This window comes from Pseudonaja textilis, chromosome 1 (assembly GCF_049901715.1).
Source record: "Pseudonaja textilis isolate UNSWEBS1 chromosome 1, rPseTex1.2, whole genome shotgun sequence".
NCBI lineage: Eukaryota > Metazoa > Chordata > Lepidosauria > Squamata > Elapidae > Pseudonaja > Pseudonaja textilis.
The window spans coordinates 49,393,391-49,454,338 of record NC_141990.1 but is presented as its reverse complement, the minus strand read 5'-3'; the positions used below and the strand labels follow the sequence as shown (position 1 = coordinate 49,454,338).

Sequence of the window (60,948 nt, the reverse complement as noted above, 5' to 3'; positions counted from 1 at the left end):
CCCCACCTCCATATTGCAAAGTCATATTTTCATCTGTTAAAATAAGTGGGGTGCCCATGAAGCCACACTTCAGGATATCATCTACTAAGAATTAAAACTGTTAAAATAGACTAGCATCAAATTATAAAAATGAAGCATCAAGGAAACATGCACAATTAAAAGCTATGCCATTATGCCTTTGGTGACAATTCTACATATGGGAGTAAATCCCATACATGGGAGTAAATCTAATGAACTCAATCCGAATAGAGCTGGAAGGGATCTTGGAGGTTTTCTAGTCCAGCCCTTGCTCAAGCAGGAGATCTTATACCATTTCAGACAAGTGGCTGTCCAGTCTCTTCTTAAAATCTCCAGTAATGAAGCACCTACAACTTCTGAAGACAAGCTATTCCACTGGTTAATTGTCCTCCCTGTTAGGAAGTTTCTCCTGAATTCCAGGTTGCTTCCCTCTTTGATTAGTTTCCACCCACTGCCCTCTGGTGTTTTGGAAAATAAGTTAACCCCACCTTCTCAAATACTGGAATACTGCTATCATGTTCCCTCTAACCTTCTTTTCTCCAGACTAGCCAAACACAAATCCTGCAACCATTCTTCATTGGTTTTAACCACCAGGCCTTTAATCGTCTTAATTGCTCTTCTTTGCATTTTTTCTAAAATCTCAGTATCTTTTTTGTAATGTGGTGACCAAAACCAGATACAGTATTCCAGGTGTGTGGCCTTACTAAGGCTTTATAAAGCAGTTCTAATATTTCTTGTGATTATGATTCTATGTCTCTGTTTATACAATCAAGGATTGTATTAGCTTTTTTGTCTGCTGTTGCATGCTTCTAGCTCATGTTGAAGTGATTGTCCACTAGGAGTCCAAGGTCCTTCTTGAGCTTTTAGTCTAGATAATCAATATCCCATTTCCAAAAGGCTGTTATCAAAACTGTATGCTTTTTGAGAGATACTTCTCATTTCTAAAAGCAGCCTAACATGAAAAACAAATATGACATGAAACTCTACTGCATGGGAAAAACCATCATATTTGAAAACAATGTAGATATGGATAGGGTAACTTGTTTCATTCCTACAGATGCATGCACTTTCCTCTAGTGTAATGTGAGAATGTACACGTGCACTGATGCATTTTGCTTCTGAAAACATAGAAGCCTGGATGCAAAAGAAATATTTCTACCTGGAAATTATTCTGAAGTATATCAAGAAAGCAGAGGATAGGTGCACAGCTGATACTTACAATGGTATTTAGAGGAATGGTCAACCTGTAGGAGTTGCCACTGATATCCCCCATAATGCCCCTCTTGTTTGGAAACAGAGACATTTGGCTCAACTTTCTTGAAGAGAGAATGTTATGCAAATTCAGTATGAGAATTATTATGTTCTTCTATCTAACCCAATTACAAATAAAAGGAAAAAAGTGTATGTGGGGGGAAGTGTATTAAACAGAGAGAGGAAGGGGGAGAGAAAGGAACAGAGAGGAATGGTCTTCTGGATATATAAGCTGTATATCTAATGTATCCACTTCCATATTATATAGCTAATCAATTTATGTAAGCCACCTAGAGTTGGTTTTGGTGAGATGGACAGCATAGAAGTTTGATAAATACATAATAATATAATAGACTTAACTATAGCAAAGAATCAATGTTTATAGCATACCTGACAGTGTTATCTCCCCATTCTCATCTCATTTTTAATTGGAGAACCAAGGCTGATCCCTAGCTCATAACTCCTAGGAATCCAGAGTGAATCAGTGATAATGCTTCCCTCAACCACACTATCAGAAAGAAATTTAGAATTATTAGATATATTCAGAGAATGAAGTATCTGCATTGCAGCTGCATTTGTAATCTTCTTATCTGGTGCAAACTCCTACTGAACCATTCCGGTCATTTAAATTATGTCCAAATAAAGGTCACTTTAAAAAAAAGGATTGTACAACAGTCTACAAGCAACTACGACATTCTCTCTTATCAGTCCACTTTTTGTAAACCTACAATCTTAGGCCTCCATTTGAGAATCACTCCCTCTTAAATCTAAAAAATGTGTCCACAGCGAGTGGACAGGCAGTCAAAAGTGTCTATAGGCAATTCACTTAATTTCTCATTAAGAGCAGAACATAAAAGCAGAATTATACTTGGCAAAAAGAGGCAAATTATATGTCATGGTGATTAGAAGAGACACAACAGTCTTCATTCTTCTTCAATCATACCTTCCAAGAATATTGGGATTTCAAATTTTTGGCCATACTGTCCAGAAATTAAAAAGCTGAAATCCAATAATCTGGATACCAGATTCTGGGCTGATTTAATCTAAGATACTATTAATCTATTTGACTATAGAAAATTGTTGTTCACCTACAGATATTACTGGCATACTTTAAACAGGGCTAACAAATCTAGGGTATCAGGGATTCTTTTCAGCTCTAGACTCAAAGAAAACCATAACACTACCAAATATTTTTCATGGACCTATTCACAGCCAGTACCCAGATGACACTGAAATTTTGCATTCTACTATATAAAGTTAGTACTAGGTACAAAGGTATTATTTTAAACACTGGGGAAGAAAATATCTTCTATCTAAAATTTTAAGCTTCAAATTTTTTGGAAGAGTGAAATTCTATGGATGATATCTTTAACAAAAATTAAACTGTATTCATTATTAAAGGAATGTTTGTACAGGCAGCTGAAAGACTGGCAGTGCCAGGATCTAAATTTTCTGTCCATTAGCCAGATAAGGTTAATGTAGCCGAGTGGAATTGCTTGCTTTTATTTATTTATTTATTTATTGTGGGGTTTTTTCACTTTTTTTCTATGTTGTGTATGTGTTTGTTCGTTACTTTAGTTGTATATTCAACAAAGTTTTTTTTAAAAAAAGGTTAATGTAGTCATAATGTTTTGTTGAATATTTTAATCCCAACCTGAGAAATCACATCATCTATCGGAAAGAATCAATTTTTATATTAGCTTAGCTATTGGCCTCGCTGGAGAAGAGCCTGCCAAATTGTAACTGTAATGAACCAGTTTCCAAATGAACCAATTTGTGATATGGACCATATACAAGTCTTAGTGGGACTATGATTTGCCAATAAATTCCAAAGCTTGCTTGATCTTTCCAGGTTGTGATTATGACATTAGCTGAACAAAGCATTCTCCTGAACAAAAAAATGAAAAAAATGTTTTCAATATGCATAAGCTACTGGAGCTTGTGATAAATATATATTTTTCTGAATATTTTATGACTGTAAACTACTTGGGAGCCTTTTTGATTATTGAAGATGGTGTATACAATAATTTTTTGGGATATATAATTATACTGAATAAAGGAAAAACAACAGCATTGGGAAAAAGGAAACAACAGGGATTTGTTTCACTGAATGAACATCACAGTCAAATACGCTTAAGCTTTTCTTGAGAAATTTGCTGTTTTATATATACCATTCTCTTCAAGGCCAGGTTACGTTTAGTTTCATCTACAGATTTGCATTAGTGGTCTCTGGATAATTCTTTGATAATGTCCCAAAATACATGATAAGCTTAATTCAGTTTTCCTTATCGTTGAAAAGGAACATCATTTGCTTCCATCTTCCACCAGCTACAAAATTGGAACGAAAGAAATTATTTGGTGATTGAATTACGAAATGCTCTGAATTTATGAAAATAATAGGAAAATATCAAGTCAGAATTTAAATTTAAATTTAATCTTAGAAGCACAAAAGGTATTTATAATATAGTATCTTCATTTTAAAACTTTAAACTGATTTATTTCCCAATCACTGACTTTATAAAACTGACTCTTGTGTAATGGAAACCCAGCTAACACATATCTCCCCATTACATTCTGTCCCTTAATACAGATGATATTGATTACAAAAATAACACTCTAGATGTTTCCGACTATAAATTCCATGGTATGTAATTACTGGGATGCTGCTTAGGGATTGCAGAACTGTCACTCAAAACGCCTGAAAGATACTAGAGAAATTTCAGCACAGTTCAAGTTACTCATCACAGATTATACTATAACATAGACTGATATTTTTTTCCCTGAAAAATGCCCAATGCTTTAAACTGAATTGGGATTCAGTATGTATTTAATAAATATAATTAATGTGTGTATTTTTTTTAGATTCTGCAAAAATTTCAAAATCGAAGTTGTTTTACTTGCCCAGAGGTTTTGATCAAGTTAAAGGGAAGAATCAAGAAATTACATCTAACTCATATTCAAAATGCATTTGTAAAGACATTTTTCAGAATATATGCAAATACTTTTAAAACCTGCAATTCTGCATTTATTCACTTTTTTATATTTTAATATAAATATAGAAAAATAGGAAAAATATATTCATTTTGGAAATTCCAAACAGTTAAATTCTAGGTACATATATATAAATCTAATTCAACTGTTCTTCACATTTCCTGCTTTCTTGTCTTCTACAAATGAGAAGACTTTAATAGGCTAGGAACAAAGGGAAACATCACAAGTTCTAGTTAACTAGATTTTGGCATTATTGTTTATGTGCCATCAAGCTGAATCTTATCAAATCTTAACTGCACAGATTGGTTCCCCCCTCCCCATGATAATCTTTTCCTGTGTCTTCCTCTTGCATATATAACAATGAAAAAGCTTTAAGGCACTTCTGATTATAGAAATAAGTAAAGTTGCACTTGAGTGTCAAATAAAAATGTATCTTTAGGTCTCATGATTTTCAAGAAGTTCTGGGAGCGCCATCACTTGAGATTTTCATGAGGAGATTGGACTGCCACCTGTCAGAAATGGTATAAGGTCTCCCACTTGGGCGGGGGGTTGGACTAGATGACCTACAAGATGACCCCTTCCAACTCTGATTATCTGTTAATCAATGTTCCCGAACTTCAAGCTTTTCGGGAATTAAGTACAGGTATTCCTCCGACTTATGACCACAATTGACCCCTAAATTTATGTTGATAAGTGAGAAATTTGTTAAGTGAGTTTTGCCCCATTTTGTGACTTTTCCTGCCACATTTGTTAAATGAATCACTGCAGTTATTAAGTTAGGAACATGGCTGTTAAGTGAATCTGGCTTCCCCATTGACTTTGCTTGTCAGAAGGTCACAAAAGAGGATCACTGGGACAGTGCAACTGTCATAAATGTGCACCAGTTCTCAAGCATCCGGATCACGTGACCGTGGTATTGGTGCCATGTTCGTAAGTGGGAAAAATGGTCAAAAATCACTTTTTTCAATTCTGCTAATTCTTTGATTGTTTCCTTGTTAAAATTTACTGGCTTCTAACATTTCAGAAGCCGATACGTTTGCATATTAAGTTGCATTTACATGTAGAACAGAGTTAGTATTATGGCAATTAGCACAGGATAGTTTATATTTTATTGTACTTTACATACCTGATACAGATAAGAAATAAGAATTCTAGCTTCATTTACTTATATATGTCCTCATTCCTAGCTGTATTCAATATGCTCAGGATATAAATGTTTAAACATGCACATATACATTTAGAACATTTATGTAATTGTTTTAAAAAATTATATGAGCCCATCCTAAACGATATGCCTGGAATAAGTTGAATTTGCCCATCCAAAGAAGATTTTCAGATAAGAAAGAAAGAAAAGAAGATCCTTTCCAGCAACAAGCATTTTTTTTACCTTGGAGGAAGAAAAAAGTCTTCTACAGAAGTCATAAGGTTTGGCAAGGATAAAGAAATATTTTGATAAACCATTAATTATATGAAAAGCAAAACCTTTGGATGTAGTTCAAAAAAACAATTACTCCCATCTGATCCCACTAAATCTGCAGAAAGTGCTACAGATTTTAAAGTAGCATGAAGAAGTATTTCACACACTAAAGAACTTCTCTGGAAGCTATGCAGGACAACAGATAACAGAAACACCCAATCTGATGAATAGAAACAGATAGCCAGAGATGGGATTTATGAAAGAACAAGGTGATAAGACGAACTTCAAACTTCAGGATATGGCAGAAGACAAAAATAATAATATTTATTGTGACCCACTTTTGGATTAATTTACTGCAGAAAGAAAGCAGAAAGAAAGTCTTCAAACTCCAATGATAAAAAGTTGGGTTCAATAATCAAATCCTTGCCTCTTGTTAAATAATATGAAACCAGCGTTAAATTTATTTCTTAACCAGCTGAAAGATAGAAATAAAAGAGGAACTAAACCAATGTCATGAGCCATATAGCAAAAGTTCTCCAGAACTGGATTAATTCCCAGAATGGATGGAATTGAGAAGTTGCGGTAAATAATGGCTAAAAAAGAAAGTGAAAAAAATATTCATTAAGAATTATCACAGAGACTAAAGCTTCCTTGGGATATATGTGATGTAAAATATTGAATTGTATATGCCCACCCAATTGTATAATCTTATTAAGCTGAAGCAAAAAGGAAATCAGTTATTAGGTAAATTACAGTTTCTGGCACCCAAATTTGCAGAGGGAAGAAGAATCAAAAGATCCAATTGATTTTGTCATACAAAAAAACAAATGTAACTCATGTCATAAGTATTAAATTTCACAGATAGAAAGCTCAATATACTTTCCTTTTATTTGAAATATTTTTTTTGTTTATAATAGAATAACAGAGTTGGATGGGACCTTGGAGGTCTTCTAGTCCAACTCCCTGCTTAGGCAGAAACCGTATTTTATCAGTACTTCTATATGCATGTGATAGATGGATGCACTAAGTCATAACTTCTCCACCCGGGAAGTTTGATCAGGTTTTATTATATTTTATCCATCTCTAGCTTCTCCATTAACTCACAATTTATCAACATAGTAATAGAAAACTTGACAGAAAGGTATTTTGTTCTCTTTTTATACTGTGATGCAATCTGTAATAATGTTAGGCATACAGTTTATCCTTATATTATTTTCTTTAGAAGAGCAGTTGTATCATGATGTTGTCATTATTCTATTTTTTAAAAAATAAACTGGATTTATTTAAGAACATATAGGTGAGACCTAACTTTCTTATCAATAATGAATTTTTTAAAAATATCGTAATTATAACTTAGGTGTAGTTCATATTGTTGTTTCAATCCATGGGAATTTCAACATGCTTTTCAAAAGTGGCTTTACAAAGAACACATGACAAACCCTCTCAACTGACACATGACAAACACATGACAAGGTTTTTCAAACTGAAGTCTTTCTTGCTGGTACAATAAAATGCTTAGTTAACTTCAGTGGCCTGACTTCTTCTGCCTACTACTGAGTACCAAGTTCAAGCATGAATACAAATATTCATTATAAATATACACTTTCTGAAATTTTATTTTGTCAGACTCTGTACCCTGCTCTCTTTAAAATCTGGGGCTCATCTGACATTTTAATCATGCATTTCTCTTGGATGTATTTCTGTAACATCTATATCTACATTATTATAATTAAGCAAGAATGGGTAACAAAATGGGAACTAGATCTGTAGTATACAACTTTTAATAAAAATTAATTAAACATTGCAGCTAGAACTACATCTCAGTTCAGAGTAATGTTATTAATGGTCTTTTTTAATTCAACCCCATATTATACAGAATATCAATGATATTAATGACGGGCCAATGAAACAAATTGTAGAATTTTGTAAGATAAAATATTTCCCCAACCTGTTCTTTCAGGTTTTTAGTAGCATTACAGCTATTTCTCGACTTACAATCACAATTGGGATCAGAATTTCAGTCACTAAGCAATGCAGATGTTAAGGGAGTAATCACATGACCAGATCTGGCTTCACACAATGTGTAAACCTGATCATTGTGAACATAGTTTCTCCCGAGGTCAGGCTGGTCCCAACCCTATTGGCTTTCCAGAAGGCCCTTTAAAGCATAGCTTTGTCAAGTAGCTTGGAAATCCCATGACAAAGCAGAACCTGACAGATGGTAGTATGACAGTTAATGGAATAAACGGAATAAACACCCTGTATGTATGTTTTCCTGCCATTTTGTTTTTTTATTTTTAATTTAAATTGATACTTTTACTGGGTTGTTATATATTTCTATTATTACTATGAATACATCCCAGAGTCACTATATGAGATGGACGATATAAAAATGTGAGTAAACAAACAAATAAATGTGTCCAGAGGACAAAAGCCCCATGTGAGAAGCAGAGAGAGGTAACCAGGGGACCAAAATGGTTGCATAGGTTTAAAACAAGATTGTTATGGAATAAATATCTATTTTCCTTCTTTAATCTCAATTGGAGACTCTTTGGGTCATGTAAATATGCAATTGGTATATAGTGCCAATTCAGTAATATCTTCGCAAATAAATTAAGCTGGAAAAATTAAGATATTAAACAGAAAAATGCTTTTTTAAAAAAAATCAGTTGCAGATAGGCAACAATACTGAATATATTTGGCTCTTCTTTAAGGCTCATAACAAGCACTTTGATCTGAAAATGGGAACCAGATGAGAAGTTTATTTACAGTATTCAAAGTAAGAACTAATCAATATAGATTCCAAAATTTTCCTTGATTCTAAAGCAACTGCTGAAAAAAAAATCAAACCAGTTATCTTGAACATTTACTCAATATCTTTTGAACCCATGAGCCAATGCACAGCCTCTCTCAATATCTTTTGAATCCATGAGCCCGTCTTTCTCTCTCTCTCTCCCTCCCTCTGTCTCTCTCTCTGTCTCTCTCTCTCTCACACACATGTACACACACACACAAGTTTTCAGATGAAGGGGAATATCACATACACAAAGTCTACAACAGTTTTTGAATTAATTAATGGCATAATGCCAATTTACATATTTCTGCTGCTTTTGTATATGATTCAGAGCATTCCTGGCAAATGTAAAAAGATAACTTTGATTTCTGCAGACTAACATCAGCAACTGCCCACTTTACATTTCTCCACACAGGTATTTGCCCAAAGACGCTGGAGCTACTCATAGAACCCACACGGTGACAAAAACCCTAGTTACATAGTTATTTGAGATCTTTGGCGCAAAGGGAACTGGGTGTTCTAATTGTAACAGAAAATTTCCTTTCAAAAGTAATGCTTACTTGTTGAGTTTTTCTTTAATTTGCCTATAAAAATACATTTTAAAGTGATGTATTTAAAAAGTGTACTTTATTTCCTTTTCCATTCCTTCCTTCTCTTCTAGCTTGTTCTAGCAGAAATATTAGGTTACTTTACCTTTTCAAAAACATTATTCTGATGCTCCCAGCCTATACTGAAAACTGGTTACTCTCCTAGGAACTAAAAGAAATAGTCAGGCCACTACTTTTCATTTTAGGAACAGTATCACTAGCACACATGGTAAGACATTTATCACATAGTGTCATTTCAGACACAAAGCCCAGATTCATAATGAGGAAAACTTGGGATAACAAAAACAGGTTCTCTAAAAAGACTTAGAAAGGTTCAAAAGTTCCCCTAGCCCAAATTCTGCAGGTTTTCCAAAGGAACACAGACATTAAAATAAGTATAGGTACATAACATATAGTCACAATCCCTAATTCAATGTTGCATTTCTCTTAACTGTACTTTATAACATAGAAGAGTGGAATGCCATCTGTTGTGTGAATTATTCTTTATATTTACTGTTTAAAATAAACTACTGCTATGTCACAGGATGAACATCAACCAATAGCATATCCATTTAAGCAAAGTAGGAGGGCTAACTTTTTCAAGCACTCTCTGTAAGAGTATTAAAATAAGACTAATGCCTTGACTAGCTCTATATAGCCACGTGGAGGCCAATGCAACATAGTAATCTGATTGCAGAAACAGCAAGTTGAGGTTACTGACTACACTTTAAAGAAATATAAAGAATAAAAGAAGTGATTGATTTGTATGTATATTTTTTAAAGGATGGAATTAACAAAATGATGAGCTCAGGCTCAGAACTCCTCCTGGGTAAACACTTAACATGTTATAGTCTTGTCCAGGTTATAAGCTTTCGTGAGACTTCTGAAATCTTTTGTTCAATTTGATATAGGATGAGACAGTACGAAGTATAAATCATTTGACTCCCACGAGTCACTTCTTAAGAGTTCAATTTGATTAGAAACAGATTACTCAAGCATGCCTTTAGATCTGTTTTCAAGAGCACAAATACACACTCTTACCCCCTTGGCAATTCTCTGAAGGCACCTCTCCATTTCTCTGCCTTTGGTAACATCTGGCTCCACTCTGTATATCATTTCCCACTCCCGCTTTTTATCAAGCTGCATCATAAATATTGTTATGTGGAAAAGAATTAGGCATTTTAAAATGTGGCGTAATATATAGGTTTTTTTTTAAAAAAAGTAAAGTTGATAAATCATATAGAACAATATTAGAGGAGGACAGAGGGGATACAACTATGCTTTACTTCCATAGGGTCATGCAACACATCAAGGTCAATGGAGTGAATTTTCATATAATGGGTTCACCCATGAGTCTTTCCAATTGCATTAGCACCAAGGAAGCTTTTCCAAACACTGAAATGAATTATTCAAAATACAACTCGTCCCTCAACCAAAGAAAACAACCACTTCACAACTGAAAGTTTAATCTGGCATTTGGGTGCTCAACTAGACAAATGAATCTTTGTTCTACATACAACCAAACCAAAGAGTAGAGCCTTGCTTATGCAACAGTATGGCATCCACTTCCCTCTTGACAAAAATTAATCTGGGCACATTATTTCATTCGAAGTGCAAGGATGACATAGAAGGGAATATGAGAATAGCTTCTGACAATAAACACAGATTCAGTACGGTCCCCTATCTATTATTAATATTTATTTACTTAGAAAATTTACATTGCCATTTACTCACACATGGCGACTCAAGGCAGCTTACAAGAATATAAAAATACCATATGAAATAAATAATAATAATAAAAATAATAAAATAATACAATATGAATGCCATCATGACAGCAACTCTTTAAGTAACAATATAGGCATTTGCTACACGGAGGATTTGGCAGTTACTCAAAGTGTTTAATGCACCATCAAGCAAACTGTATCTTCTAGATTATCAAAGTATGTCTGACATGTATTTAATAGCAAATATCTAATGAAAAATCAGTCTTTTTCAACCATAAACCCATAAAAATATCCTTTTAAACTGTCATCCCAGAAAGATAAATACTTCTGTAAGAGACAATTATTTATTTTATTTATTTTATTTGGTTTGTCAATTGCTTACAAGATAGTAGGTATAAGTAAAAACAACGTTATGAATACATGGATACATATAAGAAAAATAAAAGAAACAATAGGACAGGGATGGTAGGCATGTTGGTACGCTTATGCACACCCCCTACAGACCTCTTAGGAAAGGGGTGAGATCAATAGTAGAAAGTCTAAGGTTAAAGTTTTTGGTGTTTGGGGAAGAAACCACAGAGTCAGGTAGAGTATTCCACACATTGACCACTCTGTTACTGAAGTTGTATTTCCTGTTTGTATCTATTGTGTGCTCTTGTGTTGTTATGGTTGAAGCTGAAGTATTCATTGACAGGTAAGTCATTGCAATGTATGATTTTTATATACCATACTTAGATCAGACCGAAGATGGCGTAATTCAAGCTTTTCTAGGTCTAGAATTTCAAGTCTGGTGGCATAAGCTATTCTACAATGAGTAGAGGAGTAGAGAACTCTTCTTGTGAAATATTTCTGGACTTTCTCAACTGTGCTAATATTAGATATGTAAAGTGGGTTCCAGACTGATGAGCTGTATTTGACTATTGGTCTAGCAAATGTTTTGTATACTCTAGTTAGTAGTGTGATATTACCAGAGAAAAAGCTACGTAGGATTAGGCTAACAACTCTTAATGCCTTTTTGGCTATGTAGCTACAGTAGGCTCTAGCATTTAGATCATTAGAGATGAGTATTCCAAGGTCCTTTACAGACCTTGGATCATCAACAAAGTCTTGACTATTCAGCTTGTATTTTATTTTCTGATTTTATTTGCCAATATGTAAGACAGAGCATTTATTTGTTGAGATTTGAAGTAGCCATTTGTTTGACCATTCTCATACATAGTCAAGGTCTTTTTGAAGGGTAGCAGTATTGTCTGTGGTGTTGAATAGCTTTACATCATCAATGAAGAGAACACAGTTTCTCTTAATATGATCACAGAGGTCATTTATGTAGAGTATGAAAAGAGTTGGTCCTAGATCACTGCTTGGGAGACACTGCTGTTGACAGGTACAGAATTTGATAGGATGCTCCCAATTTTGACCATTTGTTGTCTGTTTGACAGGAATGCTTCTATCCAGTTATGCAGATGTCCAGAGATACCATAAGATTTTAGTTTTAGGAATAGTTTGTCGTGTACCACTGAATCAAAGGCTTTACAGAAGTCTATGTAGATTGCGTCTATTGTTTTGCCCTGATCGAGTTGTGTAGTCCATATGTAAGAGTTGCAGATTGCAGGATAGTTTTTTTCTGAAACCAAATTGTTTATTAGAGAGTAGGTTGTTTGTCTCTAAGTGGAGGATAATGGATTGGTTAATAATTGATCCCATGACTTTACAGGTGATGCAACATAAAGAGATTGGCCTGTAATTTTCAACTAGGCTGGGGTCTCCCTTTTTGAAGATGGGAATGACCGTGGCTTGTAACCATAGTTTTGGCAAGGAGCTGGTCCTGAAACATTTTTCAAAGATTATGCTTAAAGGTTTGGCTATGGCAGTGGATAGCTTTTTTAAGTAGTAGGCATGTATTCCGTCCGGTCCAATGATAGAGATGGTTTTAGATTGCGTAGTGCTTTTTCAACATTGTCTACTGTAAAATCTATATGTATTAGATCACTGTATCACATGTATTAATCTGTGGTTCAACTAGGAAATACTGGGCATTGCTGTTTACAAATACTGAGCCAAAGAATGTGTTAAAGAGGTTGGCTTTAATAGTGTCATCATTGCAGTCTTTACCATTAGGTCCTTTCAGGGGTGGGATGGACCTTGAGTCTTTTAGTTTGTTGTTTACAAAATTGAAGAAAGCGCAGGTGGAATTGGTGCGTAGAAGGTTTTCCTCTTGTTTAATGTGATAATTGGTGCATTCAGTCTTTATCTGGTGGCATAAATTTTTGTATTGGCTTTTGAAGTTGGCAATGTGGCCAGATTTGTTTTTCCGCCAAAGTGATCTCTTTTTGGATTGAAGCTTTCTTATTGTTATGGGTAATCTTTTTTTTCTGGTTTTTGGAGTTGTTATTGGTACATATAGTTTGATGACTCTTGACTTCAAGTAAAAATATGTTGTAATGGTCTTCAACACTATTGCATCCAGTGAATAGAAATTGCCAATCAAGAGATGAGAGATCATTGTCTATAAATCATATTCTTTCAGGCCAAGCTATCTTTAAGGAGAGAGCAATGTTATTAACATTTTGTTATGGGGAAATGAAGCTTTACTCCCTATCTGTCACATTTTTAATTGCCTCACCACACAGCCCCTCTGTCATTTTGTGTAGAACATATGGCACCTTGCTTAGTTAGGTCTTAAAGCTCTTTAAGAACATTAGAGATTAAAATGTTTAATTTACAGAGTTTCAGCATTACATTCTTATTGTATTAAAAAAAAAGATCCAAGTCTAAAGGACTACACTGGCCTAAACTGAACAATCTGTGAAAACAATACTATTTGTTCTATTTGGTGCATCATTCCACTTGAGATTAGATTAATCCTAATTTTGCTGGCCTTCTGAAAGGGCTTGAAAACATGGTTTTGCCATCTGGGCATGGGATCCAGTATTGCTAAGGAAACAGAACGTGTTCTGCAGATTTTTAATGGTTTTTAAAATAATTTTTAAATGATTTTATTATGCTTTTGGTTATTTTGTTGTATTGTTTTTGTGTGTTTAAATATGTATGCCTCTCAAAGGCATGCATCTGAAATGGACAGCTATGTAAATTTATCAAATAAAAATAAATACTCAGTTAGAATAGCATCAATAGTTAGTATGAAAGTCAGCGTTATCAAGCACACACTGTGGAACATCAAGTTTTGGATTTTACTTTAGAATGATAAGTCAGGAAAATGAATATACAAACGTTTTATGATATTTATGTAGGGAAAGTAGATGTAATTAATTTCTTTGCCACAGAATGATATTATGGCATCAAAAATCATTACGTGATAGTAAATGTATAGATGAGCTTTGCAGTGATAAACTGAACTAATGTACCCATAAGTAGGACTGGCATTTTTCAAGAGCACAAAGAGGCTAATTAAATTCAGAAGGCATACATCACCACAGCCATAACACACTTAATTGGATCATGGGGACAGTTAATATGTTGTGCAAGCACTCTAACTGAGCCAAGACAACTGACACAGTTAAAACTAATTAAGGATTTGTTTGGGACTAAAGTAATTTCTCTTGGTCAGGAGAATGTTTTGAAAAGTACATAGCAACAACTCTCTACTACAACATGCTGCTACTGAAGCAAGCCATTTAAATGTAATTAAACAATTAAATTTATCTCGAACAATTTTTGAGACTGGAAACCATTCCACCAGAACAGCCAATTCTAAAATACTTATTAGGACAGCCTCTCCCAGCATGTCAGCTTCCGGAGGTAGGGAGTTATAGTTTCTCTGTAACCACAGCTGTCAATGGATTATGGGAATTCTTATTCAACAGCACAAATGGAAACTATTGCATAAAAAAAATCTACTGCACTTTTACACTACTGAACTTCACTCGCAATTTTAAAAGATCTCTGGGCAATGTTCAGATAAGAAGTAGCTTTCAAGTTAAAAATATAAAACAACAAAAAATAAAATCACTAATTAGTGCTATAGTTTGCTTCTTGCAGGTAGCCTTTGCTTAATGGCCAATCACTTAGCAACCGATCAAAGTTACGAAAGATTTCCCCCAAAAGGAACTTATGACCTGGTTCCAGAATTCTGCCTGTATACAGCACTCTTCCACATGATTGCATTTTGGGCACTTGGAAACTGGCTCACATTTACAGCCAGTTGAAAAGTTTGTTGGTCCCATGGCACAATTTACAACATTATTTTTTTGCTGAAAACTAGCCTTTTTGGCCAGTTTCCAGCCAAAAAAAAAAAAAAAGCCCTTAGGAATACATTGACTTGGTTAATGACTGCACTGTCTCCTTTATGACTGCAATGTTTGCTTGATGACCATGAAATTTGCCAGACCATGGTCATAGAACTGCAAGAAAAAAGGTCAGAAAATCAGGTTGGTCATGTGATTGCCTAGACCTATGACCATTATGATTTAAAATTCCAGGCTCCATTAGTTTTAAGTTGAGGTCTACCAATAGTTCCTAAATCCCTGAAACTTCCTTATATTCTCAGAGGTATAATATGACTGATATTACCATCCGTGAATTTTTTGTGTTTTTGGCATTTCCACAATTATTACTTTGATTGCCACTGCCTTAAAATATTTAACTACATTACTGACAGAAGGTGCAAGCTGAAACATTGAAGTAAGCATTTTTAATGCTGATCTAAAATTCTCCAATTATGTTCAAAGTAACAGACATGTAATAAAAATGCCGTTTTGAAATCAGCCTCTTTTCTGAAAAATATAGGGAAAAGAAGTCAGTACAGTGATAGTGCCTACCTTCTAAAATAGTGTTTCTATATAATATGTAAGTTACAAGGAGTCTCTTAAAAATGTAGCACTATGGCACTATGAATGTAAAGTAAATAAATAAGATATATTTCAAATATTTGTTAAATGTTTATACATGAATTATATTTTTAACTAACAGCAATATCTTCATGTTTCTAACGTCAATAGTACTAAGTGATTGCAATAGCTGTAATTATTCAATTTCTTTCTCTTCCTGGATTGGGTTATCTTACCTTTGGAAATCTTTTTATTAAGTGCAACTAAGTGTTATGTATCCAGAGTTTTATGTTCATTGTTATCTTCTCTGTTAATTCTTCAAGTCATCAAATATAAAGTTATTTTCTGCAACATCTTGGCTCCATTCTCATCCTAAAGGAAAAGACATGCTCAGTTCCTTATTATTTTGCGTAAGCACATCCTTAACACAGAAAACAATTTTGTTCCAACTATGTAAGAAGTTAATTGAATTCAAAGACCTGGCTGCATTAAGTATAGGATGCATAATTTTAAGATAATTATTAGAATATCTTTTGTGCATTGCAAACAATTTTTCCCATAATAAAAAAATAAATAATATTTTTTAAAAATTATTAACATTTTAGGCAATTGCAGGACATTAGGGGAAAGTGTTGGGTTTTTTTAAAAGAAATAAAACTACGACACTGACCTCTAGTGTTGGAATTTGGAAATGAAGTTGAAATGAGCAGGATTTTATGCAATCCAATTCAGTAATTACATCTCAAGTGAGCACTTGTTCTAGTTAGGAGGCAATTTCCAAGCAAGACTGGGCAGTGCTTTCTCTACATAGAAAATTTAAGACTATAGTTATCATATCTACTATATACCATTGCTTATTTCTACATGTCTCTCCCAGAAGAGTTCAGAGAAGCGTACAAACTGAGGTCTACAAAATTAGGGCAAGTTTTTTAAAAAATGAAACAGTACAGTATTTGAGTCAACCAAATAAAACCCTTGGGAGTTATTTCCAACATTAGTATCTTATAACTTAATTTGTACTTCTGGTTGTAGTATGTCCCCAATGGAACAATGATCAGGGCCTCTCCTGGGAATCTTAATGACTGTTGGAGAGTACACTTTTTAAATACCTTGATGGAAAGCAGCACAGCCATCAAACATACTAGCCAGAGATTAGGAAGCTAAAGGGCAACACAACCAGAGGAGTTCATAAAAGAGAAGGCGAATTCTAAATGCCTAGAGCCTAGCCTGGGTTTAAGAAAAATATTGATGTAAAACAAGCTATAAAAACCTTTTTTTATCACATTATACAGAGCAAAAATTTGTTCTGCTCCAATCTATTTAGCCATTCAATGAATTCCTGATGTCCACAGTTCTTTCCTGGTTTTCCTTGACTTTGACATGCCTCCTGGCATACTTCAGCAACCACTTCTTTCTTTAAACTTCTGATATTATAATAAAAGAAAGCATATCCAGTCTTGAAATCTACAGTCCAAAATTAACCAACTTTAACTAAATTAACTAATTTTTGCACACCAGTTATTGAAGTACAAATACATCTAGTAGAATGAATTCAACTTCTTTCTGTTTACTGCTTTTTTTCCCCTTCTTCTTTTTCTATAACCCTTCTATCTCGAATTTAGTTTGCATGGACCAAAGAGTGCTTGTGTTATGAAGGCATATTGGTAGAATTATGTGAGATTGGAGGAAATTGGCAAAACACAATAAATTTCTGACATGAACATGTAAAATGATTTATAGCAATTCCAGCATGTCAGAGGTCTCAATTTCCTGCACACTTAAGTTGTAAGAGACATGTAACAGGCAAGACAATTGTAGTGCTATTCTTTTAAATTTTAAATAACTCAAGGTGGCAAGCATACCTAACACTCTTTTTTCCTCCTGTTTTATTTCCCCTGCAAGAACTCATGAGGTGAGTTGGGCTGAGAGAATGAATGGCTCAAAGTCACCCAGTTGATTTTCACGCCAAGGCAGGAAATTCAGAATTTCTTGGTTTCTAGCCTAATGCTTTAGCCACTGGACCAAACAAGCTCTTTTAGTTTTTTAGTTTTAGTGACATGCAGAACATTGAGTACATTCTCATGAGATGCCTCAAGTATTCTGCCTGTACTAATTTGTCTTTGTCATTAAAGAAAAACAAAGAATTTTGCTAAATTCTTTGTTCAGCCAAGTGAAAATCATCAGATAATTGTGCATTATGTTTTCACTTCAGTCTTCCAAAATGGGTGGTCATAATAAATGTAAATGTTAATAGACTAACTCAGTTATAATAACTGACCCCAAAAGTGCTTTTTCAAAAGACAACTAAATTTTGTTTTTCCTTGAAGACATTTTGCTTCTCATCCAAGAAACTTCTTCAGCTCTGACCGAATGGTGGAGGATGGGCGGATTTATGAAGAGTTTATTGAAGGAGGATTTATTCCTAAAAAAAAACAACCCACTTCTAGTAGCCTTTTCAAAAAGACTTTTGGGACAACATGACCTGAATGACTGAGAATACAGACACTTGTAATAACTGACATTAGAAATTTATATAAACTTATAACTGACATTAGAAATTTATATAAATGTATAACATTGCAAATTTTTGCCAAAATGTCAGAATTATCTATTGACATTAAATACAATAAGGCTAGAAAGCTTGTCGTCTTTCAGATATTTTTGGATTATTTTTCCCTATTGATTGCCCATTCTGATTGAGTTGATGACAGAAGTGATCTGTCTTGTGGTTTGTACATTTTATATTTATCTCTTTATTTTAATAATAATTTATAACACATTTTAAAATAAGTTTTAATCCCCAGGCAATATGTTAAGAAACCTTTGATCTTATATAAAGAGGATGCTATCCCATGTAATTACAGAGTTACATGCTGCATTCATTTTAGATGTCTGTTGAACCACATATGTTGTAATGTATTTTACAAGTATAGAATAGAATTTCTATGTTACTGTGTTATGTTCATTTCCCAATATTGTATTTTATGTATTTATGCCCAGACTGCATCTAGCTCCATGTGATGTTCAGTTCAGTTTAAAAGAATTTATTACATAAGAAAATAAAAATAAGACATTGACACTTTTCCCAATTTGCAACTCTCTCTTAGAAAATCAATAAGATAAAACATTTGCTTCGGTCACATCGGTATACAAAGATTTACAAAGTGATATTTAATGTCTTTAGGTATTCTTTTATTTGCTGATCTATGATTGACTAAAGATTGCTTGCTTGCTTGCTTGCTTGCTTGCTTGGTACTTATCTATTTATTTCTTAAATCATAAATGTCCCGGCAGGAATAAAAGAGCCCTTGTGTTGTTGTGTGTAGTGTAAAGGCATAATAAATCAGAATCAGCAAATAAGTAATAAGAAATAGCATTCTGTCTCAATGTAAGATTGAATGTTTTGCCTTATTGAAAAAGTGGCAAAATTACAAAAAGTTCTATACAAATAAGAGACATTTCAATGCAGCACTCCAGGAATGGCTAATATAGGGTGAATAGAGAGAATGTCAAATTGAAACATACTATTTAACAGAAAATACAGAAAAAAAAATTATTTTTTTATCTGTACATTGTAAATTATGAATATAAAGAGTTGAGCTTCCATATTAATGCAAAAAAAACAAAACCCAACTGAAATAAGTCACTTGAAGAAAAGACTAATATATTTGTGGTTTGTGGTTTTTTGTTTTGCTTGGAGCAGAGATGGATAAGAAGAAACATGAAAAAAGTTAGAATGGATTCACAATATTTGGCGGGCGAGGACTAAACTTAGTGTGACAACTTTCTGGGAAGCATGCAACCTCTGATTTTTTGATTGAGTTTGGTCAAGAGTGGGACTAAGAAGCTTTTGGGAGACCATTTGCTTTCACCCAACTTTGGGGATTAAAGCTGAAGGGAGAGGGAACTATTATTGGCTGCGGGAGGTGGCCCGTTCCTGGTATTTATAATTAGATATGATATGAAAATAAGGATAGTTTTTCTCCCCTTCTCACAATATTAGATCTATTGGGAGATTCAGATTCCAAACAAGGACATATTATGACTTAAATTATTTATAGCCATTAGATGTGGAAATGGTCCTTCATTTAGGTGGCTTAAAAACAGGCTTAAACATTCCTTATTATTTATTAAATGTTTATGCCATCCATCTTCCATATAGAACACTGAAATGTTTAACAGAGAAAGTAAAATGTTTTTTTTTCTGCCATAGGTGTTATTATTGGTGTAATGGAAAACCATTTTTTAAAAATGGTTTTATTGTTTTATGTTGCATTCTTACCTAGGTACTTCAGAAAAGAACTCTGTTAAATATGTAAAAGACATGATAGAAGCTATACAGTGAATGTTTCAGCTTTAGAAGAGGCAATCCTTTTGAAGTGTGCATCTGATAACCTTTCAAACATATAGATTCTGAATTTCAAATATTTGAAGGGCTGCCACAGATGATAACATTTCTTGCTCGGGAATTCCAAATTGCAGGACATCATCATAATCCAAAGATTAGAAAAGAAACTGAGCAGATTTCTGACAGGATTTTGTTCCAGTAGGCAGACACTACATCACATAGTTAAATGTTTGTTTTTACAAAACTCTTTCTTTACAAATGTCCTGCAAATAGTAATTACTAATACTAACTTTCAACACCACATTGATTTGTTTTATATATACAGCAGAACACAAGTGCTTAGAAAGCCTTAAAAAAAACCAGACAAAGATAACATAGCATAGACTTTATGACATCATTCCCCAACAAAAAAAGAAAAGAAAGGGAAAGCAGCATCTCTTGTTTTAGGATTGTGACAAATATCAGAAAATATCCAGATCCCTTTCTCAAAATAATTATAAAAGGTTTGTGGGAAATCTGCTTGATGGAATCTTGGAGAGGCTGATTTGCATTTGGTTTTCAGAAGTGGGTCTTCCTTTATATTCTCTGAACAAATCCATGCCATCTAGCTACATAATGGATTCTCTCCTTTTTCATTTCCCCATGTTAGCGTTTTTATTGCAAATAGGGTTCTAAATCTTGCTGTAGAAAAGAAAATTGTAGGGTATGGAAGTATGTGTTCAAAGGAAGCTATCAATAACATTAGTTATGAAAACCTGATCATAAGTGTTTTTAGTCTATTAGCCATTCGGCTTTATTTATGTCCTCTTTTCCACTAGAGTTTGGAGCCAGTTATTTAGGAGATGAAATTTGGAAGGGAAATGGTGCACAGTGATATAAAACATGGACATAGTCCTTATGCTAAAAACAAACAAACAAACCTCTCTTTCTTTTTTTAAAGAAAGAATAAAGTATTAACCCTGGTCTTCTCTTTGTTTTTTCTGGCAACATTGAAGCAATGTTAAAAATCCAAAGTTGCTAAAGGAGAAGGTAGTTCACAAAAGAAATCTTCTCTTCTTTTTCAACAGATGCAAAACATTTCCCTAGAACTGGGAGATCTATAAGCACTCTGAGTTGAGCTTTACACAGTGAAATGAGGGTTAGAGGAAGTGCCATAATCAGAATTTAGTTCCATGTGCATGATGGCTTCTCCCCGCCCCGCTGTTCTGCAAGAAACATTTCATAATTTTGGCAGTTCATAATTTTTGACAAGAATTTTGAGGGGGTGGGGCTTTGGCTCGCAAGAGGTTATAGATTCCCATGAGCCTGGCTAGTGGTGTTGATAAAGCAACCTACAGTAGCCCCATAGTAAGATAGGTAGCAAATAAATTTAACCAATAAATAAACAATAAATTCATCCAGTTCAATCTTCCTAGGAGAAATTATTAATGGCCATACTCTAGGGAGATGTAGAGGGCATGGGGAATAGAAGGATGAGGCAAAGATCAGACAAGTAGGGACTGAGCCCACTCCAAGAACCTTATTTGAGTAAACATCTCAGGCAAGACCCTCCCTTATTCATTCAAAGATAAAGGGTGGAAGAGGAGAGCACATTCAGACTTCCAAGATTTTGTGATTATAAATGTAAAAATAGTTTTATATCAGATTCCATTTATAGGAGAGAATTCTGAAAGTAACAAAGTCCCAGGGTATAAAGGGTATTATAACAATAATTAGCACTGTGTATTGTATCTGGAAGCCTATTGGTAGCTAATGCAGTGCTCCCAATATATGTGTCATCTGCAGGCAAGGCTGCATTCTTTGTGAATTACATTTTTCAAAGTGTCTTCAGTGTAAAACAAGGGTCTTCAAACTGTTCAAAAACTGTTGTAGACTTCAACTCCCAGAATTCCTGAGCTAACATGACTGGAGGAAGAATTCTGGGAGTTGAATTCCACAAGTCTTAAAGCTGTCAAGTTTGAAGACCCCTGGTGTAAAATGCATTACAGTAAACACAAGGACAGAATGAAAAGGGTAGCAATTATTTTGCCATTTCCAAAATGGCCACAACTGCTATATCAGCCCAAATAAGGCAAAGGCTCTTTTGGCCACAACTACCTGCTGTTTAAGCAGAAGCCACAGGTCTAAAAGGACTCTTAAATTACAGTTCTGCTCCCTTCAAGGGGAACATGACTTTGTTCATAGTTAAAATTGGAAAAATTGTGGAGCTGAATGGTTTTTGGATGAACAACTGTTATGTTTTTCTGGGCATGACCATGTTTTATCCTATCCAGCCTCTCACACCCTCCATGCATCAAGTCAGGTCTATTGAACTAATTGCCTAACCCAGGGTAGAGACGTATAAGTGGATATAATTCTATTTCACCCCAAACAAATGAATGGGTTCTACTAGCAGAGGAGAGAGGATGAAGCCATGAGGCACTCCACTAGTGTGAGGCTAGGATGCCTTTTGCCCTTTCTAACTATTGAACTGCTCCTTTAGGGTGGAGTAAAACCACTGGCACATAGTAACACAACACCCAACCTTTGCAACTCTTCCCAAAGTGTTCCATTGCCAGTACAAAGAAATGTAGCAAAATCAGCGGGACCATACTATCTCCATTCAGAGCCTGTCGCAGGTCATCCACAAGAGTGACGAATAAAAGAGTATCTCATCTTTGATCCTTGATGGCAAAAATTGTCCCAAAATTGTCCAACACTGCATTTTTAGGATGGAATTTATGCCATTTCCTTCAATGCAGTTAGTATCATCTACTCATTCTCTCCCCAATTGTACTTGGAAATTGTACTTGAAAGTTGTTTCTCTAATAGTAACAGAAAACTTTCATTTCATAATAAAGAAGGTGTATTGCTGTAAAATAAGGAAATGAATTGACTATTTGAGAAGGGTAGGGAGGAAGAAAAAAAAAATCTCCAAAAACACCTCAGTGGGTCTATAGGAGTAAAGTTATTTATGGAAGCAATGCACAATAATACTTTCTATAGACTAGATAGTCTTTATTAACTTTGCTTTCTATAATAGAAGAATTCAAATGAAGAAAGTAAGCTCATACTTGAAAGTCATATTTTGAATAATGTTCTTAAATTAATTATATTATCTTGACTTAGTGCTGTGTTCTCTCTGGGGACTAAAACTGCGAGAGAGCCTTTAAGGCAGGTGTTTTTTAAGTTTCAGAGACCCTTCTCAATGAACTCTGATTTGTATCCTCTTCAGGAGGCACAGATCTACAATACTCTCCCTAGAGTTTGCCTTCTGCCTTGCAACTTGAATGTTATCCAAATTATTTGAAATAGCAGGATCAATTAATTGCAAATTAATATAAAACTAGAATAAACAATTTATCAGTGTGATACTATCTTGATTATATCCATTGAGCTGGAAAAAAATGTCCCTTGCTACTTATTATGTTGATGAATTACTATATGATATCAGATATGTGAAGGCATAGCAATTCTTAGTTGGTGTAGGATTTTAGCAACACCGAGAACAAATCTGCTTTCTTCTGGGACATAATAGAGAAGGCAGATCTTCTAGAAATGATGAGACAGCTTTCTCCTGTTGAGACAAATAAGGAGAAAAAAAATTCTATTTTTCACCTTATTTGTCACTCTCATTCTATTTCTTTCTCTTTTTGCTCTCACCCAACCAATCAAGGGACACATTATTCTTGCCAACAGTCTGAAATGATCACTTTTTGAATTGGATGAAAGGCCATTAGTTGCATAAAATAGATAGGGCTTAGTAAAAGAGATGCTTATTCACAAAAGAAATACAGTATAGCTCAAAACTAAAGGAGGCAGATCACTTCTTTCCTTTCTTGGAGTACCCAGCCAGAAGCTGGTCTTTTTCTTTAACACATCATTGCCCTCATAGTTTGGCTCTCATTACAAAGTGGTAACTTGATGCTACTTCTTTTCATTCTACCTCTTCCATCTCTGCAGTGTTAGAGGACAGCACATGATGGATTTATGAATCTAAATTGAGGTTATTACTATGTCTGCTAATAGAGAACGTTCCTGTGATGAAATTAAGCTTGAAAGACAAGTTGTGTTACAGAGGAGTATTTATTTAGCATCTGCCCCAGAGATTTTTGTTCCTTTATTATTTTTAATGCAACTCTGAAACTGTCACTTGATTCTATTGCAGTGGTGGCTAACCTTTTTGGGCTCCTGTGTCGAAAATTGCGTGTCCACATGTGCACACTCACTCATGTGCCAAAATCCAGAAGGCAATGTGCACAGGCCCCCCACGCCCCCTGTGCATGCGTGTGCGATCCCCCCCTTTTGGCCCATTTGAGGCCTTTTTTTGGCCTCCCAGAGACTCAAGGGAAGCCTCTGCAGCCTTTGCAGACTGAAAAAGGGCCTGTTTTGTCACTTCTGGTATTTCCGGAAATACAGAAAGTGATAAAACAGGTCTGTTTTTCGGCCTGCAAAGGCTGCAGAGGCTTGCCTCAAGCCTCTGGAAGGCCAAAGAAGGCCTCAAACAGGCCAAAAATCAGCTGGGAGGTGTGCACATGTACAGTGAGGTAAGTTTGGCTGGGGCTCGCATGCCCGCACAAATAGCTCTGTGTGTGACCTGTTGCATGCGTGCAATAGGTTCGCCATCATTGTTCTATTGAATACATGGTCCTCAACTTATAACCATTTGTTTAGCAACACAGTGACATTTGTACTCAAAAAAAGTGACTTACAATGGTGCTTGCACTTAAAACTTAAAACATACCCATGACTGCATGTTTGAAATTTGATTGCCTAGCAACCATCATGTATTTATGACACTTGCAGCACCACAGAGTCATGTGATCACCATTTTCAACCCTTCTGGCTTCTAACAAGCAAAGTCAATGGGGGAAGCTGAATTCACAACAATTGCATGATTCAGTTAACAATTGCAGAGATTTGCATAACAAAGGTGGCAAAAAAGGTTGTAAAATCAGTCCTGACTCACTTAATGCCTGTTTTGCCTAGCAACAGAAATATTGGTCCCAATTGTGGTCGTAAGCCAAGAACTATCTATATATAGAACATAGATTTTAAATGTTATTAGAGGACCTGGAGCATGGTGGCTCATGTGGTTTGACAGGCAGTAAGCCTGTGTTTGAAACCTGAATGCTAGTATAGGATGGGGTAAGCTCATGTCATTCACTCCAGCTCCTGCTGGGGACATGAAAGGAGACCCCAACTGGGTGTCTCCCTAGGCAATGATTAGTAACCTTTCAACCCAGAAGCACCTCGATGCTTCTGACACAAGTGCAATGTGATCAGAAGACCTAATTTCTGTACACTGTATCACTCCCAACAGCAGGTAGCTCTAGGACATGCAGGCATGCCAAGAGTTTGCTCATCTTTCACAAATCTTAAGAACTGATCTAAATCAGTATTGCTTTTTTGTTTTGCAAGGCAACACATGATGGTATGCATACAACACTACCCATTATTGAGCAACTTCACAGATTAGGCAAACCGAAAACAAACTATCTAGAATTATGGGTTGGTGTGATATATAAACCAGCCACTGCTTCTAATTGACGATCTCAATTTGGTGTCTTCTAGATGTAACTCTGTTCATACTTACTGGCTGGAGTTGAAGTTGTGGTCCTACAATGTGAAAGATGCCAAGTTCAGAAATGCTGGCTTGTAATATAGCTGAATAATGCTATATATGTCTTTGAAATAGTCTGATTAATACCTTGTGCGAATAACACCCTCTAACTTCCAGGCTAATATTTAGAAGGACACACCATTAATTTACACATAATTTAAAATAAAATTCAAGGTAAAGGTAAGAACCTTGAGCCACCTGGTCTTTTAAGTAGAAAGATTTCTAATTGAATGTTAAGATCAAAGTTTAAGTTTATAAGAGAAGAAAACAAGCACAGATAAATAGTTATTATCTGACATCCTTATGAAAATTCATGACCTGCCACTTTATCCGGGACCTTTTAAGAATTCTAATTGTGAAGTATGCAGAACTATTAAACGGCTTGAGTGGAGCACTTCTGTCTCTTGATAAGAAGCGAGTTAAATAATTGTCCTGTTTAACTTGTGCTTGTTAACCTTTAAGGTCAACTAGTTTGAACATACGTTTAATGAAATCTTGGCACCAGAATTTATGATACTGCTGCTGAATGTTAAATTGGACAATTTACATAAGCAGGACATTAACCTTCGGAGTACTAAATAGCATTTTAGCACTTAGCCGCTGGGGACAATAAGGGACATGTTCTATATATTTGTGATTAGCTTGCCTGGAAACTCTCATGATGACCAATTGGCCTACAAAGTTTAGCAGCATAATTAAATGAATGGACTCAGCCTAAGTAAATTATCACTACTGTGTACAGTATATCATTATAGTCCCAGCAAGGAGGGGGAGGAAAGGATATGAATAATTTAATATTACATTATTAATTTATCAATGCTAAGTGACTGTGAGAAGGCTCTTTGTAATTCGTTGCTTCAAATTTGATATTTGATTTACCGGTGGTATGATTAAACTTGAGCCTATTTAATTTTTTTTATCAGGAATTTATGCTAACTCAGAATTTATGATAGCACTCCCAATTTCCCCTCCCCCAACACACACAACTACGACTGCTGTGTCTACCTTCTGTTCTCAGTAACAGACACAAGTTCTTTTATTTCCATTCAGAATGATAGCAAATACAGCATATTAAACATCCCACAAATTGTAATTAAGTCAGGCTTTTCCATTTAGATGGAAATACCTTGCTTCCCCTGGATGTTAATTTTGCCAGAAAACAAAGCTTTCAAACCTAAAATTCTTCACCTCATAAGGAAGGCCTTGCTCCAATTGAAAAGATAAAGCCAACCTGGTAGGACTCTATATGTTATACACGACCTTTTCTTTTATACAAAACCAATGCTCAGTGTAGGGTTGTGTGCTATAGATATGTGGCAAGCAGTGGGCAGATTCTACTAACACAGGTCTTGGGTGATAAAAATAGGACGTCTTATTGTACAAGCCTCTGTACGTTTACATGGAAGTCAGTTATGTTCAATGCATAATGGATAGATAGCCAAGTTTTAGACTTAAGAGGGCTTTATCTTCTGAATATAGCACCCATGTAATTTTGCAATTTAGCCAAGCAATTATCAGCCTATTTACCTAAGGCTGAAGCTGCAGTCTTGTGCATATTTCCTTGGGAGAAAATGAAGCACTGAGTAGACTCTGGAAAGTATTAAAAAAAGACATTGAAGCTTCACTTCAGAGGATAAAATACAAGAGGGGAGCTCCTTGTGTCAGGGCTCTGGTAGTTACCCCTCATGAGTCTCTACTGGATTTTCCAAAGCTTAAAGAAGATTTATTAGGAGAAGATATGCCAGTACTGCCTGGGTATAGCCAACTCTGAGACACATCATTCATTGTCACCCTTGACCCTGGTTTTCCCCATTCCCTGGGTGTATCGTAATTCATATTCTCCAATGGGACACATCCATAGTCAAGAGTCATCAATCATGCTCTCCAGTTAGAATTTTGCGAGGCAGAAAATTCAGTCACCTGGAAACTATCTATGAAAACATTTATGGAATGCAGTTTCAGTTTTGCAAACTGCTACACTACTCCCCCCTCTCTTTCTGTTGGCATCTCTAAAGGACCAGATAAATATTTTATGAGTTGACATCTTGTTTCCTATTAATGTCTTCCATCACCAGGAATTTATTGAGTGGTTTTTGAAAAACTCATGCGCTTTTGGCAAGTTGATGAATTGTTTTGGAACCTCTGCCTGAGGTTATATGCATATTTTAGAAAAAAGCTCTCTCAGTGTGGGGCTTCTGAGTAATGATTTAAATAGCCTTGATGCATGTCATCTTGGATTTTGTCAGAGTAGAATTCCGACTTTCTCAAGAGATGTACCTAGCCTTAAAGAAGTAACTGCATCCCTTCAGTTTTTCTTCAAAATCAATGTATCTCAAAAGAACTTTTGTGGAAATGCTTGTCATAAAATTTCAATGTCACAGAAAGTAATAGCTTGCTCAACTACAGTTTGTTAAATAAGGGACAACTGGACAATAACTAACCAAGTCAATGGTTCAGCATGGCAGAGAAGCAATTTGCCTCAACACATAGTATAATATTAAATCCACTGGTGCCAATATTAAGCCCTCTAATATGGGGACAAGAATCTGCTGATAGAACAGCTAATGGGTGATACTTTGAATGAACTCCTGTTTCTTGAGATGAATAAGAAAATGTATGAAGTTACTGCTGAAGAATTGAGAATGGTGCAAGTTGTACCCTCTCATACCAAGTATGCATCAAATCTTCAAGCACAACCCCAAGCTCCTTCTTCAACCTAATTGGGTCTATCAGACACCTGGGGCATACCTTCAGGAAAAGAGGCACTGTGATCTGGTTTTGGGGAACATCAACACAAGCCCTTGCCTTTTTTATATATTTGCTATTTTTACTGATTCTTGTAAGTTGCCCTCAATGGCTTCTTGTAAGATTGGAATCCATACACATGTGATTAGTAAGTAAATAAAACTTATATTCTATAAATTTATATTCATAATCACAGGAAAGTATCAGTTGGAAACTGCCACCAGAAACCAAACTCTGTCAGGGTCAGTAATGTTTCCAGCCATTTTACTATTTGAGATATTTAACTTCAGTTTCTATATGTAGCTGCTTTCTTCCATATCAGGAGAAAAATATAAGTGAATAACAGCTAATCTAGAAAATGTCTTCTGTCTAGCAAGTGGGTCAAAGACTAAAGCTTCCATCCAATGCAAATAGTAACAAGTCTTGACCCTCAATCATTAAGTTGATTTAGGAACCCAACAGAAAAATTCCACAAGGAATTATTAACAGCCACTGAATAAACTGTATAGACCAGTATTTATCAATCTCTGAAATTCCCAGAATTCTCCAGACATCATGTTGATGTCCACACATCTTAAAGTTGATGAGGCTAAGAAACAATTGATACAGATTATCCAAACAGTCACCGCTGTTCAGAAGCAGAAGAATCGGGTCTGGATAAGTATATCTAACTTAAATGAAAGAGAACAAGAAGGCCAGGACTTACTCCCTGGTTATTGGGTTTATGGCAAAAATCACTGCTGGGGAAGGAGATTCCATAGCTGAAATGCTCTTTTCAGTGCCTGCTGCTCTTCTTTAGCCATAAAAGAAGCCAATGTGGTTATAGGAGCCCGATGAAACCCTATTAGTCACTGTCTGAGCAACACAAAATAAACCTTGGGAGATAATTTATGTGCTGCTGTCTGGATGTGATAGATCACGCAGTGGCAGAGCAAGTGCTTTAGCCCAGCAGCAAGTGTGGATGTGAACCAGCCCAATATCAACAAGGCCACTTGCTGAGGCCATGAGAAGGAGTGGGAGGGAAGATGTTTCTAGATGAGTCTGATATACTTTTACAAAAGCTCAGCAAATGAAGCTGAACATAGGATGCTGAAAGTATCCGTATTTCTTGCTTACTTTTAAAGCACAGCTATTGAGAGTCGGATCTTGTTTTTTCTACTGTTGCTTTTCCCAGTGAGGTTTATAGTTCTTATGTTCACAACAGTTTGAATCCAAATGTTTATTTTTAACATCTTTATATCTCAGTTGTATACCATCATTACTATCAAAACAGCATACCAGTACATGGAGTGCATACAATGGAGGAAGATTTCACATTGCACTAGAAGTGGTGAGATCAACATTTTCCCCTTCCTTTCTCTGTATTATTGAAGGTGTGCATACTACAGTCTTCAACATCCATTTTGCCCATAACTGCCTTCCCCAAATGCAAACAAAGTCTAGAGGTTTTGTCCTATTCTACTCAAGAGCACTCTAATGTGTAATGCTGGTGGCTGCATGCAGCAGATGCCGATCCCTTTAATAGAAACTGATGAGATAAACTTTGTCAAATTACGGTGGTGTTCACATAGCCTGCTTAATACAATTACTGACTGGTCCAGTGTTCAGTGTTTTTACAATACTTTGCAACATAAATTCACCAAATGTCCTAGGTGACAAACACTAGCCCACCAAGAAAAGACAAAACTAATACAGGCAGTCTTCAATTTACAACAGTTCATTCAGTTCAAAGTTACAGTGGCATTGAAAAAAAGTGATTTATGACCATTTTTCACACATATGACCATTGCAGAATCCTCATGGTCACATGATCAAAATTTGAATACTTGGCAACTGTACATATGTACAAGGACTGCAGTATCTCGGTGTTATGTGATCAGCTTTTTTTGCAACTTTCTGACAAACAAAATCAATGAGAAGCTAGTTTCCCTTGACAACCGGATTACTAATTTAAAAACTGCAATGATTCACTTAACAACTGTGGCAAGAAAGGTCGTAAAACGGGATAAAACTCACTTAATAAATGTCTCACTTAACAACATAAATTTTGGGCTCAATTGTGGTTGTAAGCTGAGCACTAGCTGTAAATCCCAGAGATCTAATTCTATTTAGCATTTAGTACAATTCTATTTATGTTGGCAGATAGAGAATTGGAAGGATCATCATAGCGTGTAGCGTGTAGCAATAGCAATAGACTTATATATTGCTTCACAGTGCTTTACAGCCCTCTCTAAGCAGCTTACAGGGTCAGCATATTGCCCCCAACAATCTGGGTCCTCATTTTACCAACCTCGGAAAGATGGAAGGCTGAGTCAATCTTGAGCCGGTGAGATCTGAACTGCCAAATTGCAGGCAGCTGGCAGGCAGCAGAAGTAGCCTGCAGTACTGCATTCTAACCACAGCACCACCACAGTGTAAGCTGGCTTTATAGCCAAGTTTCAGCCCCATTGGGACAGAATGAAGCCTATCTTACTTCAGTGAGGATATAGTTTTATCTTGACTGAGGGATTTGCCTGACTTTCCCAGGTGCTACACCCAAACACACACACACACACACACACACACAAAACACACACGCACACACTTATAAAATTAATGTCATTTGAATTGTGTTTAAGAAAAATTAGAAGAATATCCACTAAAAAGAGTAGTTTGTTCCATATCATATTAAATAATATTTGTTGAACCATGGTTTATTCAATAAATCGCACTTGGCTGAGTTTAGTGAAAAATCTTACAGAAATGCAGCTCCTTCAAGAATTAGAGGTCGAAATATATGATAGCTTGTATTTAAAGGAGGGAAATAAAATAAAAAAGAACTGAAGGCCAAGTTCAGAACAAGTCCAAGCAGCAATGGAGAAAAGAAGCCTCAATTTTATAGTGATGTCAGAATTGAAAAACAGAAAACAGCCAAATGCCTAAATATTGTTCTTTTTTTCCCCAAAGAAATTGAGGAGAAATAGATAGAAGGAGTGCTTAATGACTGGTAGCCCCACTTAATTCTCTTAAGAATCATGCTGTTTTGTATAATAATGATGGACTTAATTCTTTGCTTGCAGACAGTTAATTACGTTATGAAAATTCACAAGGGAAGAAGAAAGCTTGTTCATTTCTTTTTCTCTTCCCCTGCCTTTGCCTGCCTTTTGTCCCAGCCTATCAATTAACTCATTTTTATATTTGCTACAATGGAACCAAGTGGCGTGAGTACTTACTCTGATCTGATATAGAGATTATTGACTGAAATTATCCAGCATTGTACTAATAGGTGTTTAAAAGTTGAGGAAGCAAGTCTGTTTTTTTCAAGTCTGCAACCTCCAAATAGTGGGCACTGTGTAAGTTAAATTCTATATATTTCACAATCATTAGAGAGTCTGGAAAAGATACAATTATTGACATCGGATGAAACTGCTAGATCAAATTAGGCATGCCAAAGATGCTGATATAAATCATGTTCATCCTTGCCATTATTTGTTATGTAAGTTCATGCCTCTATCTGCAAAATTGGGTGGGTGGGTCAGAAATTGCTAAAAGTGGAGCTGGTTTGAACCCAAAAGTCATGTGTCAGACTTCTACCATTTGAGCAAGTGATGCTGTTAAACAAGATACATTATCTGTACTTTGTTGTTGATGTCATTGCAGTACATTGGTGCCTTCAATCAGCTGTCAATGGGAGTCCAAGGTGCAGTACAATTTGAAAAGAGTTATTCCATGTCAGTTGTGCTTCCTTTCTCCACTTTCCTTTTTTAAAATATGAAAAAAGAGGAAAAGTGAAAGAAAGAAGAAAAATAAAGAAGTGATTTCCAATTTTCTTTTACAGCAGTTACAAGTATAAATATATCATAACTACTTACTTTATGATTGTAGCTTTCTTTACATTTTCTCTATTATTTTTCTTCTAATCCTCAAAATTACATATTATAACACCATTTTTTCAATTTTCTTTCTCTAGGTTCAAAGTTGTTCTTCATTTGAGACTCTGCAAAAGTTTTGTTTTCAACAAAACAATAAATAAATGTGTTGGGATGCAGCATATCAGTTATACAGAACTTTTCTAAGTGAAATAATAAAAAAAATAAAAGCAGTGTATTAAAAGGATGTATTCAGCCATATTTCACATATGCAGCAAATTAGTAAATATTGTATGAAGAGCTATGTTATATCAGACCAGGTAGGCATTTTAGTCTTATCATCTTATTTTTTATAATACACAAAGCATCTATGGAGAGTCCCTCAGGTGCTACTGAAAGTAGAAGTTCTTTACTGCTCTTGTTCCTGAACAACTGATATTTGGGATGCTGCTCACGCAAAAGAGGAACTCACAGAGGAGGGTATCAGCTATGATTTCCAGTTCTGGCCTTGCCATTTCAGGCAGCAACAGAGGGAAACAATTCTGCTTATCATCCAGCTCCAAAAATGATGAGCTCAATCATTGTTGAAAAGTAACTGCAGTTGCTTAACCTGAGATGTTTCTGCCTGTTGATTTAATGTTATGGCTTTGCATTTTTCCAATCAGCTTGTGTTGGTTCTTCAGTTTAGTTATTCCAGAACTATCGGAATGACTTCCAACAAAGGCCACACATTTCTCTTTTTCATGAGTAACAATTTGGGACTCATATACACATACTTTTCTGCTAAATGTAAAGGCAGGAGTTCATCAGTTATGTTAGAAACGGAATGGTACACATTAGTTTTCTGCATCAAACAGGGCAGTTGAGATGATCCCTGTAAGGTTTTCCAGTCAGAAAACCCAGGAGATTTTCCATAGAGATTAGTAAATAAAAACTTTATTATTACAACTCTGGTATAAACAAAAATGTGATGTACAATTTACCAGAAGCTTTCATGTGCCAAAGCTGAACAGACAAAAAATAGGGGAAAAAAAAAGAAAATTGTTATGTAAAACCTGAATTGGAGCTACTTTAAAAATATGAGCAGTTTTCAAACTACACATACATATCTAACTGCTTTTGTGAGTCTAATCGACAGCTCTTTTCCTGTATCATAAGGAAACTGATGATTCCTTTTTAACCATAACTAATAAAAATGATCCAGTACCCTTCTGCTCCATTAGCACTCTTCTTTAACTGCCATGTTAACTGGCTTCTTTAACTGCCATGTTAACTCCCCAACATCGGGGAACAAAACATTAAAATTCCCTCTTTCCTCCATTTTGAAGAGTTCATTCATTGAAGAATTTTTTTTTTATTTTTTTTAAAATTTATTGAACACTAGCAAGTAGGGAAATGACAGACTAATATATCTTCATATATTGATGATGATGCAGTGGTGGGTTTCAATTTTTTTTACTACCGGTTCTGTGGGCATGGCTTGGTGGGCATGGCAGGGGAAGGATACCGTAAAATCTCCATTCCCACCCCACCCCACTAACCTGTTTTTCAGCTCCGTTCTCCTGTGCAGGGCAACAAAAAAGATCCAGCCGATTAGCTGGGAGAACCGATAGCGAAAATTTTGAGTAGTTTGGAGAACCGGCAAATACCACCTTTGACTGGAGATTTTACAGTATCCTTCCCCTGCCATACCCACCAAGCCATGCCTACAGAACCGGTAGTAAAAAAATTTGAATCCCATCACCGGGCAGGGCCAGTCAGGGGTGGTATTTGCTGGTTCTCCAAACTACTCAAAATTTCCGCTACCGGTTCTCCAGAACTGGTCGGAACCTGCTAAATACTACCTCTGTGATGATGTTGAGGTAAAGGTTGGTGGCCAGATATTGAGTCCAGACTTTCAAAGCTTTTCTGGACAAAGAGAAGCCATGAGATTGCAGCAATAATTGTATGCCCTGATTTTAGATAAAGAACAAATTGTATACATTTCTAGTTTGGCTCTAATTGTAGCAGCTGAGCTCCTTTAATACTTTAATAATATGAGCCAACAATGCATTTAAAGTTTATGTCGATTTTTAAAAATGCTATGTTAGCAGTGCCTTGTTAAGAATATGGAATTGATGAAAACTCAGACTGTGTCCAAAAATACCTTTATTTAGTATAAGAAACATTTTATAGGAAAGAAGTGGTATGCAAAAAGAATGGATGACATGCCAAATGAAAATGCAGAATTATTATTAGTGCAGAAACATGGAGAACTTAAAATGAACCCAGTAGAACAATTGACTGCAGAGGGATTTAGTTTTCAATGGTTTTCATATTCACAATTAAGATAAAGTTTTAACATAAGTAGAAAGATAATTGGAATTGAATAGCGTTTAACTGTATGCAGAACGTTGGAGAAATACCATTGTAGGAATGGATGGCAGAATTTGTGAAAATGATAAAACTGAGCACTGTTTGTTAAGGAATAAAACAACATGTGGTTTTATAACAGTTTGGACCTTTTGGTGAAAATGGAAAATAATGAAATGGCAATTTTTGGATTTGCTATTTAAAAAGGTGAATATGAAATAGAAGAAAACCAGGTATTCAGCAAGTTTTAACCAGTTCTGGAGAACCGGTAGTGGAAATTTTGAGTAGTTGGAGAACTGGCAAATACCACCTCTGGCTGGAGATTTTACAGGGTCCTTCCCCTGCCACGCCCACCAAACCACACCCACAGAACCAGTAGTAAAAAACATTTGAATCCCACCACTGAAGCAAACTATGTGATATAAACATACAAAGGGAGGAGGGATAATATGTTGATTTATAACTGCTGTAAATAAGATTGGAAGTTGCTTCTTTATCCTTTTCTAATTTTTATTTGTATTGTTTTTCATACTTTTTATTTTTTTTCTTTTTCTTAACTTTCCTTTATATATGTTCAATAATTTTATCTTCAATAAATTATGTTTAAAAAAATATACCAGGTTGGGTGAAAATGAAATGTTTAAAATTGTATTTAATCTCCTGCTTGGTTGAAGCTAGTATGACAGGATAGCCTGTTTCTCGTACTAGATAGACCTACCTATTTTGTAAACAAGAGACAGATGACACAGATATTCAAGGCAGGGAAACGAACAGACTCAAAAAGGCAGGAGAAAGAGGCTTTGGATTGAAATCTTAGGATCGTGAATGAACAAATGAGTGGCAGGTTTCATGCATATCACAAACATTCACAACCACTGCCTTTTTTCCCCCCAGAGTGATAAACTGAATTATGATGTCATGATGGATGCAACCTTAGTACTTGTCTATGTATCACAACACAAGTAAAAAAGGCCTGGAGTTATCATGACATTACAATGCACATTTTGCTTCCCTCCTTCCTCTGCCCCATTTTGAAGACATGCATTCAAATTAACTGCCTCTTCATGTGCCTAATATCATAATTATTTGCAAGAAACTATTTATCATACCTTCCTATATTTTCTTAGGACTACAGAGTGAAGAGAATTTCACAGCTGTGCCTAGTGAAAAGCCTTAGCAATTATCCTTTCCTAAACATAGTCTTTCTCCAAGAAGTTTTTCCCCCTCCCTAGAGAAGTTTACATACATATGTATATATGTGTATGAGAGGGTATATCTGTATTTATTTCTTCAATTGTTTTGTCAAATCAATCACCATAACGGGTATCTATTTTTTTTTCACAACTGCCTAGGGCTAAATAGAGCAAATGACAAAACACTTTCAGGTTGTCATGTGTTAATGCTAAATGCCTTACAGGCTGCACTGTTATTTTGTTTCATCTGTTGCCTAATGTTTTTCCCAAGTTGTTATGTACTGGTGTATTAAAGAAGCCTTCAAGACAGTTCTGTCAACAATTTAGTGAAATGTTTCTCATTAGTGAAGTAGAGCTGTCACATGAGTGTAATTTATATATTGACTTGAAAAGGCTACAGACAAACTTGGCGCACAACCTGGGGGTTCTTCTAGACTCCCAATCCTGCTGAAAGATCAGAAGGCACAGCTATATACCCATAGCTATATATCTTCAGGTGGTATATAAGTTTCACCCATTCCTCAACCGAGAGGCCAGTAATTATGTTTTGCTGTCCTTACCACCATGAGGTAGGCCTTAATAGTGGCTCTAGCGTGTGTCGAGTCATCTTGGCTTTTCTTCTTTCACCAGTGCAACACTATGCATTGTGTCATGCATAAAGATCTCACATGTATATATTTTGCATTATGTCCTTGCAATTGAGAATCAGTTAAGACTTCTCAAAAAACAGGTACATGGTGATATCAATCATCTTTAATGTGCCTGTCTGTTGCTGAGAACTATTTTTCCTTATGTACAAAGAACAATAGAGTTGGAAGGGATCTTGGATTAGAAGCGTCTTCTAATCTAACTCCTGCTCGAGCAGGAAACCCTATATGATTTCAGACAATTGGTTGTCCATTTCTTTTGAACGGCTCCAGTGATGGGGCACCCACAACTTCTGAAGGCAAGTTCTAGGTTGCTTCTCTCCTTGGTTAGGTTCTGTGCTGTCCAGACAGTATATAGGTAATTGGGAATTAAGATAGTTAAGTTAGAATTGGGAGCTGTCCTCATGGTAAATGTAGTTAATGCATCATGGGAAATGTAGTTCATGTCTTGTGGTCATCTGTAATCCTGATTGGTCACTGAATTGATGCTTGGTTGGGTTGGGGGAGTTTCCTTTACTCTTGCTTGGACCCCAGCACCATGCTGGTGTTTCACCCTTTGCTCCAGCATTATGGGATGAAAGATCATTATAATTTTACACTATGAAGTCAGCTGTGCAATGAATTGGACAGTAGATGAATCTCGATGTAAGTGTGAGTTATATTTGAGGATTCCTCGTGATCCAATAAAGAAACTTTGTATGGAAATCTTTGTAGAGTTTAATCGGACTGTCCTTATATTCAGCCAGCTATTAAAAGACAGAACAGGTTCTATCCATTGTTTCTTGTCTTTTGGTGCTTTGGAAGATAATTTGAGCTCCTTGTCTCTGTAGAAGCCCCACAAATATTGGAACACTGCTATCATGTCTCTCTTAATCCTTCTTTTCACTAAACTAGACACCCAATTCCTATAATTGTTCTTTGAATGTTTAGGCTCCAGCCGCCTAATCATTCTTGTTGCTCTTCTCTGCACTCTTTCCAGAATCTCAACATCTTTTTATATTGTGGTGAGCAGAACTGGATACAATATTCCAAGTGTGGTCTTACTAAGACTTGGGAAAGAGGTACGAGCACTGCATATGATCTTGATTCTATCCTTCTAGTAATGTAGCCTATAATTGCTTAGGTTCCAAAATGTGTATTTTGGAAGGTTTGTTAAAGACCTTGTATTAGAATTACAAGTGAAATCTTCAAAAGACTAGGGCTCAGGTGTGTATTGAAGGAGACAGTTAAGTGCAACACACACCCTGAATGCAATAAAAACAACAGTGTTGTTTGGGTCCATTGCAATACCACTTGCCCAGACAAGCAGCAGGTCTAGATAATATTTTCCAGAAATAAACTGCAGCTCTTTCAAAAAGGCATGAAATATTTGCACTGAGGGATTTTTACTCTGACATCTGCTGGGGGGAAAAAAAATCTGCAAATATGTTTCAGGATATTCCTGACTTCTTGACAACTTACTCCCTCAGAAGATGTAAAATGATCAACTATCCTTCGATTGATATAAAGCAGTTGGGGAAACGTAACTGTTGAAATATAGTTAGCAGGGATATTGATGAAGAATGATCCAGTAATGCTCATTCCTTTGATATTGAAATGCATAACTTGGACTTTAAGAAAGCAGATTTTAATAAAATAAACACAGTTGCCAACACTACTAATATACTTCTCCAAAACTGGACATGAAAAAAGCAAGGATTCTTGGGTAAAGCAAATTACTTTATCATCACTATACAAAAGGTTATATACTGCCCTCAATTTCAGGAAAAATAATTTCCATTCCATTGATTTTTCTTTCCCAAGGTATGATCATAGACAGGTTTAAGATCATGGAAATCCAAAAGGTTTTTTTTAATGGAGAATATCCATGATTGTTTATATTTAAAAAGTGAGGTATGTGGGGTTAAGTACAGAGAGCAATATTGAAATAAAATGTGTTAATTTTTCAATACATCAATCATAAATCTATTTATATTTTTTTGTATTAAGGATTTTGATTGTAACTGTAAAATCTAATACAGACTAAATTTAAAGAAAGAGGAGAAAAGAGAAAGGAATAAAAAGTGCAAGGAAAAAGGAATAAAATTGAAATAAATAAGAAAGAAAGAAAGAAAGAAAGAAAGAAAGAAAGAAAGAAAGAAAGAAAGAAAGAAAGAAAGAAAGAAAGAAAAAAGAAAGAGAGAAAGAAAGAAAAATCTTTATCTTTATAGTTGTCCCTCCTATATTCTCCATACACTGCATTCTAATTCTCTTTCTTGAGGGGTCGCATTCCATAATTGAGGTATTAACATCACAAAGAATTAACAACACAAAGAATCCACAAGGTGGCTCCCTCTGCAAATGTTAGTCTACTGGCAGAATTCTAGCTTCAGGTGGAAACTGAGCATGCATTATGTTCTTGCCAGCAGCGCAACAGGTTCCCTGTGCAGGAAAATAACTTTTGAGTCTCTCCTCAAAGCAACACCAAATCCACCAAGACTACTTTTGTTTAAATGAACTGTACCAATTCGTTTTCTCCAAAATTCAACAGAAATATACTATATGCCATTTGAGCTGATGGAAATAGAAAAAGTAGATTAAGATTTTAAGATTAAGATCATGTGCCACTTTTAATCAGATCAGTCATATTAATATCAGTCATATTAATGTTGCATGCCAAATTTCAAATTAGTTTTCCCTTGCTTGGAATAAGCAGGCGACTGAATTGCATTTTACATATATACCGTCAATTGAATTGTGCTCTACACAGTACACATATCGGATAATCAGGAATCAGATAATATATAGATTAGAACAGGGCTGTCAAACTGGCGTCCTGTGAGCCGTATGCATCACACACTGGCCATGTCCCCACCCAGTTTAGCGAAGGAGGAAAAATCCCGATACATCATGTGACGCTCCCATGATGACACCCCTGGATTAGAGCATTCATCGCAATTGTTCCAGAACAGCAGAGAGAGAGAGAGAGAGAGAGAGAGAGAGAGAGAGAGGGAGTATGTATGTATGTATACATATATGTATGTAGCTTGTTGGGTATTTTCCACGTCATTATAGTTGTGCTTTTAAGTTGTAGCAACGTTTCAGCAGAATCTCATCTGCCATCATCAGGCTTCTGTATTGTGTTTGTCTACAGAAGCCTGATGATGGCAGATGAGATTCTGCTGAAACGTTGCTACAACTTTAAAAGCACAACTATAATGACGTGGGAAAATACCCGAACAAAGCTACATACATATATGTATACATACATACATACATACATATTTCTCATCATCATCTTCATCCTCCTCCTTTCCTGCTTTTAAATCACTACTGACAATTCCAGGCAGTTTCTTGCCCATGTTTTTTTCAGCTAGGGCCAAGAGAGAGTTACTGGACCAAAATCATTGAACTGGCTTTGCCTCTAAGGCTGCACTAGATCTCACACCTTATGATTCCAAAGTTGATGCTTTTAACTAGGGATGTCCAAATTTGGCAACTTTAAGACGTGGCTGGCTGAGGAATTCCAAGAGTTGAATTCATCTTAAAGTTGCTAAGTTTGGAGATCTCTGCCTTTAACCATAATTCCAAATGGACTATGCTACATTACTTTTCATAAATGCAGAAATGACTATATTGTTGAAGAATATTTAATTACTCCCAATTCCCTTTCATTTTTTCCCCTTTGGACACAATCTGCGTCTACAAGTCATATTTATGAAGCGGGCCTTAGCAGAGAAAGAGACAAACAGCCATCATATAAATTTTCACTAAAATACTAATATTTTCATGCTAATTAAGGAACCAAAATATACTGTTGGCTTATGACTTTTCATTGCTAGTAGGCTGTTAATATTGACATATTAAAAGTGTTTCATAATGCTAAACATGTATATTATGATACCTACTGTAATAATTTAATCTCCATGTTATTTTTAGAGCAGTATTCAACCATATATATATATATATATATATATATTTCAATTGATTCTAAATTCCTTTTTCAATGACATGGGAAAATTCAACTTAGAAACACAGAAGATGGCATACAGTAATAAGTTTCACTCAAAATAATTATGACAGTAATTTGAATAAAATACAGATTTTGCAAGCTGTAAAGCACATCATTAGAACATATCCTGGCCTAAGGTTTGGTTCACAAACTACAGTACTCAAACCAAGTCATTAAATCTATCTAAAAGGGCCTCATTTGAGAGGCAATAAAATTTTTAATCATTTTATTATTAAAAGAGTGTTTAATATGTAGCTAATTAAATGCCAAAGGCAGGTTATCTGAGTTTAACCTTCAAAAAGAAAATGATGTATCAAAGTCTGCCTCTGGCATCATGGGATAGAAATGTCATCCTCATAATCACTGCGTGACAACTAGCTAGTGGCCTTTTCGAGAGGTAGAGTTAAATTACCTGATTAAATTAATAGACATTTAGATGTTTTAGGAACTGTACAGACCTATACTAAATGAAAATTAGGTCCATTACATTTTCTGAGTGGGCTAGATAGACCCTAAAATAAAACACGTATGCCATTGTCCACATTTCTTAGATTAAGCAATTAAAAGCCCTTTCTAAAAAGTGACTCATTTTCCATAATGTGCAGACAACTGGTTTTGCCCTAATGATCACAAATATGTTTTTATCTTCCTGGTTTTCCTGTTCCTGGTTCTCTTGTAAGAAATAAGAAATGGTTTGTCTTCCCTCTAAGAGTTACATTTCGCACTGAGCTTTTTACAGCTTTTTGTGATGACTAAGATAAAAGAAGCCAGATCCACTGCTAAATCTCTGAAGGATATGCATACAGTAAGACCAGTCTAAGATGTTTAGAAGTTTAATCTGGTAACAGCCGAAGAAAGCCACAAGTCAAAATAAAAAATTATCTTCTATAGCTGGCCTTGTGCCAAAGTTTATGTCTTTCATGTATCACAACTCCAGAAAATGACAAAAGACCCCCTTTTGCCTAAAAGTTGCATGTGCTAATTCTTCTACAGTGAGATGAATGTAGACATATTGTATATATCTCATTCTGATGGGGAAGACTATGAGCAAGTATACATGTACTCAGGTAAACAGGTACTCAGTCTGTTGTCTCAGAGCTGCTTAAAAGCAATGCCAGTTTCCCTTTTCCATCTTCTTAGGGTCCTTATCATTACAGTATATTGATCTTTGACCAATTATCACATTTTCCAAATAGAGACAGTGGTATGGTGATCTGTGGACAATACACAGATCAGGCTGGAAGAAAATATTTGGATATATACATATTTACATTTTCCTTTTTTCCTCTGAAAAACAAGATTTAAGCAGTACTAACACTTAAGATACACAATATGCAAAACATAAAATATATCGTGGAGAATATGTTTTGTAATGTGTGCAACATAATCAGATGTGCCTGTGATTTATAAATATATTAATTTTTAAAAGTTGAGACACCAGTGCAATAGAGGTCACTTTCAAAGGAAGAGAAAATGTCCTCTAATAATTTTTCAGAAAGAGGCCTGTCTTCTGTAAAGGAGGTACCTGTAACTGCCTTCTTAGGATTATTGGATGCTGGATATAAGGCCCTAAAAGCCACTACTTAAGCCTTTTCTCTAAATGACATGAATTGCAACCTACCTGAATTTGGGGAAGCTGACATTTATGGTCCCACTGAAACCACCCCATTCCCCCTGGAGCCAAGCCATTTGCGCTGGAGAGCAAAGCCGGACCGCAGCTGCTGATTTACACGGCGGCCTTAAGAGAAGGAGAGGCCGGCCGGCGAGCCGCAGCTCAAGGCGCCCAGGGAGAACAAAAAAAAGTTCAAAGATAAATCCTCTTCAAATAATTTTTATTAGCCCTTGGGATAAAAGTCACCCCTGACAGGGATGATTTAACCGTAACTGGAGGCAGAAAGGAAGCTCCCTAAGAACTGGTGAAAACGTTCTTTTTCCTCCTCCCTCCCAGAGTTCTTTCTGGTTCACTTTTGACACTCCGCGTGGAGCACCAGGGGTCAAAAGGGGATTTCACAGGCCGCTTTACTCCCGGAATATATCCCTCGTGAGGGCGCGTCACCTCTTCCCGGAAGAGAAAACCCGGCGCCCCGGCGAATTAGCTGAAGTAATATAATAGCTGGCAGGAGAATAAATATCTCCTGAGGAAGAGGAAGGAGGCCAGTTTTCTCTGCCGCTGCTGCTGCTGCCGCTGCCCCTGCAGGCAGGCCTTTCTGGTCGCAGCATCCCTTTGCGGGATGGTTCACGCACCTCGCAGTACATCGCGTAATTAAGGAGGAACCGGGATTCTTCTGTCTGCCGAGAAGCCGCGAAGCGCTCGGCATCTCACCCGGGCTGAGATAGCGTAGGCTTCCTCTCTTTCTCCTCGAACAGCTGGAATCTCTCTTTAGGTCACCTGCCGTTCCTTTGCGCATTTTTTGAGAAAGGAACAGAAATGTGCCAATTATAAGGTCGGTGGGAGATCTCCAAAGCGAAGACAGGAGAAGAGAGCTCTGCTTTAAAAAAAAAAACAGAGATCAAGCTGGTGAAAAAAACAAAGGCCAAATCTAGAAAAACAGATACCTTTGTGTCTCACTAACTTCAGAGAGAGAGAGAGAGAGTTTATAAGCCAGCACAGGTGAGGAGAGACTATCAATTGCATGCAATATGTTGGAGCATCATTTCACTATTTGTGAAAGTTGTGCATTATCACATACTTAGGAAAAACAGTCTATTAATATTCTACAACTAACATTTCTGTAAACTAGTCTTTCTTTCCAAGGAAATATGTCCACAAATCTTTAAGAATAGCAAAATATATCTGCTAAAATCATCTGAAAGACACTCAATTATTTCTCCCCCCTCACCTCCAATTTTACTTCTGAGGTACAGTTTTCATCTGTACCTGCACTGATATTGGATAATAATCAATGCATGTCTTCCAAATTCGGATAAGTTTGGTGGAAGTTACAGATTTGTATGAAGCTTCCGCTACAGGATTCCGTATCATTATTTCTAAATGTGGACCCAGATAATAAATAAGGTTAATTCGCTTCTACATAATTGGGTATTACTGACATGAGCGGGTTTTTTTAATAGTAGAACATTAAAATCCAGTTGTGATGATAGGAAATGCTTTTGCTACAGCCGTATGGAATATAAGGGAGAACTTCTTTGCTCTCTCTCTGCTGTTTTCTACAGTGCAATAGTTTTGCGGTTAGGAGGGATGTAAAACATCAGGTTATAATCTTTGCCTAGAAATATGGAAAAATGAAACTATTTACAGACATAGTATAAAATGGCATATGTATAACTAATCTCAACACGTGTTCCCACAGCCATGCCTACTGAGGTAATGTGAATGGATTTGTAGAGAAACAAGGATCAATTAATATTATTTGTGTCCACCCATTTAGTTACCACTAAATAAGCAATTTTTTTAACCTCTGACAGATTTACTTCCAGTCTTGACATCCAGCTGAGAAAATTCTGCAATCTCAAAATCTTAAATACTCATTTTTTAGTTTTCTCTACAGATAACACAATCCCAAAGTATAATCTCAAGGGAAATATAGGAATATTAATTTGGTAGTTGCGTTTGTGGCACTGTCATTGGTTTAAAACTTCCTTTACACAAGATACTGAGAAATTTTCTCTTCTAATGCTAGAAAACTCATTTTCTCTTCTAATGTTAGAAAAATCTCCCTGCATCTTGAATTAGCACATGAGAGGAGGATTCCCTTATGTATCTTATTCTATATGCAGCACTGTATAGAGACACTTTGTGTTCAGGTGCCCACTGTATATGAATAGGAAAAAAAGATATCTTAGATGGAAGTGGCTTTAAGCATCTTTCAGGAATTCCATCCATCCCATGCATGAATATCATAAGTAGTGATTACTTTTAATATTTTCAGTTATCATCTTGTCAGAGTTCAGTTCATGATTCCATACATTATTCAATTTGTTGGACTATGAATACTTGAATAATTATATCAGAAGTATTATAAATTATCAGGTTTTGATGATAATCCCCTTTTAAAGATTTTATGATCTGGTGCTAAAAACACTCCACTGAAATTTGCCTAAAAGAGTAAAGGGACATTTTAAATGTACATGTATGTATGTGTGTATGACTGTGTGTGTTTAGAAGAAATAAAGATTATTTTCTGCATATATAGACTCCAAGTGTATTAGACTTTCTGATCATTATGTACATTTTGCATCATTTTAATTACCATTGCATTCATAGAAGTGAACAATGTAGACTAAGGCAGATATATTAATAACCAGTAATTACAAATAAAACTCGTTTTTCTCTTGCTAATGTTAATATGAATGCATGCCATGTTAAGATTGTAATGCCTTTTTTATCAGAAATGTGCAAGGCAACTAAGACAATATTCCTAATGGGAGTTTGCTGGGCATGTAATAAAAAATGTGTCAACAAATTCACATCACAATAAGCAATGAGAAAAGCAATGTTAGTTCGTGATAGGGATAGAAAGAGCCAAAGAACATTTGATTCTGATTTCCCAATTTGTAGACTGTAGCACTGTGATGCTGAAGTGAACGTGTCTCTGATTTGTAATTAATTTTAACTTTGTCAGATTCCCTCAACCTCTATAGGCATATGCCAAACCGAATATTCATTTGTGTCTTTATGATTTCATCTGCAACATCAGTTCTTGACAACTTTAATTTCCCTAATTGTGGTCATTTAAAATTCAGTGAAAGAATGGATTATTTTTCCAAAAATACTTACGTGGAATCATAAGCATGTACTGGAATGAAGATTTCTAAGTTAAGAGACAGGTTGTGATAGCAATTGAATAGGAATAAATAGCATTTTAAAAGATATCTGTGAGGATTGATGAGTTTATGTATCAAAAAAATTTAGAATTAATTTTTCAGAAGATGCAAACATAGCAAAACAAAGAAGAATGGTTGTAGCTCACAGGTAGAACTTTGGTTTTACATACAGAAAGTCTTGCATTCAAACCCCAGCATTGCCAGAAATATAAATGATTTCTCTATGCAAAGTTGAGAGATCCTTTGCCAGTTACTGTAGAGACAATTTTTCATCCAGGGGAAATGTCCTATGTGTCCCTAAAACACAGCAATATTTAGCATTAGTTTAGCCAAATGAAAATTTCCTTAACATCCTGTGGATCAGATTTTAGAAATAATTATGAAGTATGAAATAAAAATAAACCATCTTGAGGTTACTGCATCTAGCATATTTTGGTTCTTCCTTTTTATATTGTGCAGCTTTATCCTTAAACTAGTTAGACTGGACAATCTTTCAAACAGCGGACTGTCACATGTAAAGTAGGATATATAACCATCCTACCCTTGTGGCCCTAAAATTTGTGAAAGTATTTTTCATTACTCTGGTGCATCTATTGCAATGATATTGCTGTCAGATTTCATTATTCTTAGCATTAATATGGGAAACAGTCCTTATGTTTTCATTGTTATGGTTTGGTTGGTTATCTCTATGGAAGACATCTTTGCATAAAGTAAAACATACGAAGGTAATAAAAATCTATGTTCATCTGAGTCTGAACCCACCTGATCCTATGTGCTGTTGAATCATAACAGCTTTCAGATATCTAGTAAAATGTTCCACAAATGGATTATGTTTCTTGTCTCTCCCTCACAGTAGGAGACACAATAGTTCAGGAATTGTTTGTTTATTCCAAGTAACATAAAAATTCTCTACACAATTGCTGTAACAAAATAAATGCAAAAATCAAATTTATAATTATTGTAAATAGTTAACAATATTATAGGAAGAGAAAAAGTAGAAATAATTCATAGAATGATATTTAATCTATTACCTTAGTATGTTGAATTAAAAATAATATTAGTCCATTGACATTTCAGGTCCTAAAGCAGGGGTGACAACTCAATCACATCACATGACATATCGTGACATATCACGATGTTTTTTTAACCTTTGCAGACCCAGGGTCGGTGTGGCCTGCATGTGGTGTATCCAGCCCTCAGGCCACCAGTTTGACAGGCCTGTACTAAACCCAGCTGAATCACTACTTTGGAATGAGGTACTACCGTGTGTGGGGTCCATTGGTCCCTATTCCCTCTTTCACTTTAAAAAACATAGTTATAAACCATAATAAATGACTTACATCATATATTAACCAAGCAATAGGGCTTTTTTTAAACAAATCATTACTTAGCACAAAATATGAGCAGAGACCTCATTTCACAATGTGGGGGTGTCAACTAAAAGACCCTTTTTACAAAATACAAACATTTCATATTTCATTCTGGTTAGAAAGCCTTATCTGTATACAATTGATGAAGAGCTGAGGTTAAGAGCCATTAGTTTATCTAAGATCAAGTGATGAGCCTATGGCACATGTACTTGAATCCAAAAAACAAATTTACTATCTTGACCAACATTCTACATGACTTTAAGTATAACGATATAATTAAAGAAGTTCTATTCATCAGAGGTGGTATTCAGCAGGTTCTGACCAGTTCTGGAGAACCGGTAGTGGAAATTTTGAGTAGTTCGGAGAACTGGCAAATACCACCTCTGACTGGCTCCGCCCCCCTCTATACTCTGCCTCCCGAGTCCCTGCACAGGAGAATGGAGCTGGAAAGCAGGTTAGTGGAGTGGAGAGGAAATGGGGATTTTGCAGTATCCTTCCCCTGGGGTAGGGTGGGAATGGAAATTTTACAGTATCCTTCCTCTGCCATGCTCACCAAGCCATGCCCACCAAGCCATGCAATGCCCGCCATACCACACCCAGAGAATCAGTAGTAAAAAAATTTGAATCCCACCACTGTTGCTCGTCTATAGTAAACTTCAATGAATGATGATATTTTTTGACTTCCTTAACTGTAGTTCCTTAACAAACACCTCTAACTTGTAGTATCTTGTTTGCTTTAAAATGGAATATAGATTAGTCCACGTGCAAATTGATGAAATTAGGAGAGATGGAGAGATGTGTGGAGAGAGAGAGAGAGAGAGAGAGAGAGTAATATAGGTTTTACAATCTAATATATAATAAGTGGGTCCTATTTTAAAATCATAGTTCAAAAGGGTTCTTGTAACAAATATATCCTGATATGCTCATTTAAATTCAACCCTTATTCCTTTAGAAACCTTCTACCTATTCAAATTATAAGTCTATCCATAAATATAAGCAGACCATTTTAATTGCATGGGAGAAAGGAATGGACTGTAAAGGTTGGCCAAATATTCATCTAATGGAAATAGTACTCAACTAGAGAAAAGCTTGGTATAATTTCACAATATTATTTTGAAAATTGAATCTAAATCTATTATGTTTACTACTGAAAAAGGATTTGTGGAGTGAAGATATTAAAAAGTTACTGAGAATATTTACTGCAACTTTTGCATAAAGCTTGTATCTATAACCTGATCTTTGTGACATAAATATTAGCAGGCTTATTTCCATTTCATCTCTCATAGAACCACTGATGTCCTACAGCAATAACCAGCATCAGAATAGAGCTATTTGCTGCTGTCATAAATAAGAAACGGTGTCAGGGATGTTTTCATTTGACTGAGCAGTAATGGAGTTAATTATACTTCCAGTCTCTTTGTTTTTGATCTGTGTTTCCAAAGTCATCGCAGTGTCCTGAATTCTCCCTGTTCATTTAAACTTTATGAGCTCCCCCCACATATATTGTTTAATTGTTTTTGACCATTTTATGCAATAAATTTGGAATTATTATTGATAAAAGTTTATCACTTAATAATAATTGCTAGCATAATAACAGAAATAGAATATTCTGCCCAAAATTATGAGCTTAAATGACAACGATGGTGATATATTTTCATCAATGCTGCAGTTTGCCCTAAAGCCAAACCCACAATTTTCTCATTTCATTTCATGCTCATAGTATATTTTTCTTTTGTGGTCCTATTAGAATAGAATGAATATAGCATTTTGTTTCCTTGTGATGAGGCTACATGCAGACTTTCACAGAAGTTGACTCATAAAGTTCATGTCCTTTGTTCTCTATGCATGAATGCTCGGAATATAGAAAATCAATGAAGTGAACTTGAACTGTTTGTACAGAAAGGCAAATATGAACCAACTGGTATAACAGAGGTCTGCAGGATGGTTTACATGAATTGACTAGAAAAACTGAAGCGTATTGAATACAGCAATACAACCATATGTTTACAAGGAACAGAAACAGTAGAAAGTGAGAAGTTGCAGTACATATTAATCAAATTTCAATTCCTGCTCCAAAATCAAAAGAAGTAAATTTGGAAATGCTTATCTAGGTTAAAATAAATAGGGATAGAACAACAAGAAGTACATTTTGAGTGTCTGCTAGATGTTTTAATTTTCTGAATGCTGCCCAGAGTTACAGGGCAGTTGGTAGCCTTGAAAATTAATAAATTATATTTAATTTTTAAATTATTATGTTAGATTCAGTCTTCTTCAAGTAGGAGATATGAGCAATTGTGAAGAACACAGTGGAAGGACAAAACTTAAGTTTGAAATTGATAGAGACAAGATCAGATAATTCCTGTTACTTTTAATGACTTAAAGTTTCTAGATGATTTGCCTCCCAGAACTTTGACAAAGACTGGAAGAGAACAAATGCTGTTCTTATATTCAAAAGGGGGTGAAAAGAAGATCTAGCAAGAGAGTGACCAGGTTATGTGCCACTGATATGTGGAAAGATTTTAGAGCAGTTAATAAAGATATTAAACTGTAAGCCCTCTGAAAACACTAATTATGGAAATCAGTATGGATTTGTTAAAAAACCACTCTTTTCAGAATAATCTCTTTTTTTGACTGGTTAATTTTTTTAACAGATTTTGGAAATTCTGTACACACAACATACCTTGATTTCAACAAAGCAAAATATCTCACAACTTGTTAATTAATAAATAAGTTAAATATGGGTCAGATAGCATGACAATTTAGTGGATTCATAGTTGGCTCAAAAATATGCTCTAATAGTGTCAATCAATATTTCCTCAACAAACTGGTATCAAATGGGTTGCCAATGGATCAGCTGTGGGTCTTCCCATCAGTATTTTCAGTAATTATTTGAATTAAGAGATAAAGAGAATGTTTTGCAGATAATACAAAAATTTGGAGGATATAGCTGCTCATAATACATTGCTAGTGAAGATGAGAGGAACAGAATCTTCAAAATCAGAAAGAGGAAATATCAAGGCCATCACTTTGGGAATTGGCTGAAAAAAATGGCATACTTGCTTGGTTATAATCCTTGATAATTACCTAGGAATGTTGGACCCCATCTTGAATATTGTTTCTGATTCTGAGAATACTTTTTACAAATGATTCAACAAAAATGGAACAAGTTCAGAGAAGAGCAACAAAAATGATTCAGGCCTAGAAACTAAGATCTTATAATGAATGAAGAATTTAAGGAGCTAAATATATTTTGCCTTCAGGAAAAATATCTAAGTGCCATATGAAATCACTCTTTGAATTCCTGGAAGGATATAATACAGAGGAAGGTCATATATAGGGAGGGGGGGAAAACCTCAGAACCTGACTTGGTTTTTAAAGTCCTCATGTGTCGGTGCCTTTCATCCTCCATAAATTCTATGTTCTATTAACCTCAGAACTTCAACTGAGTAGCAACTAGGAATATAAAACAATTATCATGGATTTCTCAATAAGTGAATTGTTGGAATCCACTATAATAATTCTGCCATGACCTATACAGGACAAAGAACAGAGCCTACTGTCCATCATACTCTAGTTAAAATATCCACTAAATTTGCTTATTAGCTCCCCCCCATCGTATATTTAGTTTCTGTACCTTGGTAGAATATTTATTGAAGTTGGGAACATGAGTGGAAAAATTTTAAGGAATACAAAGGTAGTGGGTAGTACTGGTACATGGTCTCTTTGTCAAGAATTAACGTTTGTCAAAAGAGGCAAAAATAATTGTGTACAAAGGCATAAACCCACCCAGATGGGTAAGTCAAGAGAAAATGAAGGTTAGATGCTGTGGGAAAGAGATATTTTTAACAAATGTGACAAAACACGAAGAGGCAGGATCTAGAATAATTGGGTATTGAATGTATGTGGACTGAATACAAAAATGAGAAGTGCCACTGATGTCCTTTGGTTATGTCAATAAAATGAATGAGATTGAATGGCAAAACAAATATATGGAGTTAATGGATCAGGAAGAAAAGAAAGACTGAGAAAGTCTTGGTTGGATGAAGTTGATGAGAACCTCAAAAAGAGAGGTGAGAAGTTTAAAGAACCGAAGGCAATATATGAAATAGTATACATGTGTGATGTTAAGTAAGGATAATTTGAAATATACAATACTATGGGAGATGTATAATAAATAGAATTTGTGTAAATTAGATTTAGCTATATTTTCTTATTATATGACTTTAATATTTTTGGCTTATAGTTTCCTACCTCCTTTCTGTACTTTGAATAATGTTGCTTAATTCAAAATGGAATAGTGTGATGAGTATGTATGTATTATACTACTGCCACTAATGATCTTCAATTACTCTCTCAGAACTTTCTCAAAAAAAGAGGTAGAATTCAGTGTGAGTTACAGCTGTTGTTTTTAATGATAGTGGATTTATTCCAGCTTTACCCTTTTTGGGGGAAGGTCAGCTTTGTATATGTGTGTGTGTGTGTGTGTGCACATATGTGCAGATGCACACATATATGTATTCTTTTCATTCTTCTTGGCTTTTTGCATTAGTGTTGCATACTGAGCTGCAAGTAACTATTTTCAACTTTGTGGAGCATTTGAGCATGAAGAACACATTTCTTGATGTCTTTAGCTACACAATTGGCATGCAGGTGGGCTTGCAGTTATACAGTACAAAGGGAGGGGGATGTCTTAAATCCGCTGTTTATTACCCAGGAAGTTCTGATCAAGTTTATGTTTCTAAAGATTTCAACATATCAACTCAACTGAGGAATTAGGAGAAGCTATTGTAAATATGAACCATCAAAGCACCAGCCATTTCAATGAAATGAAGCAAATCAATTGTTTTCCATAAAGGTGCCTTTCATATCTCTTTTCTCAGGTTCTCTATTTCCTTACTAGTTTCAGCATTTTTATATATTTGACAATGGTGCGAACTACACTAACATTAGGTACATGTTTTTTCTAAATTGTCATTTTAAAGATCACTGATCTCATTAAAACAGTTGGACAATTTAATATAAATGACTGAATTGTATAGATACTATACATTTTGAATTATAATCTTCTGTATCTCCAGAGTTTTATTTCCTTTTGAATTATTTATCTGTATCAGTAGGAGGTATAGATCTCATCTGAAAAGCTGAGAATGAATAGAAAGTAATGAAATGAACTCTTATTTAAACAAGTTGACTCTTTTTAGCTGGGGCAGCTCTTTTAGCTATAAAACCTGATTCTCAGAATCTATGTCAAAGTATAAAGTTACCTTTGTACTACAAATCCAGTGCTAACACACTCAATTGATTTGTCCAATTTGAGAGTTTAATTTATATGCAAAATGATGCTTCTAAAGTTTCTATAATTTATAATATTGTGCCAAGTTTTGTGTTAGGTCTGTATCATCACACACCACAAGCATTTGACTGTTGCTTCTTAGATTATACTATTTTATTGTGCTTGGGGAAAATAACTTGGTGGGAATAATGATGGATTCACAGGTCCTTCTTCAGAGTAACTTTTATAATCAAATCACTTTGGACCTTTGGCTGGGTGTCAAAATGTGGAACATAGGGAGAATTTTGCCAGAATGTTGAGAAGTGATCTGATTAAAAGGATCAAAAAACAAAATACAAAGTGAGATAATGGGATGTATTAGACTCAAAAGAATAGTGGCAGTCTAGGTTGAAAGACATCACCAACACCACCACTTGAAGGAATTACTGAAAAATAACTAGAGAGATTTTGGGATGTCACTCTTCTTTCCTTTCTTACCATAACCAGCTTCTTTGCTTCTGGAGACTCAAAACTAAAAATGGCACACTTCTGCAGTGGAGGCAGCCTTTGTACTCTGGCCTTGATTCTGAATATGTATTTATTTATTTGCATCCCACTTTTATTATTTTTTTTAATAAACTCAAAGAGGTGAACATATTCAAAACACTTTCCCTCTCCTATTTTCTCCACAACAACAAGCCTTTGAGGTGGGTTGGGCTGAGAGAGAGTGACTGGCCCAAGTTCACTCAGCTGGCTTTCATGGCTAAAGTGGGACTAGAGTTCATGGTTCTCTTAGTCTTGAGTCTGATGTCTTAACCACTAGACAAAAATGCCTCCTATGTATGAATTCCTCCTATGTATGAATTCCTCCTCTGAGCAGTTGTTCGTCTGGAGAATGGAAGAATCAGGACACAATCAGTTGTTTGACTCTGTCTAAGGTAGGAAGGGGGGGAGGGAGAGAGGGAAGGAGGAAGGGAGGGAGGGAGAGAGGAAGGAAGGACTTTTAAGAAGAAGTAAGAAAATCAGCTTAGCAAAACAACGATTGTTTTGGCTTCCCTTAATCAAATCACACATCACCGGATGATATATGTTTCAGGTTGGACTCATTCACCATTAATGAATTGCAACATATAGTGTGACTATCACTGAGATATCTTTAGAAGTCACCTCCAGTCCTGATTACACAAATATATTTCTCCTCTATACACTCCTTGGTATATGGCAGTTCCTTCAATAAATGACAGCATTGCCCATTCAGTATGCTGTTTTAGCCCCAACAGCTCAATTGTAATGTCAGTTGTGAGATAAACTGCATGGTCCTGGCATCTGTGCTGTTTCAGAACTGCTCACATTGAAGTTCCCATCAGTTTCAGACAAGTTTTTTAAAGTATGAAGCCCAAATACCATCCTCAGTTCTTGAAAATATAAGGCCTAAATTTAAACATGGCAGTCCAGCAAGGCAAATATGAATGGATTACCTTGATAATTCCATAGCTGGACTGAGAACTGCAAAGAGTGACAGAATATGTATTGAAATGCTTTTGACGAATCCCACATAGAAATCTACAACTGCCCAGAAAGTTATAGATACTTACCCATGTAGTCTCTGTATACCCATGTTTGAGCATGAAACTTCTGGTACAAATATCATGCTAAATTGATGAATCTACAAACTTTTCCTATGTCCTCTTTTGGTGCAGCAAGTAATATAGGAGGTTTGATTATTAAATTCTCTACTGTGACTCCCTTAGTAACTATCTATCTATCTATCTATCTATCTATCTATCTATCTATCATCTGTTTCAGACAGATTGTTTTTATATATTTACAACTTTCTATGAAGTTGAATTGACACAATTCTCATTCACAACCTCAGAAATTTCACTTTACATGTTATCATCATCTTCTTTTAATGACTCCATAATCCCTTGTGGGGTGGAGTCTGGGCAACTGAATGGAGCCAAGTGTTTACTGGCCAGATGCCCTTCCTATCGCCAATGGGGAGTTATATGCAGCAGAGATGCAGCAGAGATTCTCATCGTGCCCAGAGAAATATCTGCCTCTACCTAAGATTGAACTCACAGTCTCCTGGTTGTGAGACGAGAACTTTGCCTCTAGGCCACCGCACCACTCTCACGTTGCATGTTATGCCATTTGCAAATACAATTCATATTTGTAGATTTTCAATATTTTTCAATATTTTACAGTATAATCTCAATGCCAAAATAACATTTCAATATTAAATAAACCTGTTTGGAGATTTAGGTGGAAAATTCAGAATGGCTGCAACCCACATCTGCCTTTCACTATGAACAGAAAATTACATTGTAGAATTCATGTAAATGTCTCTAAAAATTTCCCCACCCTCAATTAGTAAAAAGAGAATATTATCATGGACAGGGATACAACATTATAAAGATTTAATTGAGATAATGTCTTCCTCCCATCACAACAAAGGGAAATAATTTATAATGTAAACTTGGAAGTTTATGATTTAGGGCCCCAAAGCCAAGTGGATATAAAAAGGATCACTTATAGAATGGGATGTGGAATTTCACATACATTTCTGACTCTAGTGCAGAGATTACCATGGTGGTGCCTGAGCTGGCATTTTTTTAAAACATAATTAAGGTACAATTGTTAGGATATGTACAGAATAATAGATGCTCATTTTATTATTTTTACAATAAAATATATTTCCTATTGCAATCTGATCCTTATTCTCAAGTGAGAAGCAAAACAGGAGAAGCAAATTTCATTTTATTCCTGAAATCATGATAGATTTATAAATAGTGATGAATTTAGATTGTAAAATTTTACACCCTAAAGAATTTCCTTTCTTCGTTATAGAGAAGAATAAAGAAATTATTTATGGGTTTGTTTTGCTTTGCTTTGTTTTACTTTTCAATCTAGTTTGGAGACCTGCGATATAATTTCACAGCCTGTTAACTATGTCTAATTCTGTTTAGATTTTTAAAATTAGTCAAATTATCAAAACAGAATCAAATATGGTTGATACTTGGGACAAAGAGGAAATCCCAAGTTTGTAAGATTGACTGGACACATTTTATGTGAAAAACATCTTGAAAGAAGGCAGTAGAAAACTGCTTCTGTATAAATGTGTTCAAGGAAATGGCATGGATAGGTTCATTTAATCCTGAGAAATGAAGCTTGATTAGGGTACATTAAATTACCTTTAATACAAGAGCAATTGAAAAGCTTGAAGTGATTATGGGGGTGGTAGAAGATAAGAAATTAGGATTACCATATCTGGACTTCAAATATTCAGACAACTAAATATGATCACAGAGCTTGAGTTTCTATATTATTTAATGATAACAAAGGTCAAAACATTTTTTTAAAGGGTGAGGTGCTGATTGCATAGTTCTGCCAGCCATCTTGACTTTTCAAATCTGATACTAACAATAAGAAATGCTAGTTGAGGAATTTACAGTTGAAATCATATACCCAGATATTCTTTCTGTGGGCATTACTCTGCAAAAGCTCAAACAGTAAAGAGGTGAGCTGGCCAGGACTTTGGGAAGATTCAGCTGACCAGTTTCCTAAATAAAAGATAGTAGAAGATGTTCATGCTTTCTGAGGCCAGCTTCTTTTTTGGCTGTAGCATTACCAAAAGCTGAGTAAATTATTGTCTGTTTAATAGTATTAAATGATTTGGGGTCATATTTGGTAATAATAATAGGATCTGAACCATCTAGAAGATAATTTGACAGAAAATCTTCCATATATATCTTTAAAGTACGTAAATAAAGGTTATTAACCAGAACATCATGGCGAGAACTTTTGGTTTATGGATTCTTCACCGCTCTGAGATATTAAATAGTACTGTAATGGTTTTCTCCCTTTTGAAAAGTATGGAATATATTGAAGACAAAAACATGTATGTAGATAACATAAGGGCTTTTTTGTTATCCAACCAGAGAGAGAATCAATTATAATTCTCTTCTTGGCTTCATATCCATAATTCTGGGGATTCACCTGCTACAGGGAAGATGTTGAATTGCTTGTTTGTTTGTATTTTGGAGCACTGCTAGACTCCTCATTTTTAAAAAGCCTGCATTTGTTTCAGCTCCCACCCACCCCTCCTTTCATTTTCCCTGTGGCACATGCATTAGGCAAGGCTAAGTGGATAATGGGTTAGAACAATCATAAGGATAATGGTGGGTTACAGAAACAATTATGTAAGGAATAACACATGACAGGTGATCTAATCAGAAATATAGAGGCCAGTTGCTGTCTCCCCAGGAAAATGATGAGCCGCCAGGGTAAAGGGCCAATGCATTTTACCAGACACACCGTATGTGTTGTTTGTGTTAACACTTCCGCTTTTTAATCCATCAAACGAGACTGTTTATTATTATCACTGTTGGTGTTTATGTATAAATCTCTCTCTTAAGGGCAGCATAGAAGTTTTTCTAACCTGGCATCCACATCCCAACAGTGGCCAATTGGGTTCCTATGCCGAAACAGAACACTGGGGCAATGTCATCTTCCCTGCTAGCTCCCCAGCAGCTAGAATTGAGACCGCCTACTGCTTTGATTTGTAGGCAACAGATAGTCATGAGGACTAATGGTAATTGCTTGAAATATATGTATGGGTCGGGCAGGTGGCAGATTATGATAGGCCAATAATCCTATTAGATAAGCAAGATATTCCTGGCTTTAAATGGTGGGCATGACCAAGCAATCAAAGCCCATCCTCTTTTAGATATGCATTTGCATGTTAAATGGGTAGAGCTGCACTCATGCAGCCATACAACCACTGATTTGAAGCTAGTGACCATTCCTGTAAATGTTCCTGGTTGCTCTCGGATCAATGCAGCCTTGAAGAAAAATTTAGCCTCAAGCATTAAGGAGTTTTGGTACATCACATTCAAACTAAGGGATGAGTTTTGCCATAAATGATAAAATCCCAAAATTTTGGAGCTGGAAAAGGCCATTTAAGCCATGGTGTCAAAAGCTCTTCTCAGTGTGAAAGCCTATTTTAAACCATCATTGACAGATGGCAGTACTATAACATCTAGTAACACATCTAGCAAAGGGAGTTCATCACCTGCTTTAATAATGGATTCTACTGTAAACTGCTCTCTAAGTAAGTTAGGATCACTCTTTTGTATCCTATACTTAGGATAATAAAGAACAGGTCTTAATCTTCTTTTGAATGATCCCTTTTAACATTTGATAAGCATCACTGAAGCTCTCCTAAATTATCTCTTCTCAAGACTAAACATATGCAGTTCCCTCAATCTCTTTGTAAAATGCCATTTCTGGTATCTTGATCATCTTCATTTCTTCTTTATGGAGTAATTTTACCGAATCTTCCCTGAAATGTGATGTCTGGAATTTGAGACCATCTCCAAGAGTCTGAGCAAGACAGAATAGTGTGGAACTATTGCTTCCTGTGATTCAGATTTCTGTTGGGGAAAGAATAACCTAAAATGGCATTTATCATTTTTCCAGTCAAGTCATATGGATGAGCAATATCTAATCAACTTTCAAAATCCTTTTCACAAATATTGCTTGTGTAGTACTTGGTTAGAAACTCCATCCTCTCTATATATGTGTATTTAATTTCTTTCTCTTAAATGAACAACTTTGCTCTTGTTTGTACTACATTTTGTTCCCTTATGTGCAATGTACTTTTCTTACATTTTGTTTCTGATTCTATATAGCATTTACTACTCCATTTAGTTTTGTGTCTTGGGCATATTTGATAAGCACCCATCTATCTCTTCACCCAAATTATTAAGTGAAAATGTTCATGATTACAAAGGACAGGGGCAAAGCCTATGCTTTTGGTTACAAATAATCCATGAACAGTTTTTTTAGGACAGCTTTCAAGCCAACTGTGAATCTACTAGACATGCCACTGAGCCCATGCTTAGCCAGTTGGCCTGATATAGATGGCCAAAAAAAGAAGAAAAATGTCATACTAAGCAGTGTTGCCAAAGACCAGTCCATCAATGCTTCCCAACCATATTGGGCAGTCACTTAAAATTAATGGACATTTGTGGAATAATTAATAAGGCATTCAGGCTGTGGTAAAAAATAATCACTGAACAGGATCCTTCAATTGATTTGATGGTTTATTTGATTTGACTTATAACTGTTCTTTGTTATAAAAGTTGTGGGTGCTTCACCACTGGAGCCTTTCAAGAAGAGACATGGCAGCCACTTGTCAGAAATGGAGGTTGGACTAGATTACGAGGTCCCTTCCAACTCTTTATTCTGCATCCGTATCTGTCTTTCTAGCCTAGCATTCTTCTGATGATAAAGAATATAGAAACATTTAAAAAAATATCATTTTTTAAATTTTTTTAAAAAATTATTGTTAAAGTGATACGCCACTAAAACAAACAACCTGGATGAAGAGGAAGATCTTTCTTGGAGACTAAAAGAAGGAAAACTAAGCACGAGTCCAAAGGGAATTTGGGAAAACACAAGGGATCCTGTTCTGTGGCTTTTACAAGCAGGCATTTACAAGAAACCAGAACATCTTTTAGTAGGGGTATTCTTACTGGTCCTAATGCCTGGATAGACTCATATCGAGAAAAACCTCAACATGGACTGCCATTGTAACTTCAAATAGTTTCTGAATAAGTGATATGAGCATAACCTGCAAAGGAATGTTAAAAATAGAGATAAATGCAGGAGTCTGATTGTAAAGTAGGTTCTTTCTTTAACAAAACACACAAGATAATATTGATTAAATCAGAAGGGCAGAACTTGAAGAGGCTGTGACATAGGTTTTGTGGTGAGGGCTTTTGCAGATAGAAACCAAGATGCATTCTGGAGCAATAATAATTGTTCACAGTAGGATGAAGGGCTATGAGGTGGGCAGTTACCATTCCTGCCACTTCTGGGAACAAAGCTAGCAAGCAGCTTATTAAAAACGGCCTGATGGAATCAGTAGCCCAGTCTGTGAATGCCACCCAAGAACAATTCTGTTTTAATAACTTTTACTTTGTATTTCATTGAAATTGAGTCATCAAAGCCTTCCAGCTCCTGCAAGACAGATTTTAGCTGGAGAGCTTGGAGTAATTATCCTACTGGATGTTAGCCTGTGTAGCTATTTCAACCTCGTTCATCATTTCAAACAGCTACATACTCTGCCTGCTAATTTCATCAGATGGATTAGCCTCTCTTAGTTGTCTATCTTTTTTTTTTAATTTCTGGGGGGTGAAATATTGCCTTCTTCCCATTTTAATAAGCTGAGCAGGCATGCACCACTGCACCGCTTCTGCCTCCTATTTCTTTCAGCTCAGGGAATGATCTACTGGGGGAAGATGCAAAAGTAAATGTGAAGGTGAAAACTTGACCACTTTTACCTGCCGGCTCAAACCAGCTGCTTTCAAGCTGTCTCCAAGACAGAACGAAACCCAAAAAAATACACAAACAAAAAAGCTTTTTTCCTCCTAACTCAGATTCCATCTTCTTATGAGTTCACAAGGTATTGAGGATTGCTCTCTTTTGTCATATATTTGCTCCTTTTGTGCCTAATGTTGATCATATAATTCCTCAGATTCAAGAAAAGAACTTATCATAGCAGCATGATTAACAGTGTAGTCCTATATGTGTCTATTCTGACATAAGTCCCACTAAGTTTAATAGATCTCCCCTCTGAGGAAGTGCCAAGCATCTCATGAGGCAAAATGAATTCTCTGCCTCAGGAAGTGAGATAAGAAGGCTGATATCCTGGGCAAGTATCTCTGCTCACCCTCCCCTCTCCACTCTTAAAGAGTGAAAATTATAAAGTAGCTGATCACAAAGACTTCCAATTCTAATGGGCCTTGTTGGAGTACTGTTAGACAATAGAACAACAATCTCCTAAGGAAGAGGAGTCATGAAGAGGCAGAATGCTTCCCCTGTCCCTATGACAATGGCAGAGAGAATTCAAATTCCTATGGTTTCCAAAATTCCAGGTTTTGTACAGATTGCAGACTCAGTTCTCTGTCTCTCTTTTAATTGTGGCTCCTACTTTGTTTGCTTCATACCCACATCCAAAAAAAAAAAAAAAAAACAAACCAGAATGGACTGGAAGATGCCTTTTGATTCAAATGAGTCTTTCTACCCCATAGGATCCATCAATTTATTTAACATTTTTCCAGTGATTTACATTTGTTTCCTTCCAAATGAGGCACTTTCTATGACCTAAATAAAATTACTTTGAGTAGTTGTATTGGTTCCATCAATTCTCACTTGTCCAAATCTCCAATAGAAATTTGTGTCTAATATAAGGGTGCAAAGAAAAGCATACCATTCTTACCTGTTTGTACTTTTATCCACTATGTAACATTTCTGTACTATTTTGAGATTCACCAAGCAACAAGAACATTAGAAAGTGTGGACCTGCTTTAGTTAGGAAGAACAGTAAATTAGAGGCTTTAAATAAACAAGTACTTTCCACTGCTTCATAGGTTGTGATCATTATGAATTCTGCTTTGTGTGCCAGGAACGGCACTCCACCCCACAAAAAAAAAAAAAAAAACAGAACCAGATGAGAATAAAATTAAAATTAATTAAATTAATTAACCACATCCTCATAGTTGGCACAGTGGCTTATGTGCTAATTGCCACAAGATACTGTGAACATATTACATTTGTGCCACAGGCCGTACATTTGATTACTTGTGAATTTCTGGGTGCAATTTAAAGCATTGGTTTTAAGTAATAAATTCCTATATGGCCGAGCATTAAGATATCTCCATGTAGGAAATGACCAGGCTGAGCCTGAGGGAGGGGTCAAGAGCATCATCAGTTTGGAATTTCATTGCACCCACAAGAAATCTAAGTCTAGTCGTCCTTGAATTCTGTTGATACTTATCTACCGCCAGTTTGCCTTGACCATTAGTAATTCAGATTCTTGTAGAGAGATAGCAGGGAATAAACTTGTACTCATTTGAACAACCTAGTTCCTGATTTATTTCATCTGACACTCTAGGATTTTCCGCTTTACCTAGAAATGTCTAATATGAACATCATGAGACTCATTATCCCTCAGTACATTGAAAACTGGGGGCCAGAAGCAGGTATTTTTCTCTCATAGCTTCTAAATTTAAGACACAATCTTTTCTTGAATGTGACACTTTCCATTACTCTGCTGACCTTCCAGAGCAACTCTCCCAAACATGTTTTTTAATTAGTTTGGCAATGCCATAGGAAAGTTGTATGCTTTTTGATGTTTCTTTGTGTTTGCTTTTAT

At 35.7% G+C, this 60,948-nt stretch overlaps 1 long non-coding RNA gene across 1 annotated transcript; it reads right to left on the bottom strand.

Annotated features, from left to right (window-relative positions):
* Positions 1-2,905: 2,905 nt before the first annotated feature.
* LOC113433268 (uncharacterized) lies at positions 2,906-42,242 on the bottom strand. The gene is made up of 3 exons (XR_003373635.2): positions 41,920-42,242; positions 15,809-15,944; positions 2,906-3,597 (listed from the first exon to the last, which is right to left on the bottom strand). It is a non-coding gene; the product is annotated as an uncharacterized LOC113433268 (long non-coding RNA).
* Positions 42,243-60,948: the final 18,706 nt, after the last annotated feature.